The 72089-nt window shown below is 37.0% G+C and overlaps 2 protein-coding genes across 3 annotated transcripts; one reads left to right on the top strand and one right to left on the bottom strand.

Annotated features, from left to right (window-relative positions):
* The first annotated feature begins 29171 nt into the window (after window positions 1–29171).
* Window positions 29172–31764, top strand: LOC127074062 (exocyst complex component EXO70B1). The gene has a single exon (XM_051015328.1). It carries the CDS (start codon window positions 29492–29494, stop codon window positions 31484–31486), a length of 1995 nt encoding a protein of 664 aa, XP_050871285.1. The 5' UTR covers window positions 29172–29491; the 3' UTR covers window positions 31487–31764.
* A 25842-nt stretch (window positions 31765–57606) lies between these two features.
* Window positions 57607–60145, bottom strand: LOC127074060 (SNF1-related protein kinase regulatory subunit gamma-1). Of its 2 annotated transcripts, none has more exons than XM_051015326.1 (6): window positions 59665–60145; window positions 59402–59574; window positions 59081–59260; window positions 58706–58981; window positions 58421–58584; window positions 57607–58164 (listed from the first exon to the last, which is right to left on the bottom strand). In XM_051015326.1, exons 1-6 carry the CDS (start codon window positions 59873–59875, stop codon window positions 57867–57869), a joined length of 1302 nt encoding a protein of 433 aa, XP_050871283.1. In that variant the 5' UTR covers window positions 59876–60145; the 3' UTR covers window positions 57607–57866. The 2 variants fall into 2 exon arrangements, with proteins under 2 accessions (XP_050871283.1, XP_050871284.1); XM_051015327.1 differs by having other exon boundaries at window positions 58485–58584.
* Window positions 60146–72089: the final 11944 nt, after the last annotated feature.

The raw sequence follows: 72089 nt of genomic DNA, 5'->3' as shown, positions 1-72089 counted from the left end.
ATCGGAAAAAAAAAGAAATTAATTAAAAAACAATGACCAAGAGTTGTAATTGAAAATATAAAAACAATTGTTAAAAGAATCAAAGTAATGGAAAAAAAGGAAGTTAAAGAGTAAAGAGATGGGAGATGCGGGCCTGGTTAAGGGTGCAATAGCAATGTCTGCTTGGGCTTTGCAACCAAGCCCAAGGAACAACAAACCGGATTCAGAAGGGGGTGTCAGCATGTTGTGCGGGGTGTAGACAATATTTACTTAGGCTTAGAGGCCCAATGTCCACACGTGAAAGCAAGAATGGTTTAAACGAAAAAAAATAGTTTCATATGCTCACTTCTCCGGCACGTGTTCACTTTCTTATCCTCTAAATTCACGTCACGCCGATCATAGCAATAGCTTCACCATGTCGGAGCTTATCATCAGAGGCGACGAAGCATAAATTCTCTTGAAACAACCACCAACGCACTCGAATCTCTCTCTCTCCTCATCATTAATATATGCTCAAAACCTCTCAACCCCTAACCTAAGTTTCAAATCAAAATGGAAACCACTATAAATCCTAAGTTACGAAATCAAGAATTGAACACTGTAATGGAGCTCAAGAGGGATCCAAACCTTATGGGTTTGGTCCCTTTAGCATTAAGATACATCATTGTAATAAAAATCACAAAGAAAACAACGGACTCGAGTGAACACTAACCTAAGAAGCGACGCTTGCGAAGAATCTCAAGGAGGAAGCGAATGGACTAAGAAAATACTAGTGGTGCCACCGGTAAGTGTCAGAATCTTCACTTCTTACTTTGTTGCACACTCTTCTTCTCCAAGATTTGGGTTTGTTGGTGTTGTGATATTACTCTTTGTTGTTCTTGTTGTTGCTCGTTTTATATGCTTGAAAGTGATGCAGAGAATGGAGAGATTGATGGATTCAATGAGGTTGAGTTGAATCTATGTGGTGAGATTTTGAGAAAGTGAATGATTGAGGGCTCAGTGTGGTTGATTCTAGTGAAAATAATTTGATCCTCGATGATTATAATGATTGGAGGATTTATAGGAGGGTGAAGGTGATGAGAATGATGAAGTTGTGGAATGTGAAGTTAGTTTTTTTTCTAAAATCCTATTACAGATTAGTATAACAAGGATTAAATGAGTGTTATCCTCCTATGCTAGTAGATTTCTATTGCTACTTATTATGATGCTTGAATATTGGCAATATGTGGATTCAAAAACATGAGCTTGTTATGATGTGTTAATTATGCTGAATTTTTGTTATAATTAATTTGAATGCTGAAAATAATATGCTATAATGAGCCAAATGAAATTTTATTAGCATGAGTTAGATGGAAGGCCTGGAATGTTAAAAAATGGTTGATTAGTCTGCATGATTGAAATGGATTAATTAATGTACAATGTTGTTGGTCCAATGCTTTCTGAACACATGGAGACTTGTTATACCTTAACTTTGATTCTATGTTTTACCCATGATACACTCTGCTTATAATGGATGGAATGTGTACTTATTATGCCTACCGTTTCATCTGATGCGGGGTTAGTTCTCCTATGATGACTTGGCAAGATTTGGCTCATGGCTTCAAAATGTGGCATGGAGGCAATATGATGAAAGAGAGTCAAACATGGTTTGCTTCCCAATAAAGAATGACATTGAAGCATGCTTGGTCATTATTATACCCCAAAATTTTCCCTTCACTTTTTCATATCTCAACCCAACCACTTGACTTGAGATCAGTTGCATACATTAACAATTCATTCATATGCATCATTCATCCATTGGTGGATCAGCATAGATTCAAAACTCTTGGATTGTGAAGCTAGGGTTGGCATATGGAACAACTTCAAAAGCATGGCTTGGCTAATCATCAGAGAATAAGGGAGGTGAAACCATAATCATTTGATGGTGGAGGTATGAATTCAACAAGGTGCCATCTAAGCAATCTCCAGGGGTCTTCAAAACCCTAATTCTTGATGATATGATGATGGGGCCCCATGGAGATTAGATGGGCGTTGTCTTTACCATCAAAACCCTAATGAGGGCTCATACATTGGATAACTTTTTTGTGGAGCATCTGGTTTGATTCAAAGACCTTGGTTGGAGGGCATGCTTCATGCAACCCTAATCAAGGAGTAGTTCGGCCTAAGGATTGATTTGTCATCTGGATAGTCTCAAACCTTAGTTTCATCCACTTCTTCACCCTCTGTATATTTGGTGCCCTAGCTTGATTATTGACCCCCATAACCTCTTATTTTTGGTCCATACATGGTGATTACATGGTTTAGTCTCATTCACCGGGGCCTGAGTCCTTTGGCCCCGACCCTAATCTTGGGTTTATTACATTCATTTGCTCCCATTCTCATGGCATTTCATTTGGTCATCCCTCCATGTTTAGCCCATAACTTGGTCATGCCTTGCTTGATTTCAATGCCTTGGTGTTTGTTGTTCATGGGTCTTTGTTTAGGTCATAGTTATTGTCCACTTTGGCCCTAGCTAGGGTTTAAGAATTCATCCAAGCCTTGTATCATCTATACACTCCTATTGGTTTAAGTCATGGTTTATGCACACTCAAGTCTTATCATGTATCATTCACTCAAGGTTTGATTCCATGAAGTTATGTGATTGGTTTGTGAAGAGTTAATTGTCCATATCATGTAATTCATCCCATGTCATGGTTTGATTAATCCAATTCAAAGTCAATTCTTGATTCATGATCATTACAAATCATTTCAAGTAATACATTCATATCCAAGATTCAATTCCAAGCATTAAGATCAAGTCAAAACCATTCACATTCATTCAAAATCATTTACAATTCATCATAATGTCCATTCCATGAGAAATAATACAAAAAACAAATTGAACTTTGACAACTTGTTGACTTTGGTCAACAATTGACTTTTTTCGTCAACTTTGACCAAAGTCAACTCACCCAGTTTTAACCACCTAAGACCTAATCTAGTCCATTTTTTATTTGATTCACCATACAAGAGTCATGTTTGAGGTGCTTGGTCTTGTTTCTTCTTTTCCAAGTAATTTGGTTCATTTTCAATTTCATGCCCACCATGTCGTGACGTAGGTTTGTTGCACTTCCAACCTTAATTCCATCTGGACAAACATGTCATGCACCCACCTGTAAGACCCCAATTTTGACCCTTAGATCCCTCGTGTAACTTCATCATAGGCATTAGCATGGGATCATACCTTGGCATCCTCCTTCCCCCTTTTTCATTGGGTTTGTTTTGGGAGAGATCACCAAATACTTTATGATTGTATCATACTTGTATTTTATCATTTCACTAACCAAAATACCCAAAATATGTCTTTGTATTTGCCTAACTCTTTTGTAGGTAGGGCATGATCCCATTGATTCATCAAGTTCACATCTAGGGTTTGAGACCCTCATTAACAAAGATCACAACCATGAATTGATACAATAATGGTTATGAGCATCATCTATGAGTCCCAATGATTACTGCATGTTATATTGATCAAGTTTTCTTCAAGAGTTTGAGGGTGATTTGCCTTGGAAACCCTAGTTTGTCTGGGTATCTTGAGTAACTTCTCCAATAAGCTATTGATCAAATTTATCAAAGGACACTTCAACATTCATCATCTTATGCATATATGATATACCATGAACCAATAAAGTCAAGAGAATTGGAAGTTAGAAAGTTGGTTGATGGTGGTTGGCCAGATGAATTCATCTAATCAAAACTGAGTCTCCCTAGACCCTATCTCCTACACTTTTCACCATATGAAAATGATTCCAAGATCAAACTTACTCTAAATCATATTACAAACAACTTTCATGTTGATACCTAGAGCTAGTTTTTCTTGGAAAATCATTTTCTATGTTGAAACATTATAGGTCATTTTGTCTAAACCCTAATTTGAAAGTCAACTTCTCAAGGCCATAACTTGCTCAAATTTTATGATATGAAAGGTCTCCAAGTTGCAAAATCAAATTCAATGTGTCTAATTCAACTTTGATGTTTGGAGTGGGAGCTAATTCAACTTTTTTGAGCATGTGATATGAGGTTACATTATAGGTCACTTTTGACCTATACCATTGATCAAGTGATTTTTCCAAACTTCAAAAATGCATAACTCTATCATTTAAAATCCAAATTACATGAAAATGAAGAAAATTTTGAAGGTCTTTGAAATAGATACAACTTTGATGAATACACTTTTCTCATTTTAAGCTCATATAAAAAGTTAAGCAAGGTGGAACATTGAGACATATGGCTTGACACTTAGAAATTTTTTGATATGTCAAACATTTCCAAACTTCCACCTCAAATTTCTTCATGATACAAACTCCAAATGGAAAAGTGTTGAACATGAAAGTTATTCCTCTCAATCTCACCTTTCCAAAGAGAAAAACTATCTCACACTCAAAAGGATCAAACTTCAAATTTTCATATACACTTGCCTTGCAACCCAAGTTGAATTCAGACTATCTCACACTCATTTGTGGACTTAGGGCAATGATTTTATGGGCCTATGCGCGCCCATGCACCCATGCATCATCAATACCAAATTTGGAAAGTGGATTTCAAGTGTGCAAAAAGCAATGGTTTCAGCTATAAATAGAGCCTTATATGCTCAGCATTGGACACACATTGGCGCCAGCTTTGATCCCCAATCTCTAACCCTCACATTGCAAAGGATAATCCTGAAAATTTCACTTGAATTTGAGTTTGAATTTCCACTGTTTTGAAATTCAAACCTCCAGGGATCCACAACCTCTTGAGCATTTAATCCTTCTTCTACAAGCATTTGGAGTGAGATCAAGCACGGGCAAGAGCAAGATCAGTTGAATCCAGACCTCCATTGAAGGTATTTTCCAGAAATTTTGATCTCTTCGATTCTCTCTAATTATTGCTCAATTCTATTGATTCTTTGGTTGTCTGAAGTCCTACCAATGTAGGCAAGAAGATTGAGTTGCTTAGAGGAAAAATCGAAGCAACTCAGTTCATGTACCTCAAATTTCAACTCCATGTATCTCTCAATATACTTGGAGTTAGAGTGAATTGAGGCTAGATTCGAACTCAGTGCCATTTTTACTTTGAAATCATGTCCTTGTTTTTAATTTTGGTGATGGTTATGACTGAACCAGTCCGACGAGGTTCGCCGGAGAAGACAACCGGTCCTTGGCCGCCGGTGGTGTGCTGGATGGTTCTGAGCCATAGGATCCTTTTAAAATTATCTAATCTTGAGCGTTCCTTTTGAATATCAACTGTGTGGCGCGCTGACTTAAGTGCACGGTGGAACGCGTGTTTTGATCCACTTGATCTGCCACCTCAATTAATGAGGGAGATCAAGTGGTCCACGTTTTTTCTGATATTTTAATTTTCATTTGAATTGCTTTATTTTCAATAATTCATATTAAATTTAATATTGATCCAAAAAATATGGGACTTTCACCAAAAAAAATCAAATATTTTCCTCTTTCATATTCTGAACTAAAATTATTTTTTTGGATCATTATTAATATTTTTCATGAATTAACTGATTTTGCATTTGTTTTTAATTGTTTAAAAATATGTTTAAATGTTCAAAAATTATGTAATTTCTTCTCCAAGGTCCTTTGACCTATGATAAATCTCATGGCCATTTCTTTGGTGTTTTGATGAGATTTTAGGAATTGGACAAACCATATTTAATTTAAATGCACTATTTTAGTATTTTTAATTTGAATAAATGTCAAATAAATTTGTTGACCAATTGTGATGACTTGTTTATGTTTGACTCTTGTTGTTGGGCCTTGGTCAAGGTTGATTTGACTTTGTCAAATTAATATCATTGGATTTAAGGGATTGATGGAATGTACATTCCATCTCCCAAAATGAATGGATGATATTAATTTGGTAAAAGTCCTCATTTGACCAATTTGTGTTTTGATCCATTTCCCTCCCACTTCATCTTATTCCCTTTCTTTATTCATTCATTCCATTTGGCCTATGATATCTCAAAATCCTAAGGCTAGTTGATTGAAAAATTGACATGAGTATGGATGAGATTAGGCCACCCATTTTGCATATTCTTTTTGTGTGTGGTATGTTTCATGAGCATAGTCTACTATACTATGTCTCTAACATGCATTAACACCAAAAATTTATTGCCCGACCTCAAATAGTTATGACTTCTACATAAGTCCAATTACGATTGCTTAACATAGCGCTAAATTTGTGACATAAAAGGCATAAGCATTCTAGTTAGTGAGATTGTAAGTCTCCCCTCTTTCATGGTATTGTGTGGAAACTTGGCCTTTTTTCCTTCCTTTGGAAGATGTCTTGGTTCAAGGATCCATGCTTGTGATAAGTGGGTTGAGTGTTCTCCAAAGAATGACTTCAATTAAAAAGCAAAAGCAAAGGAATACTAACTTCTAACCTATTAACTACTAACTTTTAACTTCAAGCCCTTTACTTTAATGCCATTTAATTTTTGCTTTTATTCATTTGCCATTGTTCATATCATCCTATTTATTTATGTTAATGCAATTTTCACTTTGTCCATTTGGACCATATTGTGTGATATATTTTGTTTGTGTATACTTTGTTTGTTTGTGTGCTCTTTGACCATTAATGGACATAATAACAAAAAAAAACCTAAAAACTTTTGTGTGGATTGTTGGTTTGATCTTGGACAAATGGACTTAGAATCTAGGCAACATTCATATGCTAAAGGACTTGGCCAATGCCAACTTATTGAGAAACCAAGTGCTTGTAATTTGAAACTTCATCTGATACATCATTCAAGATCCTTTTGAGGTCATCTGCAACATGATCATTGTGAAGCTGTTATTTTGAACCTGTGACTTGTGGAATTCATCTGTTACATGGGCTATTTTGGAGAAGAACATGGAATGGATAAGCTTGGATGTGGCTATCTTTATTTGATGTCTCGCTCTTCAAGATAATACAATTGTGCATTGTGTTGTTTGATTCAAAAAGTCCAAGGGAATTTTGGGTTTCTATTGACATTCTTGTCTATTGGATTGCTACCCACTTGGTCAGATCTTTTCAACTCTAAACTTTTAAATTTTGTACATAGGGTAGTCTCTTCATCTTCTCCCTATTTCTTTAATTTCAAAATCACTTTCTCCATTTTTCAAAATCTTCTTTGTGTGAACTACTTTTGTTCTAAACTTTGACCACTTTGCAAAAAGATGAGCAAAAGAAAAATGACATAAACATAAAATATGTGCTCAAGTGAGCAAAGATGAAAATCAAGATGAATAATGAGCAAGAAATAAATGACATTAAAAGTAAATGACAAGAATTTAAAAACTCAAATTAAAGTTAGTAGTTAATAAGGTTATGTTAGCTTGTCATAAGACAATGTAGCGTTATGTTAAGCAATTGTAAGTGGACTAATGTAGTAGTCACACCTATCTGAGGTCGGTCAATAAGAATATAGGCAAAGAACACAAGTTAGAGGTCATGACTAGTAAGCCAAGCTCCATAAACTTGCCATACCAAACAAAAGGGGAATGGCCTTGTATTGACTTTTGGTTATTTGCTTGACCAAAAAGTAACCTATCTTTGACACAAAATAACTTACTTGATCATGGATCAAGTTAAGTTTGGTTTGGATCAAAGAAGATTGAACTTTTATTTGTCAAGACCAACCTCAAGACTTTAACTCATTGGCCATTGAAGGGAAGCAAGGGATAAAGATGAAAGGGAATGGGTAAGAAGTCAACAAACAAACCCAATTGATCAAGGGATAATCATCCTTAATCAAATTCATTCATCTTTCTAGGTGATGATCCTTAAGGATTTTTAAACCACAAGATCCAATGAATTTGATCAAAGTTGGATCAATTCAATCTCAATTAACACCAAACAGAAAAGAAATAAAGATAACAAGTCAAGAAGTCAACAATATTTTTTTGGTATTTTTTGAATTAAAAGAAAATACAAAATAAAAATAAACAAACCAAATGGAACCGCAAATTCAATTCAAAGCAACTTCAAAAAGTCCAATTAAATTCTCATAGGTTCAACATAGTCAAACAAACTTTGACTAATTTTCTCACAAATTTTTGAAATCAGAAAGTAATTAAAACCAATTAAAAACAATTAAAAATAGCATAATATGAATTAAAATCTCAAATAATCTCAAAACAATCAAAAAATTGTTGAGACTATTTTTCATTGACTTATCATGATCCATAGATGCTATGAATTTTTTTTTGTATTTTTTAAAAGTCATAAAGTATTTTAAAATGAATTAAAATCATTAAAACCCAAGTAATTCATAAAAAATATCAAATGAAGTCACAAAAATAATTAAAAATCATAGTATGAAACTAGATTTTTCAAAAAAAAAAATTGGAGTTGGTCTCATATTTTTCTGACTTCAAATGAATTTTTAATGAATTAATGAAAATGAAATGAATTAAAAGAAAATAAGTGAAAAATGAAAATAAGCGAAAAAGCCTGAGCCACATGATGCAATTCATTAATTGACGTGGCACTTGTGGATGGTTCAGATCTGATGACACACGCTGCACTTGAGTCAACCGCGCCACATGATGCATTAAATGAAGTATTTAAAATGAATGAACAAGATTAGATCGTGGAAGCAAGATCCAATGGCCAGGAGCAAGCACACGTGGAAATTCCGGCCAAAAGTTGCAAAGAAATGAAACTTAATGAAAATGAAAAACAAGGCCATGGAAATAAAGCTCTTGTGATGTAGATCACCACTGTACCATTGGATTTCCTTTACTCTTCCTATATTGAGAGAAATATGAAGGAGAAAATCATGGTGTCCACACGGATTGCTCATGAAATGGAAAATTGAAAGCACCAAAGGCTTGCCTCAAGTATGAGGACTTCAGAAAACCACAGAAACACAAGAATGCTACATTGAATTAGGAGTTTCAGATCCAAAAAGTTTGAATGGATACCTTTGAATTGATGAACTCCTGGCCACGAATTCTCCAAGATCTTTGCTCCTCTTTGATCCTTGAGTGTAATGGAAGTGATTGGTTAAGGAATCTGGCTTTAAAACTCAGCTAATGATGCTGAATTTCAAGCTCGAAAATATTGAAGAAAGTGATTGATTCCTTTAGTGATGGCTATGGTATCAGTTCTGCAGCACTTGGGATCTCCAAAAGGTTAACAAATGAAGTTCATGAAGCCTCTATTTATAGCTGAAGGTATCAGATCATCACACTTCTCTCATGTGCATGGAGTTTGAATTTTGGATTGCATGGGCCTTTGTGGACGTGTGGAAGGCTCATGAGTGACTGCAGAAGCTAGCTGAGCTCACATGAAATGCATTTGGTCATGCACAATGGATGGGAAATGCTTGCATACCAAGTTATAACATAAAAATACCAAAATGAACATAAATGAAAAGAATCGAAACTCACAAATGGTAGACCCAAATGAGTATTGTGAGTAATGGTTGGAAAGCTCTTGAAATGAGGAATAAAAGTCATGTTGGGCAAAAAATAATTTGGCATGTGCAAATTGATCAAAACTGGCTGGGAAAATTCAAGTACAAAACATGTTCAAATCATTTTGAAAAAGTTCACCAAAAGTAAGCTTAATCAATCCCCTCTGTTTTCATGATACAAGCTTCAAATGAAAAAATCTCCAACATCAGAGTTGTATATCTTATCAATATTGTCAATCTAGACTCAAAGTTTGTTTCATTTGGATTTTCTATGACAAATTTATAGGCATTTGAAGTTGGGTACTTTTTCAAATTCAATGAATTAGGTCCAAGATGACCTATAATGTTTTGCATTATAACATGTATTTATTTTAGGATTATGAAATTTTGTCCAACATAACATTTGAATTAGACATATAAAGCTTTCCAATGCCTTTTGTCTCACCCAAAAATCATTAAAAAAAATAAGGAAGTTATGCCCTTGGCATGTTGACCCAAAATTAGGGTTTTAGTCAAAATGACCTATAATGTTTTGAAATTAATTATGACCTTATAAGCTTCAAATGGATTTTTTATGAACATTAAAGTTTTTCATATGGTTCTTAGAAACATTGTTTCTCTTGGGGTCATCTTCATTTAACAAATACATCAAAAGTTATATCTCATTGATCCTCAGCTTAGTCAGATGACTTGGCTGGTCAACTTCTCAAGGTCAAACTTCCAATCTTGATGAATAAATGATTGAGGGGCCTCAAATAGGCTCATATATGCATAAAATGATAAATGAAAGAACTTACCTTGATTAAATTTGATCAGAGGTTGAGATTGCTTCATGGGCAAGGCACAATCAAAGCACAATGAAATAAGGGTTTCCTTGGGAAACAATCTTCAAGCCCTTTGGGTTATCTTGATCAAATTGGAAAATTGAGATACTTGGGAGACATATATGATGATTAGGAACTTTGTGGACCATTTTTATGCTTTTTCTCATCTTCATCTAGCCATTTCATTGGGCTTAGGAGCCTCCTAGGAGCATTGTGGAGCACATGATCACTTGAGCTTCAAAACAAAAAGGGTTTAGTGACATATTTTTGTGCTTTTGGGATTATTGTAGAGGAAAATCACGTTATGTATTTTTTTGCAGGTCTGAACGTGTTCACTTAGCGAGTGTGAACTCACTTAGCGAGAGTTCACTCAACGAGCTGTTGTGTTCGCTGAAGCGAACGTGACAAGGGAGGATTATGGTTTGTGTGACTTTCGCTCAGCGAGATATGTGCCTTTTAGCGAAAGCTCGCTTAGCAAATGCTTGCTTAGAGAGCAAAGGCTTCGCTCAACAAAGAGGGACAGTGTTGAATTACGATTTTGTATCGAATTTTTAGTTTATCCTCGATACCAATGACGATTGGTTGTTGTTTGGTGATGTTCAATATGATTAATTAACCTGTTGAAATGATGTGTGAATATAGGTTATGGAATAGATTGATAACTTCGTAAACTTATATGATGATGTGTTGTTGTTTTGGTGAAGTAACATGAACGAATGCCTATGAAGTTACATTTGTTGAGTTGTTGTTGTTGTTTGTTGTTGTTTAGTGATGTTGTGATATGGATTGAGTGTTGTGTATAATGAATGATGTGATGCATAAATGGTGAGATGTGTATGGGGATCCTTTTAGTGAACCTCTTTGTGATAATGCATGTTGTTGAGAGTCATGCATTATGATGTACGAGCTTCGGTCCAGTTTTTGTGTGCTCTGGTCCTATGGTGGGGATCGGGAGCGAGTAGCCGGTTCTATATGGGAATTGGTGAAGCGTTACCTCTAGTGATGATAACAATTTGGTGTGCTCTGGTCCTATGATGGGGATCGGGAGCGAGATGAACCTGAATGTTCATGAATGGTATCGCATGCATATTGAGTCAGTTATGGAGTACATTTACATAAATGATTGTATATGTAGTTGATTGTTCAAGATGTTGATGATTGAATGTGATTATGTAAATGTTGTCATGATTTGGGTGACAAAATATGTTGTTGATGGATATGTAATGAATGTTTGTTTGTTGTGTATTCTCTACCTTAGTTTTCTTTACACTATTTATATTGGTTTATTGTTTCTTGCCCCTTTTGCTTTGTCGTTGTCCACCATGGACATCTTGCAGATACTCAGAAGTAGAGTTGTTGCTGTAAGTGAGCGTTAGCTTTTAGAGTTACCTCATTTAGTTCATCGTTGTTTTAGAAGTGTTGCTCTAATCTTGTAACATTGGGGTTGGGAACGTTTGATTATTTTATTCAATTTGTGTTTTTACTAATCAAGAGTCATATGTATACTCTTGACGTTTGAGCTTATGCTATAATAGGGACTTTTGCCACATTGTTTTAAATCAAATAAGGTATTTTTATGAGACTTAATTATTATGAAGCACTTATTGAAATATTTTACCTTAATTGATAAGTGTTTTGGAACATGTGTTATTTTATGATGAGTGACATCCTAAACGTGTGCATTATGATCAATACTTGAATTATTCTATGATTTATATGTATCCAAATTTTGAGTGTTAAAGTAACTATAAAACAAACATAATATGCATTGTTCTGACAGGGTACAGAGATGCATCTCCGTAAACCCTAAACGGAGATGCATCTCTGAAACAATAAATGTATAAAATGTTTTTTAGAGAGAGATTTATAGTGTATATTTTAAAATATTTTAGAAATGTATCTTCAAATTAATTAACATTTTAATTTTAATAAAATACGTTAAAAGATGCTTCTCTAGAATCTAAGAAGCATTTTAGATTTTTCATAAAGTATACTTTCCACCTTATAATATGAAATAAGAAATTCCTTCTAAGTTATTTGTGACTTTAGAGTTAATTACTCTGTTGGCTATATATAATCTAGGTATTCTATCAGTATAGTTTTAAGCTTTAGAGCATAGTTATATGTCATATTGCAAACTTCCTATACAATTTTTTATACTACTGTGTCAAAAATTAATGGGTAAAAACCCGTTTTTTAGTTTGAGAAAATTGTTACACTAAACCACGTATCTACACCACATTTTTAATTATTTGTTTCTCTCTCTTAATATTTTTATTTAAAATGTAATGTCTAAATTAATACAAATGTGAGATTAATGTGGGATTGGAAGGATCCATTTTAAATTTGAATTTAATTGATATATAATTGATATACAGTGTCAGTTAATCATAGTCTTTGACTTATTTAAAATGTTTGATTTTTATTTTAATCACTTAATAAATAATACAAACGGATGATTGTGATTGACAGTGTAAAACTTTTTACACTGAGCATAACAATTAATCCTTTAAATTTTTTGAAGTGTTATATGAATATTTGAAAAATATAGTTAAATTGTTTAAAAAATTAGAAATAGTGAAATAATATAAAAAATTACATAGGACCCATTTAAATAACTTATATGGATATCATCAGTGTGAATGCTCTTACTTAATCATTTAGACTAAAGTCCGAATGTATTCAATTTTTTTATCCATGATTTTTGTTTGCTGGTTTTTTACCGAGATAACCCACTTTTTCGAAAAAATTCCCAAAATACCTCAGTTTTCAGAAAATTTCCCAATCTACCCCACTTTTAGGAGGAGGCGCCAATTGAATTGGCGACTCCTCTTAAAAATTGCAAGGAGGCGCCAATTGGATTGGCTAGGGCACCTGCCCTAGCCAATCCAATTGGCGCCTATGTGTAATTTTTAAGAGGAGACGTCAATTCAATTGGCGACTCCCTTAAAAAAGCCTCAAATGGAAAAACCTCCAACATGAAAGTTGTATATCTTTTCAAGAAAATGAATTTGGACATAAATTTTGCATCATTTGGATTTTTTATGAGAAAGTTATGGGCAGTTGAAGTTGGACTTCTGATTTTTTCAACTGTTATCTGACCTATAATGTTTTGTATTATTGCATGTCTTTCTGTTAGAGTTATGAAATTTTATCCAACATAACAACTGAAGTAGACATCTTAAATTTTCCAATGCACTTGGTCCCACCTCAAAATAACTAAAAATGAGTGAGTTAGGTCCTTGCGAACTTGACCCAAAATTAGGGTTTCTGTCAAAACATGTGTATATGAATTTTGCCAAAAGGGACCAACTTCAAGCCCTTCTGTTTGAATGATAAAAACCTCAAATGACAAAATCTTCAACATAAAAGTTGTAGATCTTTTCAAGATTATGAATTTGGACTAAAATTTTGCATCATTTGCATTTTGTTTGAGAAAGGTATGGGCACCTGAACTTGGACTCTTTGACATTTCAACTGTTATCTGACGTATAATGTTTTGCATTGTCCCATGTGTTTATTTTATAATTATGAAATTTTATCCAACATAACATTTGAAGTAGACATCACAAATTTTCCAATTCACTTGGTCCCACCTCAAAATAATTAAAAATGAGTGAGTTAGGTCCTTGCGAACTTGACCCAAAATTAGGGTTTCTGTCAAAACATGTGTATGTGAATTTTGCCAAAAGGGACCAACTACAAGCCCTTATGTTTGAATGATAAAACCCTCAAATTACAAAACCTTCAACATAAAAGTTGTACATCTTTTGAATACAATGAATTTGGACTAAAATTTTGCATCATTTGCATTTGTTTTGAGAAAGGTATGGGCACCTGAACTTGGACTCTTTGACATTTCAATTGTTATGTGCCCTATAATGTTTTGTATTATGACATGTGTTTATTTTTGAATTATGAAATTTTGTCCAACATAACAATTTAAGTAGACATCTCAAACTTTCCAATGCACTTTGTCCCACCTCAAAATAATTAAAAATGAGTGAGTTAGGTTCTTGGGTAGTTGACCCAAAATTAGGGTTTCAGTCAAAATATGTGTATGTGAATTTTGCCAAAATGGAGTTTAGACAAAGAAACCTAATGTTTGGAGTTTACACAAAGATAAATTTGATATAATACGACTTGATATTAATAAAAGTTGGAGTTTACAGAAAGAATCCTAATGGTGATGACCGGGATCACCTAACCGACCTCCGGTCCCACATCCCCTAGCTACCCTAACCCTTGGCCCTAACCCACGTTGACGATTTTGCACCGGTGTTTGTTCATCTGATGGTCCAGGAGCGTCATTACCTCCTACAGGAGAAGATCCTTTGAGGTATTCAGCCAACTTAGCATAGTCTTCAGTATTCAATGATGGTGTACCGACGTAGCTGAGCTCATGACCCATGCCAGAGAAGTTGGGGTGTGGTTGACTCATGGATGGGCGACCGAGACGGTTTAAGGGAGACATGGGTGTGAATGATGGGTCTAGGAAAGGTTGGAAAGGTTGTTGGGGTGTTTGGAAGAGATATGGTAGTGGGATGTTTTGGTATTGTGATGTTTGGGGTTCTTGGCTACGGTAGGAGGAGGGCGGTTAGTGTTTTGGCTAAGGCGACTTTGGTAGGGTGATGGTGTGGGTGCGAAGCGATGTTCGGTCTGAGGTTGATGGTTCATTTGTTGGTGGTGGTATGGGGGATGTTCTTGGTATTAGGGTTGGGTGAATGGCATGTTTTGGTTGTATGTTTGTGTGTTTGTGGAACGAAAAGTTTGACGAATAGGTGGTTGTGAGTAACCGGGCTGAGAATGTTGTTGGGGGTTAGATGTTGATCCTTCTTGTGTGTAACTTGTCTGGCGTGGGTCGTAGAGGTACATATCATCGGTGATGAATTGAAATCCAACTGATCTGTACCAAGCCATATAAGTACGACTTGGTTTTACCTCATTTGGCATGACTGCGTCAATTAAGACATGGTCATGACGGTGCTTCCACTTGCGACACTCCGATCTTGCGAAGGTTTGCCAAGGGTTGAAGTTCCATTGGTCGTTCACTTTACGCATATGTCATTCTCCTAGGCTAGCTGGGGGATCTGGGATATTCTGGACCATACCGAACTGCAGCTTCACACGATCGGTGTTGTGCATCTCCACTGTTGTGAACCGTATTATCGGTGTGCATGCTGTCCATACGGCTGCGTCTTCAGGGTTGACCTCATGCTCATGATCCAGATTAAGGTATGGACGCCAAATGAACTGAAATGTTAAAGAAGATAGGATTTAAATGAATGTAGAAAAAGTCAACATAATATGACGAATGAATGAAGTTATTTTGCTTACGTCTGTCGGTCGAAGGTGATCCAACAGGTTGCGATACTGAGTAATACAGTGTCTCGGACATCTGCTGTAACTCATACCACATGCCGACCATCTACACCAAAAAGTTAAAATAAATTAGTTATAGGTACTAAACTGTAAGGAAGTAAGTAAAGATATAGCAATTTAAACAACTTACTTTTTTGCATATGGAAAAGTGAAAGGGTTGTTATTGACCGGTGCTAGAGACGGTAGTCTTGACCATCCCCATGCTTGTAACAAAACAGCACATCCAGAAAATGTAGATGTGTCTTTGTGGGAGTTTTTGCACAACGAACTATAGAGATAGGCTAGACATGCGGATCCCCAACTGTAACTACCTATTCTATCTACATGTCTAAGTAGAGGTAAGTACATAATATGCATGCTAGAACCACTACCTTCGGGAAATAAAAAGGATTCTAGTAACAACATAATGTAACACCTAGTTTTTATTATTCGAGCATCTTCGGTAGAATGCTCATCTAAATATAAACTATTATAATATGACTTTAGGCGTGAGAGTAGTATACCTTGACCTCTAGCATTATCATCTAACAAATTAGTTTCTAAAAGCTCCATGCAAATTGAACTTGCATAGTTGGTCTTACCATTAACAGTTTTGCCTTCAATTCGTAGTCCTAAAAGCATGTAGACGTCTTCCAACGTCACGGTACACTCACCGGTTGGAAACCAAAAAGTGTGTGTCTCTGGCCTCCATCTTTCGCATAAGGCTAGAATGAACTTGTTATCTATAGACCAAGACATAATCTTGCTAATTTGACCAAAACCGGCAAGTTCAACATAAGGTTGAATCATCGGGTCCATTGGGACAAATTCGTGGACTCGAGTTCGAAACCTTGATACATCCTATAATAGAAATAATATAACACTTGACTAAGTTGGTATTTCAAAATAAAATGGGGTTGGTGGAGATGAAACATAAAAAATTAGTATAAGAAAAAACTTACGTATGTTGCGATGTTTGCAACTATTCCTCTATGTGCTTCGCCCATTGTGAGTAAAGACATATTGTTGGGGAGTTGGTGTAGATGAAATTGGAAGATGTTGTTGAAGATGAAATTGTAAAAGAAGTATTGTAGATGAAGTAGTGAGAATGTTGGTGTGGAAGAATTGTTGAAGGAGTGGATGTATTTATAGGCAAATGGATGAGAGCATAAAAATTTGTGTTTGCATGGTGTCTCCACCTCATTTGGCGACCATGTACAATCCTAAAGAGGGGGCGCCATTCAAATTGGCGACACCATAGGTACATGCATGCAAGGCTAGTTCTGAATGCTTGGTTTCGAGGACTGACTCCATGGGGTCGCCACTTGAATTGGCGACCATGTACAAGCCTTAAGTGTAGGCGCCAAACCAATTGGCGACACCATCTGCATGTATGACACGTGGCATTCTTGTCTCCTGCATGCTGAACAACTCACTTGTGGATGGCTTGCATGATTGACACATCATCTCTGACTATGTGGCATGTCTGACACGTGTCTGTCTTGTCTCCTGCATGCTGATGACTAGCTTCTTGATAGCTTGCATGGTTGACACATCATCTCAGACTGTCTTGCATGACTGACACATCATCTAAGACCTAGCTTACATGTCAGACACGTGGTTGTCCGGTCTCCTGCATGCTGAAGAGTCACTTGTTGATAGCTTGCATGGTTGACACATCAACTCACACTGTCTTGCATGACAGACACATCATCTCAGAACTGGATTGCATGCTTGACACATCAACTCACACTGTCTTGCATGACAGACACATCATCTCATGACTAGCTAGCATGCTTGACACATCAACTCACACTGTCTTGCATGACAGACACATCATCTCAGAACTGGCTTGCATGCTTGACACATTATCTCAGAGTAGCTAGCATGACAGACACATCATCTCAGAACTGGCTAGCATGCTTGACATATCAACTCACACTGTCTTGCATGATAGACACATCTTCTCAGAACTGGCTTGCATGCTTGACACATTATCTCAGAGTAGCTAGCATGTGAGACACATCATCTCAGAACTGGCTTGCATGCTTCAATGTCCGACACATCATCTCAGAACTAGCTAGCATGTGAGACACTGATACCATCTATTTAAGTGTCTTACTATCAACATCCAAGACACTTCACTCACATTCATTTGCACTTGCAAAATAGTTTTCATCTCCAAAATGTCATCTTCATCATTATATAGTGTCAATGTTCACTGCAACGGTGAAACTTTTGAGTCTGAGCTTCATGGTTTTTGTTTTATAAACACTGATACCATTAGAATCACGGTCAAGAGAAATGCAACCTTTTTGCATTTGAAAAAAAGAATACAATCCTTTATAGGATCAGGTATTGTGTCAAAGATCACATATCAAAATCCTATATTTTTTGAGAATGGTCAATGCAAGTTTTCCCCCCTAAAGGTACGAGACGATGAAGATGTTGAAAACATGTTTCTTAGTCATGAACATTCAGGCATGGATTGTATCGAGTTGTACATTACTCTACAACCATGTATACCGTCTCAACAGTCTCAACTAACCGATCAGGATGCAGCTGGTGAAGATGCTGCAGATGATGCACAATGGTCAGATGAACTCAACCCAGAAGCAGAAGTAGAAGTCGACGTTGTTGATGAAGAAGAAGAGGAGACCGAGATACAGGTTGATCACATGCTGAACAACGACGATGAAGATGATGCTCAACCACCTCCAATACCTCCTAGTCATGCCTACAATCCTCCTCAACATATGACAAATATGGATCTTCACGACGATGAAACATCCGACAGTGTCTTCTATAATCCGTATCCGAGACAAGTAGGCGAATTAAAGGTGGGAGACATGTTTCGTACCAAAGAAGAATGTGTCTTGGCAATCAAAAAATTCCACATGAACAACTTTTCTGACTTTACAGTGAAACGCACTGATTCTAGAAGGTATGTTATCGAATGTCGTAACATGCTTTGTAAGTTTCGTTTGGTTGCATCTTACAAGAAGAAAAATGACTCTTGGGAGATCGCTTCAATAGACCCACCGCACAGTTACGTTGCAACTAACGTTGAACAAGATCACCGTAAACTGAGCACGGCTTTGATATGTCAAGACATTCTGCCATTGGTAAATAAAGACCCATCAGTGAAGGTGAGTATAATTATATCCCATATCCGAACAATATATAATTATACTCCATCTTACAAGAAAGCATGGATTGCGAGGACAAAGGCTGTTGAACAGGTTTTCGGCAACTGGGAGGATTCATTCAAGGAATTACCACGGTTTTTATGGGCACTAAAAACTTATGTCCTAGGAACTGTGGCAATTATGGAGACAGTGCCAGCAATGATGCCAGACGGAACCTGTGCTACAGGTAATAGAATATTTCACCGTCTCTTTTGGGCATTTGACCCGTGCATCAAAGGTTTCGCTTTCTGCAAACCTCTCTTGCAAATTGATGGCACTTGGTTATACGGAAAATACAAGGGTACTTTGTGTTGGTGTAAGCCCTAGAGGCCAATATTTTTGGTACTTGTATCGAATTATTTATTAATAATAAAAGGCATTTTCTTTATTATGGTTGATTAATAAAGTCCCTAGAATAGATAGTCCGTTTAATGTATTAAGTGTGACTTAATCATGAGAACACATTAAACATAAGGGCACTGTTCTTAAAGTATCCGTAGTCGAGCTTTAATGTGAAGTGGGATAACATTAAAGCATTAAGACTATTATATTTGTAGACTGATGATCACATCTCATGGATCATGGATAAAGAGTTATCAAGTCTTAAACATAGGTATGAATATTATGAGTAATATTTATACCGGATTGACCCGCTATGAGAATACTATATAGAAAGTTATGCAAAAGTGTCATAAGTTATTCTCATGGTGATAATAGTGTATACCACTCTTCGACCTGAAACCACTATGGATCCTAGATGTAGAGTCGAGTGCTTTATTGCTGATCCAACGTTGTCCGTAACTGGATAACCATAAAGACAGTTGATGGGTACTCCACGAAGCATGCTGAGGGACATGAGTGTCCTAGATGGAATTTGTCGATCCTGCGTAACAGGATAAATGTCTATGGGCCCAATATTGAACTGGACAAGGGTGACACGGTCTATACCTTGTGTTCAATATAGACATAAGGGCAAAGGGGTAATTATACACATAATTATTATCACTGGAGGTTTTGTCAGATCACATGACATTTTCGTGACTTGGGTAGCAGTGATGTGTTGCTAGATACCGCTTACTGTTTATTATGTTAAATGCGTGATTTAATATAATTGCCAACGTCGCGAAAACCTATAGGGTCACACACAAAGGACGGATTGATGAGAGATAGAATAATTAAGGAACATCGTAAGGTACGGTGTACTTAAGTAGAATACGAAATATGGTAAGGTACCAAGTACTTAAGTGATTTTGGCATATTATGAGATATAGGCCAAAATGCACTTAAGTGGGCTTTTTGGCTTGAAGCCCACACAAGTGGTTCTATAAATAGAGCTCTTGTGTAGAAGCTTTGTATGGGAAAAACAACACAACTGAAGAGTTGGAATTTCGTATCTCTCTCTCACTCAAAGCCTTCATTCACAAACAGCTAGCACTGCGATTGAAGGAATCCGTTCGTGTGGACTGAGTAGAGACGTTGTCATCGTTCAACGTTCGTGATCGCCCCATGGATCTGTACCAAAGGTTTTGATCATTATCAGAGATCTGCACCAAAGGTTTGAATCGCCACAAGAGGTAACGATTCTATCACTGATCATGCCCATTCGTAAGGATCACTAAATGGAGAAAATTTTAAATTCTGCTGCGCCTTGGATGGCTATTCTCCAACAGTGGTATCAGAGCCACTTACGAAACCATGAATCTGATATCTGTTTTTGTTATGTAATAATATGATTAAAACAGAATGAATCAAAGGTTAAATTGAGATCGATCAAGTTACATATATGTGATATATGTAACCCTGATGCAAAATACATTATATACGATATAATGTTCTTGTTTCGTTCATTCAAAACCTCGATGATTGTTTTCCTTTGAGCGATCAATGGTCGTTTGCTTCTTGATCCGACATTAGTATGGTGAAGCAATGACGTGTTGATCAATCATACTGAATTAACAATCGAGACGTGTTTGACGGTCTGAAATTGCTACATTAGGGTTAGTGACGGCACAAGGGTTGTGTTGTCAGAGAGTTATGCGATTGGGGTTTGAACGCACAAGAGTTGTGCTTCCTAAACACTTTTTGGAACAGTGTTAACCGGTTAACGCGTATGGTTAACCGGTTAACGGAATGCGAAATAAAATTTTTGAGATTTTTTTAACAGTGTTAACCGGTTAACGCATATGGTTAACCGGTTAACGCAAGGCGGAAAACTGTTTTCCAAGACATTTTCAAACAGTGTTAACCGGTTAACGCATTTGGTTGACCGGTTAACGCAAGGCAGAAAACAATTTTTCCAGATTTCAAAACAGTGTTAACCGGTTAACGCATATGGTTAACCGGTTAACGCAAGGAAATTTTCGCCCATTCGGCTAACTCAGTGCTTTAAAAGTGTCAAGTGTTGATACGAAAAGCGACATCGATTTTAAATGAATTGTTCATTAAAATGTGATGATCGGTCGTCGAAATTTAATTTGATTAATTAAAGGAATTAATTATAATAATAATAAAGTGTTTATTATTGTCTTGTGGTGATCGGTTATGGCCTTAGTTTTCCTTTGTTTTGTTTTGGATTTTAAAATACGACCTGCGTGTCGTGCCTCTCTCTTAATCTCCCAAATGTAACTTCTTTTCTCATCTCACTCCCTCGTATGTAAAACGAGTTTCTTTCATGTAATGTAATGATATGAAGAAAGCAAAGGAGTTAGTGCCAAAGGAGGACAACCTTGAAGATCTTGCTTGGAGAAGCTTAGATCGTTGTAGGTTAGCTTAGGTTCTCTCATTGGCTTGGGAGAACAATAGCGCTAGGGGCCATAACTGTTTCATTTTGTTTGTATGTATGTTGATGCATGTGAATGTATGTTGATGCATGTGAGAGACGGTTTATATGATAAAACAAGCCGGTGAGATCAGAAAATTGCAATTCCCTCAAAACTAAATATTAAGTTTTAAGGTTTCCAAGTTTTAACACTCATCAAGACTAGTATCGAATAATGTAGGTTTCGCCTACGCGAGGTGCATGTTCTATATTAGTAAGGTGCGATGGGATAATTGTAATATCCAACTGTTAAAACAATGGGTCAAACTTAACTAAATAAATTATAATAAGATTATATATATGTTTAGAAGCAAGAGTTGGGAATGATCCATATGATGGATTGGAATAAGGAGTTATTCACCCAACTGAAATTTTCGAGAGTTGTATGAGATACAATTGGAAGGAGTTCCTACCTAAATAACCTAGTTTTGTATAATCCGCCTACGCGGACTTAGAACGAAGTGAAATATGGATCTCGACCCACTAGAAAATCTTCCAACGGGATTTTCCGAATCAAATGATGAGGGTCATTTGTTTTGAATAAAATAGTGGGAGCATGTTTAATTAAAGGCCTAATTGAATATGTCAATGATACTTATATTTTCATTAATCCTTATGTAGATTACCATGACAACAAACACCTCTAACAACATCCTGCGATCAATCCTTGATAAGGAAAAATTGTCTGGGACAAATTTTCTGGATTGGCACCGAGACATGAGGATTGTCCTCAAACATGATAAAGGGAAAGGCAAGGAAGTTGCCAAACCCAAACCCACTAGTGCTGCCTTGAAGCCTAGTGGAAGCATAGAAAAGGAAGGCACCTGCTTCCATTGCGGTAAGACCGCACACTGGAAGAGGAACTGCCCAAAGTACCTGGAAGATAGGAAGAAAGGAGTAGAGACTCCAACTTCAAGTATTTTTGTTATTGAAATTAATTTATCTACTTCTGCATCATGGGTATTAGATACTGGATGCGATTCTCACATTTGTACAAATGTGCATGGACTGAAAAGGAGTAGAGATTTGGCAAAAGGTGAAGTCGACCTACGAGTTGGCAATGGAGCAAAGGTTGCTGCCTTAGCCGTATGAACTTATGAATTGACTTTACCTAGTGGTTTAAAAATTCAGTTAGAGAACTGTTATTATGTACCAGCAATTAGCAGGAATATTATTTCCGTTTCTTGTTTGGACAAGTTCGGTTTTTCATTCATAATAAAGAACAATTGTTGTTCAATTTATTTGAATGATATATTCTATGCTACTGCTCAAATGAACAATGGATTATATGTCCTTGATCTTGAAGTGCCAATTTATAACATTAATACTAAAAGGATGAAACCTAATGAGTTAAATCCAACTTACCTCTGGCATTGTCGATTAGGCCACATAAATGAGAAACGCATTTCCAAACTCCATAAAGATGGATTGTTGGACTCTTTTGATTATGAATCATATGAGACATGCAGATCTTGTTTAATTGGAAAGATGACAAAATCTCCATTCACAAGAAAAGGTGAAAGAGCTAATGATCTTTTGGCCCTCATACATACTGATGTATGTGGACCACTGAACATACCAGCCAGAGGAGGTTTTCAGTACTTCATCACATTCACTGATGATTTCAGTAGATATGGTTATGTGTATTTAATGAGACACAAATCAAAGTCCTTTGAAAAGTTCAAGGAATTCAAGAATGAAGTACAAAACCAACTAGGTAAGAATATTAAAACTCTTCGATCAGATCGAAGTGATGAGTATTTAATCCTAGAGTTTGATGACCATCTGAAAGAGTGTGGGATCCTATCCCAACTTACTCCTCCTGGAACATCCCAATGGAAGGGTGTATCTGAGAGAAGAAATCGAACCCTGTTGGACATGGTCCGATCCATGATGAGTCACACCAATCTTCCAAACTCCTTTTGAGGACATACACCATTGACATCAGCTTACACACTTAACCGTGTTCCATCCAAAAGGTTGAAAAGACACCATATGAGATATGGAGTGGTAAGAGACCACATATGTCTTACATGAAGATTTGGGGTTGCGAAGTTTATGTGAAATGACAAATTTCAACTAAGCTTGAGCCCAAATCTGACAAATGCTTATTTGTGGGGTATCCTAAAGAAACAAGAGGATATTATTTCTACAATCCTTCTGAGGGCAAAGTGTTTGTCGCTCGAACTTGAGTTTTCCTAGAAAGGGATTTTATTTCCAAAGGAATCAGTGGGAGGAAAGTAGAACTTGAAGAAATTCAAGAATCACAAAGTATCGATACACCTATGGAGGAATTAGAGCAGGAAACACAAGTAGTTGTGTAAGAGCAACCTGCTCAAATAGAACAAGACCAGCGTAGGTCAGGCAGGATACGTCACCTACCTGAGATATATTGATATCTGATCAAGGTGATGTATTACTCATGGATCAAGATGAGCCTGTGACCTACTCATGGAATCTTCGTTTTGATGAAACAGTAAAACTGTATGGATTCATCAAGAACGAAGATGAGACTTGTGTCTACAAGAAGGTTAGTGGGAGCATGATCGTATTCCTGATATTATATGTAGATGACATATTACTCATTGGAATCGATATCCCTACCCTGCAACAAGTAAAGTCTTGGTTGGGGAAATGCTTTTCTATGAAGGATCTGGGTGAAGCAGCCTATCAGAATCTATAGAGATAGATCATGAAATGCTTGGCCTAAGTCAGAGTACATAGACAAAGTGCTGAGACACTTTAATATGAATGATTCCAATCTGGTTATGTGTTTTGCTTAAATAGTGGCACTGTGAGCTTGAAAAGTTCAACGCAAGATGCAGTTGCTGATTCTACAACTGAGGCCGAGTATATTGTTGCCTTAAGTGCAGCAAAGGAAGCTGTTTGGATCAATAAACTTGGCATAGTCCATAGCATTGTGGATCCCATTGGTCTCTATTATGATAACAATGGTGTTATCGCACAAGCTAAGGAGCCTAGATCTCACCAACGATCCAAACACATACTTAGGCGTTATCATCTCATTCGAGAGATAATAGATAGAGGAGATGTGAAAATATGTAAAGTACCTATACTAGACAATATAGCTGACCCACTAACAAAGCCTCTTGCGCAGCAGAAGCATGATGGCCATACTAGATCAATGGGCATACGGAGTATGTCTGATTGGCTCTAGTGCTAGTGGGAGATTGTTGGTGTAAGCCCTAGAGGCCAATATTTTTGGTACTTGTATCGAATTATTTATTAATAATAAAAGGCATTTTCTTTATTATGGTTGATTAATAAAGTCCCTAGAATAGATAGTCCGTTTAATGTATTAAGTGTGACTTAATCATGAGAACACATTAAACATAAGGGCACTGTTCTTAAAGTATCCGTAGTCGAGCTTTAATGTGAAGTGGGATAACATTAAAGCATTAAGACTATTATGTTTGTAGACTGATGATCACATCTCATGGATCATGGATAAAGAGTTATCAAGTCTTAAACATAGGTATGAATATTAGGAGTAATATTTATACCGGATTGACCCGCTATGAGAATACTATATAGAAAGTTATGCAAAAGTGTCATAAGTTATTCTCATGGTGATAATAGTGTATACCACTCTTCGACCTGAAACCACTATGGATCCTAGATGTAGAGTCGAGTGCTTTATTGCTGATCCAACGTTGTCCGTAACTGGATAACCATAAAGACAGTTGATGGGTACTCCACGAAGCATGCTGAGGGACATGAGTGTCCTAGATGGAATTTGTCGATCCTGCGTAACAGGATAAATGTCTATGGGCCCAATATTGAACTGGACAAGGGTGACACGGTCTATACCTTGTGTTCAATATAGACATAAGGGCAAAGGGGTAATTATACACATAATTATTATCACAGGAGGTTTTGTCAGATCACATGACATTTTCGTGACTTGGGTAGCAGTGATGTGTTGCTAGATACCGCTCACTGTTTATTATGTTAAATGCGTGATTTAATATAATTGCCAACGTCGCGAAAACCTATAGGGTCACACACAAAGGACGGATTGATGAGAGATAGAATAATTAAGGAACATCGTAAGGTACGGTGTACTTAAGTAGAATACGAAATATGGTAAGGTACCAAGTACTTAAGTGATTTTGGCATATTATGAGATATAGGCCAAAATGCACTTAAGTGGGCTTTTTGGCTTGAAGCCCACACAAGTGGTTCTATAAATAGAGCTCTTGTGCAGAAGCTTTGTATGGGAAAAACAACACAACTGAAGAGTTGGAATTTCGTATCTCTCTCTCACTCAAAGCCTTCATTCACAAACAGCTAGCACTGCGATTGAAGGAATCCGTTCGTGTGGACTGAGTAGAGACGTTGTCATCGTTCAACATTCGTGATCGCCCCGTGGATCTGTACCAAAGGTTTTGATCATTATCAGAGATCTGCACCAAAGGTTTGAATCGCCACAAGAGGTAACGATTCTATCACTGATCATGCCCATTCGTAAGGATCACTAAATGGAGAAAATTTTAAATTCCGCTGCGCCTTGGATGGCTATTCTCCAACACTTTGCTCATGGCGGTTGCACAAGACGGTAACAACAATGTATTTCCCATTGCCTTTGCTCTTGTTGAAGGTGAAACGGCTGGTGGATGGGGTTTCTTTCTTCGACATCTCAGAACGCATGTCGCTCCACAAGCCAATCTATGTTTGATATCTGATAGACATGCTGCCATTGAAAGTGCCTACAACAACCATGACAACGGATGGCATGATCCTCCTTCTACACATGTCTATTGTATCAGACACATTGCACAAAACTTCATGCGTGCTATAAAAGATAAGAATCTTTGCAAGAAGGTGGTGAATGTTGGGTATGCTTTAACTCAACCGTCATTTCAATATTATCGTGATGAAATTCGACTGTCTAATGAAGACGTGGGGAGATGGATAAATAACATCCCAGTAGAGCAGTGGACAAGAGCATTTGACGGTGGTTGTCGATGGGGCCACATGACAACAAACATTGTGGAATGCATGAACGGGGTTTTCAAAGGAATTCGAAATCTGCCGATAACCGCCTTGGTAAGATCAACCTATTATAGGTTGGCTTCTATGTTCGCAACCAGAGGTGAAAGATGGAGTGCAGTGTTAATGTCCGGACAAGTATTCAGTGAGTGTTGCATGAAGGTCATGAAAGAGGAGAGCATCAAAGCTACGACACACGCTGTAACAGTGTTTGACCGTCATAGACAAAATTTCAGCGTCCAGGAAACAATGGGCAACAACGAGGGGAGACCAAATTTAGCCTACGCTGTTAGACTACACAGAAATTGGTGCGATTGTGGAAAATTTCAGGCCTTCCGCATACCTTGCTCCCATGTCATTGCAGCATGCGCTTATACTCGTCAAGACGCTTACACCCATTTATCTTATGTGTACAAGGCCAACACCATCATGAATGTATATAGTCAAAGCTTTTCAGTACTACCAATGGAGGATTACTGGCCTCCATATGAAGGAGATATTGTTTGGCACAATGAAGAGATGCGTAGAAAGAAGAAAGGAAGGCCAAACAGCACACGTATCAGAACAGAGATGGATTCCACAGATAAAATGATAACATTATGTAGTATCTGTCGTCAACCAGGACACAACAAAAACAACTATCCCAATCAAGGAGCATCATCTAGATCTTAAGTTTTTTGTAACATTGTATCTAGATCTTAAGCTTTTTTTAACATTGTATTTCTGTAACAATCAATCATTATATATCATTAAGTTCTTGTTACAACGAGTTTCATAACCAACATCAGTACAAAACATCTGAAAACATAATTAATTCTAACTGATTACAACAATCAAATTAATGTCGTCTCGACCGAACATCATTTCCCTAGCATCCTTATCAGTCTTCATTCGCATCCAACCAAAGATACTGTCAAGTCTCTCAATACTTCTGATTTTTTCCCCTTCTGGTATTTTCCCGTCTAACCATCGAACCAGCTCCCTCTTCAGTTGATCTAACGTGGTGATGTTCCAAAACAGCATCAGCAATTGAGGTTTGTCTCTCGCATAAATCACCTTACCGTATCGGCGACGAACACCAAACATGATAGCCAAATGATTATATGAGTTGTGGAACAATTGGTCACACAACGCATCTATTTATAAGTCAAAAAAAGGCATTTTATGAGGGAGTCGCCAATTGAGTTGGCGCCTCCTCTTAAAACCTACACATAGGCGCCAATTGGATTGGCTAGGGCACCTGCCATAGCCAATCCAATTGGCACCTCCATTCAAGTTTTAACAATAGTCGCCATATGAACAACTTTCATGTTCATCAAAAATCCATTTGAAACTTGGAAGCTCATCATTCATTTCAAAACATTATAGGTCATTTTGACAGAAACCCTAATTTTGGGTCAAGTTCGCAGGGACCTAACTCACTCATTTTTAATTATTTTGAGGTGGGACCAAGTGCATTGGAAAATTTGAGATGTCTACTTCAAATGTTATGTTGGACAAATTTTCATATTCCTAAACAAAACATATGCGATAATGCAAGACATTATAGGTCAGATAACAGTTGAAAAACTCAAAAGTCCAACTTCAACTGCCTATAACTTTCTCATAAAAACTCCAAATGATGCAAAATTTATGTCCAAATTCATTGTCTTGAAAAGTCTACAACTTTCATGTTGGAGGTTTTTCCATTTGAGGCTTTTTTAAGGGAGTCGCCAATTGAATTGGCGCCTCCTCTTAAAAATTACACATAGGCGCCAATTGGATTGGCTAGGGCAGGTGCCCTAGCCAATCCAATTGGCGCCTCCTTGCAATTTTTAAGAGGAGTCGCCAATTCAATTGACGCCTCCTCCTAAAAGTGGGGTAGATTGGGAATTTTGCTGAAAACTGGGGTATTTTGGGAATTTTTTCGAAAAAGTGGGTTATCTTGGTAAAAAAACCTTGTTTTCTAGTATTTTGAATATAATAATAGTAAAACGGATATAAATTGAACAAAAATATTAATGACTGTTAAAACATTTATTGGTAAAAAAAATTAATTAATAATAATAAAAGTATATATAAGTGCAAATTAGGAAAAAATTACTTCCCCATATAAATTTTATTTAAGTATTTTTCATTAAAAGATTTAAATCTTAATTTTTTTAAATTTTCTGATTAAAAAAATATCATTAATATTTTTATAATGAATCAAAAGTATTTTATTCTTTAACATATTTATACCAACAAGACATGAGAATATTTTTTCTCAATGAAACAACCTTTTTCAATAAATTCAGAATCAACCATAATATATTTATTACACTTTTAACAAAAAAATATATATATTTATTACATTATATCTTTTATCATGGGATCATTACTTTTTTATATTTTTAAAATTTTTTTGCTAGAAAATAATTAATATTATTTGATTCAGTCAAAAATAAAAACCAGAAAACCCGTCAAACATATTACAATGAAGGGAAAAAAAATCTTAAAATTATTACAGCGCTTGATTTGTAAGTTATAACCCAAAACCCCCCACAACTTTTGTAACTATCCATTTTCCAACGAGCCGGCCAAACCAACACAAAACAACTGCCTCTCTCTCTCTCTAACTTTTCTTCATCCATTCCCAAACAACACCTAACTCTATCATCCCCTAAAAAAACTATAAAAAATAAATAATCAAATAAATTAATTAAAATCTGACAATATCCGAGAATAATACCCAACGTATCTTCCATTCTATTTTCTATTTTTTTCTTACACCTTCATCACTTCTTTCTATAACCCAATTCCAATACCAAACCCCTTTATTTTACTTCACCATCTTCCACACTACAAAAAAAACTACCAATCCAATACAAACCCTAATTCAATTCCGATCATGGCCGCCACCACCACCACCAGCCTAGGCGGAGGCGCTGGTGGAGACGATCGAGTTCTCGCTACAGCTCAACAGATCCTGAAAAGCCTAAAAGCTCCTAAAGAGGATCGTGAAGACATGCTATTGATTTTCTCCACCTTCGATAACCGTTTATCCGGCATCACTGACCTAATCAACGGTGATGATTCCAAATCCTCCGAGGATGAAGAGCTTGACCGTTTCGAAGCCGCTGAGAAAATTATAATCGATGATTCTTCTCTCTACACCGAGTCTTCTCGTCAATCTACTTCGCTTTTTGATCCTCCTAATGATCCTGTCGAGTATTTTCTCGCTGTTGATGAGATCATTCAGTGGATCGAACATTTCTCGATCTCGCCGGATCATTCAACCGGGAAAACTGATCGGATCATTTTGGATCGTGCTGAGACCGCGATCCAGCTTGCTATGTCGAGGCTCGAGGATGAGTTTCGTCACGTGCTGATTTGTAATACCATCCCGCCGAACGCTGTTAGCCGGTGCAGTACTAACAGGAGGAGTTCCCTCTCTTTCAGTTCCCAAGATGGTGGTATAGATGATAATTCTGGGAGTTTTGGCGAGGATGCCGGTTCTAATAGGTTTCATGAGCGTGGTGTTAGCCTAGGAGATGATTTGTTTGTGGATTTAGTGCGTCCTGAATCGATTCTGAATCTCAAAGATATTATTGATCGTATGGTTAGGTCTGGTTATGAGAGGGAGTGTCTTCAGGTTTATAGTAGTGTTCGTCGTGACGCTTTGATTGAGTGTTTGACTATTCTAGGTGTTGAGAAGATGAGTATTGAAGAGGTTCAGAAGGTTGAGTGGAAGAGTTTGGATGAGAAAATGAAGCATTGGGTGCAAGCTGTTAAAGCTGTTGTTGGGGTTTTGTTGAGTGGGGAGAAAAGGCTTTGTGATAGCCTTTTTGGTGAATTCTATGATTTGAAGGATACATGTTTCAATGAAACTGCTAAAGCCTGTGTCATGATGTTGTTGAATTTCGGTGAAGCCGTTGCCATTTGTAAGAGGTCACCTGAGAAGTTGTTTAGGATATTGGATATGTATGAGGCTTTGAGAGATGCTTTGCCTGATTTGGAAGAAATGGTTTTGGATGCGCTTGTCATCACGGAAGCAAAGGGTGTGCTCAAAGGCCTTGGTGAGGCAGTAAAAGGGACATTTGCTGAATTTGAGAATTGTATTAGGCATGAGACTTCTAGAAAGCCGGTTATAACTGGGGATGTTCATCCTTTGCCTCGGTATGTTATGAATTACCTGAAACTGCTTGTCGATTATAGTGATGCTATGGATTCGCTTTTGGAAATCAGCGAAGAGGCTCTTTATCACTTTAAAAATGATTTGGGGGGTGAGGTTTCACAGTTAGAGGATTTGTCCCCTTTAGGCCGACAAATACTGTTGTTAATGTCTGAACTTGAGCATAATCTTGAGGAAAAATCAAAACTTTATGAAGACATTGCATTGCAGCAGGTGTTTTTGATGAACAATCTCTATTACCTAGTGCGCAAAGTGAAGGACTCGGATCTTAAAGATGTCTTGAGAGAAAAATGGATTCGTAAACGCAGCGTTAAGGTACGACAGTACTCTACAGGATACCTTAGAGTCTCTTGGAGTAAGGCCTTGTCTTGTTTGAAGGATGAAGGGATTGGAGGGAGCTCTAATAGTGCCTCAAAAATGGCTTTGAAGGAGAGGTTCAAGAATTTCAATGCATGTTTTGAAGAAATATACAGGGTTCAGACAGGTTGGAAGGTACCTGATGAGCAGCTTCGTGAAGAGATGCGAATATCTATATCTGAGAGGGTGATTCCTGCATACCGCTCATTTGTAGGGAGATTTAGCTGTCAGCTGGAAGGAAGACATTCAAGCAAATACATTAAGTATTCACCAGAGGATCTAGAGACTTTTTTATTAGATTTATTTGAAGGATCCCCTGCTGTATTGCATCATATAAAGAGAAAGAGTTCATAGTATATTAAAAGATAAGATAAGATGGTTTTGACAGGTGAACTCATTTTATCAGGATTAGTTGAAAAAGTTTTTATGTGTCATGTGTAAACTATCTACCTTCTACCTGGATAGCTGTTTATCTTACAGGTCTTAATGTTAGAGTTGGATTTTTCTCCTGCGAATACTGAAATATCTCTTGTATATATTCATAAGTCTAGTGTCTTGCTCAACTTATTTATGCTGTTATGGGTAATCACTGTCCTTGTGGAAATAATATTCATACAGTCATACAGTACTTATATTTGTTGCCTTGATTGAGTTCTGATCTCATGTAATTAAATATCTTCAATTTGCATAATTTTCAGTTTTCTGTATGAAAGAACTGTGTTTTTCTTACCTGACCTGACAGATTCCATGTTATTTGAACGTATCTTATGTTTAGCTGATAATAATTGGTGAGGAAATAAGACAGGTGTACCAGAAACTGGATCTAAACAAAACATTAAAATATGCTCATGAAATAGGCTTAGATGATTGTCAAAATTATATGTTTGATTATCCAAGAAGAATCAATCAAATAGATCATCACTTAATATAGCATTGTCTGAAACTCTGCTAGAAATAGAATTGAATTAGTATTGGTTGTTTGAAGTTATGGGCCACTGCGGAAAATATGTTATCTGTTTATGCATTTTCTGTTATGGGCCACTGCAGAAAAAGATGTTATCTGTTTATAGATTTTTTAATCTTTCAATGTTTTTTTCTTTCTGTCAAATAGTCTTGCATTGCAGTGTTAGATGCCACATTTGTGCGGCGTTTTCTGCAAAGTTTATGGACCTTTTATATTGTAATAAGTAACTCCAGCTATATGGATATGCTAATTTGTTGTGGCACAGGCTTACCATATAATAAATCTGCAAGAGAAACAAACTCACGAAGGTTTGCGTTTATTTTGGTCCCTTGAATTCAGACATCTTTACTGTCATATGCCTGCCTGCACTGAGACATGAGAGATCAGACATACACATACAACAAAAATTTTCTTAGTAAGTGGATTTGGATACTTGAATGAATTATGAATTAAACTACATCCTAATATTTTATCAATTGAAGTGATTTAGTTAATATTATTATTAGTAAACAGTTTATTTGTTAGTAGTTTTTTTATTAAAAATGTCATGTATACTGCAGTTAGAAGTGTTGTCTCCAAATAAATAATGGGGTATTGTCTCTGGTCACTATTATAAGTAAATTTGATTTTTTTGGTATATTTGACTGTCAATGTATCAAGTTCATATATGAACTAGATATTTTGACAGTCAAATGTATCAAAAAAGTCAAATTTACTTATAATAGTGACCGGAGGGTCTAATTAAGAGAGAGAGTTTTTTGGGATTTGATTGGATAGAGACTATTTTGACACTGGGGTAGATGTCAACCCTTGAAATTTTGTGATAATGTATCGGAACAATTACGATTTAGGAATATTACGGAAGTGTGTTGGAAATGTTGGCATGACGATGGTTGCATATTTGACTCTTTAAGATTTGATGGAAGATAGATCTATTGGTGGCTGATTTAGACAAAGAATAAGTGGAGAGATGAAGTTATTGTGGGTTATTGCATTTTCATTGAGGGGAGTACTCTCTTCATTCCCTGGGGTGTTTTCATACCACGGTGAAAAGTCATAGTTGCTTCTGAAATCTGAAGATAAAATCTGGAGATGGATCTTTAGACATACTTTTTTTACACTCATTAGTGTAAATTGGTGAGTGATTCTTATTTTGTCAAAATTTAGTTTAGAGATGTATCTCCATATTAACATTAGAGAGGGTATGGAAGATGCTTCTTCTAACAACCCTTAATTCAAAACTCGATGAGTTTTCCAGAGATGATCTCTGGAATATGTTTTGTTAGGTCACAAACCAGAAACAGTCAAACTAGAAACAATTACAGAATGTTGGAAAAAAAATTTAATATCACATTTCATTACAAACGGGTGATTCAGGACATCGTAACATCTTTAAAATATCGTCGGTCGATCTTGCAATCGTCGTATCCATTTTAATCGGATCTTTTGATGAATAATGATAAAATGTATTTCACGTAACCTTTAAACTTTCATATGTCTTCAGTTCAAGTTTGTAGAACCATATCTTTCCTTCGTCGTCAATCGAGAGTGAACGATACTCGAGTTTGACCACTCTTCAATTTTTGGATATTGTAGGAGAGTGTCTAGTTTTGGTTTTAGATTGATGAGAGGTGTATCTTCTGAGATCCTAAATTGAAGCGGTGGTTTTGCGTCATTAAAATACATAAATGTAAGATTGACATATGTATTTATTCGTGTGTGTGTGTGTTTTTTAAAAACATCGGGATGAAATACCCCTTATTTATACAAATTTTATATCAATTTGGATCTTAGAAACAATATTTTGTCATCAGAGATATGCATATTTAGACACCTTATTTTTTAGAAAATAAGGATTTTTATAGAGATACACATCCATAAAATCCCCTATGTAGTTATTTTTACAATTAAAATGGGATGTGCCCAGAGATACATATCTATAATCAATCCACAAAGCACTTATTTTTACAATTAAAATGGGATGTGTCCAGAGATACATATCTATAATCAATCCACAAAGCACTGTTCATACAAAATTTTTATATATGCAGGCCCAAATTTTGAAACATGAAAATGTCTAAAAATTACCACCAAATTCTATAACATTAATGTAGAATGTACATTACATATTTCCCAAATTGTATCGAGATTACTTTCAATGACAATATTACTTACAAAAACTGAGTTAGATTGTTATATAAAAATTAAAATGTATCAAAGTATGTGCCACCACGTAAATCTATACCTATCGGTGGTTCCTTCTTTGACCTTTTCTTATCTGATTTTTTTCATTGTCGCTCAATTTGGTGAATTCTTCTATCCTTTCCTGAAAGTGATCTAACCAAGTTTCAGTCTCTTTTGTGAAATGTACCACCCACTCCGATGATGTCTTTGGTATAGGACACTCCGGTTTCAAATAAACTTGAACAAAATATTATATTTGTGAAAGCCACCCAACACACATGATGCGTTAGGATGAATTTTGAGGTGACCTACTCTGAAGTGGAAAATGTTTTCGAGAAACAATATCTTGTCATATCAATACACATCATATCATAAGCACTTGCTATAAGATGTCTCATTTCAGGAAAGCGCGTCTAATTTTTAAATAGTGACGAATCACTAACACAAGGAACAGGAGCCTTGAGAATTGCATCGTAATTTTCTTTTTCCTATAATATAGTGATGTGTATGATTGCCTATGCGTCGTCGAATTTTGTATAAGTTGATGGCGAAAAATTGGTGGTTCTTCTCTCCTTTACTGGGCAAACCCGAAATAACTCAAAAACCACAGTTGTCGTCACATTTAACATCTACAATGTATTCAATGTATTTGTGCATAAAAAATAATATATCTTCAATGTGGATGGTTTTTTGTAACGGTGGGGAGGGGGTGGGGTGGTTTTCTAATGCGAGCTCCCTTGAAAATAATTTTTTTTATATATTTAGGAGTTGGAGAATCCGAAAAATGTGAGTCAACTTGTTCAAAGTAAGAAGTAGATCGTCTCGTAGAATTGTCAGTCTTTGTCGGTTTGACCTTTTTAGGGGCATTTTTAGTTTTATCGGTTTTAAAGGTGGTTTCAAAGTAGTGGTTTTAGAATAGACAATCTACCTCAACTGCTCTTTGATGTGCAATTTCATGTTGTCATCAACTTGGATGAATCTCTCTTGTATCACTTTTCACTCGGTCATGATAGATATGTTTGATTTATCATCATTCATTACACCATCATCATCAAATCAGAGTCTTTTTCAATGAGTGTAAATCTCATCCATATGTATCATTGTGTTGACCTTCACTTTATTTGCAATTAAAGAAGCACATGGAATACCGTTCATCTTCCTAAATGTGCAACTATACTTTGAGTTATCTAAACCTGTTTTATCTATTCGCTTGACTTTGTAAAAAATAAAATCCAATCTCGTCTAAGATATGTTTACAACCAACTTGAATAAATGATGTTGTCTTTAAATCAATGTGTTCTAACACAGTAATACTCCAACAAAAACTTGTTTATATCTCACTATGTTGGTTTCATAGCAATTGGTTCACGGTGTCCCAATCTCGACAAAAATCACCTTTACTGTTTTCCAACCAATTCTTCAGTGTAGCATGTGCAGATTCAACTTTGTTAGTTGTTGTATTGCCAAAGTGTTTAATATGATCAGTCTAGGCACAAACAATTTTCTTCTTCACCTGATCCAAAATAGTATTCTCAATATATTTTAGAAAAATTAGATATCTTGCAGACACCCTCCTGAAATGTATTACAAATTTGTCGTATAACTCTTTCGTGTAAGAATTTATTATATCATTCCAAACATCAATTATTTTTTCTAACACCACACCAGGTTTGACTATTTTTCCATTTCCACCCTTGATTTGTTTGGTGTCTACCGCATGTTTTAGTCGACTTATATAGTAATACATATGATGTAAGAAATACTTTTGCAATCGAATTCATCAATGCGGCATCGCGATCAGTGACAATTACATTTGACATGTTTTCTTTGTCCTTCAACATACTCTTGCTCATTTCCAAAGCCCATGTAACACTGTCTTCTTTTTCAGATTCCAAAAATGCAAAATCCACTAAAAATGTCGTCTTCGTAGAGTAACACCAATAATTTCTAGAAGTGGAAGTCAGTACTTGTTGGTCTTATATGTTGAATCAATTATGAGGGCAATGGGAAATTTGTTGAACAAATTGATGGATTTGGGATGAGTCCAAAATATATCTCGAACAATGACTTTATACTCACAAACTTTGTACCTAGAACATAGTGGTCATCATCCAAAAGCTTCAATAGTTCTTGCATTTCAAATCTTGCACCTCTTATCGCCTTGTTGTTTCGGGCACGCATATTGTATACTTGCTTGATATTTGAAATATTTTGAGGTCTTTTCCATTTCAAATTTGCAAGTATGTTTTTCGGCGCCACCATGTTTAATGTCATGTCCGAAACAAGTTTCTTCTCCTCGGAATAACGCAACATACAATAGGATGACCGACTAGCTTGCGACACAAGGCATGATTATGTATAATATAAACAGCATTAAATTCCCATGTTTCATTTGCCTTATGGTATCCGCGCAATTTAAGCGGATACTCACATTTTTTCGATCTGGTGTCATCATGTTTCAACTTCCTAATCGGTGGTTGAGTTTTGAGAGTGAAGTTGAGTTTGATCATGAGGAAGAAGAACATGCAAGGTGGTGTTTTATTCAATTTCCCACTTGACATTTTCAAATATGCATTTCTAGAATCGTGACTCAGTTGTTAAATAAATCAGCTCAGTGAATAAAAACTCTATAAATGAGTACAATGAGTTTTAAAAAGATACATATCTAAATTCACCCTTGAAAATATACGGATATGCATTTTCGGAGAAGATTTTGACAAAAATGGTGTGACAGATTGAAATACGAGGATTCGTGTGATTTTAGATTTGTCCGAAGATGCATCTCCGGATATTAGTTAGAATACTTTTGAATTTTCAAAAGTGTGAGACGCACAATAGATAGGATGAGTATTATCCTTGATTAAAAGAGATGCTCTTGATTTGAGAATCTTTTACAATGATAGCAATCCAAATACTAATTGCTAGAATTTTTCAAAGACCTATCTGAAAGAAAATCAACCAGAAGTTTTTGATTACTTATGGATTCAAAAGTTGAAAACATGAAAATAGAGGTAGCACTAAAATTCAAAAAGAGAAGAAAAAATAGTAACATCTCAAAATAAAAAAGAAACAGAACATAACTAAAAATAAAGATAAAATGATATACATATGTGACCGGTCACCATTTCCATTGAATTTCCGCCGCTAATCCGACATATTTTCATCACCTTGGTAAGATTTATGTTTGTTTTTAGTTGCATTTGAGTCAATTAGCAGGTTTTGTTGGTTTGGTATTGCATTGCATTCGATTACGAGTTTATGTCAAAAAGATCTCGTTGATGCTTCGTTTGGTAGTGTCATTGTTACAGGTTTAAAAGCAAGAATGGTGAAGTTCTGGACACTCTGAAGGACAAAAATATGAAAAAACAGCAGGTCAACACGGGCACCCGTGTGCCACAACACTGCCCGTGTTGTTGATCAAGCAGAGCAGAGAGGGAGCAGAAAAACAGAGATCAACACGGCCACCTGTGTGCCACTACACGGCCGTGTTGATTAAAACAGTGCATTAACACGGGCACCCGTGTGTAGGGACACGGCCCGTGTTGTTGCCACTGTAACTTATGCTGAAAAGAATTAATGATGAAGAACAACACGGCCACCCGTGTGCCACCACACGGCCGTGTTGATTGTACGCAGCTTGGAAAACCTAATTTTTGCTGTGTGAACCGATTCTGCTCATTAAGGGTAGTTTGGACCTTTAGCTTGGAAGAGAGTCATCTGAAGCTATAAGAAGGCTTGGAAGAGAAAGAAGAAGGGGAGCTTTTGACAGACGAACGAAAGCATTGCATTGGAGAAGATAGCGCATACGACGGATTTGAAGACGGCGAGATTCAAGGGTATCAACCATTGAAGATCAAACTCTCCTAATTCTTTGTAATGTCTAATCTTTACTTTATGAGTTCTTTAAGTACTATGAGAGGCTAAACCCCCTGATGCTAGGGGGTGGTCCTGATGTTATCGTATGCTATGAATTTGAACCAATGATTTCTTGATTACTATGTTACGTATTTCAATTCAATTGTGTGATGTTATTATGCTTTTGTATCGGACAAATACAAATTAATCTATGACTTCCAATAACAGGATTGTAATTGGTAGGGTTTTCACACAACTTGGTTTATGAATGCATCATCTAGGACTAGTAACTTTCGTAAATCACCGTAAACCTTGATATTTTGTATGATTAAAACCAATGATTAATTGAATGGACATTTGAGTAAGAATTGGTAGTTTAATAGTTTCTTCCTTAAGGACTTAAGTAAGAACATTCTGAGGTTAGGTGATTGAATGTATCATATGTATTAAGGAAATCGGGACTGAATTCATAACCGATTAACTCAACCACTCACCCTAGCATCTTTTATCTTAATCAATTATTTTTACTATTTTTGTGTCTACTATTATAAATTCCAAAACAACCAAACCATTATCTTTTTGTTCTGATAGAATCAAATTAAAATAAGTAATTCCTACGCAATCCTTGAGATCGATACTTAGAAATAAAACTCCTTATTACTACATCGGTAAAAATAGTACACTTGCTATTTTTCCGATCAAGTTTTTGGCGCCGTTGTCGGGGATTGCCAAATTACATATTTTAGTTTCTATTCTATCGATATTTTGTTGCTTGCCAACCAAAATTTTATCTGTGACAATTTTGTTATTCAATTCTAATTTTTGTCTAACTTGTTTATGCGAGGTAAGGCCTCAGCGGATTTTCCTTTTGATGCAGATCCAGAAGGAACTCTTCGCGCTCGACTTCGACAAGCTAATAGAAAGAAACTGGAATTAGCAGAGAAAGCGGAGGAAGAAGTCGTTTCAGTGCACTCAGAGAATTCAGATTCAGACACGGAAACAGTTCCTGAAATCATGGCTGCTAATCCACCACCACCAGAGAGACTCCTCGGTGACTATGGTGGAACCAACACCCCGGGTGGTCGTATGACAATTGTCAACCAACCAGTTACTGTGGAACAATTCCAGCTGCATCCCAGCACCATTAATCAACTCGAAAGAAGGTCCTTCTCTGGAAGAGTGAATGAAGATGCCAACAAGCATCTGCAAAGATTTTTAACCATGAGCACAACACTGAAAATGCCTGAACATAGTGAAGAAGCAGTCTGACTTCGTATGTTCCCATTCACTTTAGCAGATGAGGCTGAAGAGTGGTTTTATTCCTTACCTGCTGGTAGTATCACTACATGGGAGCACATGGAAACAACATTCTTGCAAGAGTATTTTCCCGCATCTGTGTCATTGCGGAAAATATATGAGATCCTAAACTTCAAACAAAAGGAGGGTGAGTCACTAGGAGATGCCTACAAACGATTCAAGAGAATCCTAGTGGCTTGTCCTACTCACAACATGGATGAAACTGAACAAATGCAAATGTTCGTCAATGGTCTTCGAATTCAAACAAGACAAATCCTTGATTCAGCAGCTGGTGGCTCAGCCAACTTTGCAACAGCCACCGGTATGAAGAAGATAATTTAAGCTATTGCCTCGAACGAGCATTTAGAGTTATATGACAGGGTATCAAGCAAATCTGCAGTTATTGACTTGAAGCTTGAGACAAATAAACAGGTAAAAATTGAAGAAGCTGTTGCTGCAGAGGTAGAGAAAAGGTTGAGAGCACTAAACATAGGTGCTCAGAAAGTGGCTCAAGTGCAACAGGCACCGAGTGAAGTGTGTGACATTTGCAATGGACCACACAATATTGTTCATTGTTTTGCAACACCGCAACAGATCAAAGATATAAAAATTTTAAAGTAGAACAATCCCTACTCCAACACATACAATCCGGGGTGGAAAAATCATCCCAATTTTGCATGGAAAGACCAAAGAGGGAACGTGCAACAGCAGGCACAGGGTCAATATCAAAATCAATATCAGCAGCAGCAACAACAGGTACCTAAGAAGGCAGATTGGGAGATCGCAATTGAAAAAATGGCAGCTCACAACATCCAATTCCAAGAGGAGACTCGAAATAATCAGAAAAACACTACAGCATCCATAAAAAATCTTGAAATTCAGATGGGTCAAATTGCCCAACAGTTAGCTTCAAACTCCCATGCACCTGGCACACTTCCTAGTGGGACAATCGTTAATCCCCGTGATCAGAGTCACATTAAAGCTATGGTCACCAGAAAAGGAAAGGCTAAGGAACCACAAGTTGACGAACAGGCTGAAGAAGAGGGATTGTTGGAAGTTGACTTGGAGATTAGAGAAGAGCCAAAACAAACTGAAGAAGTGGCAGTCAAGCCGACAAGCCAGCAAGAAAAACAAAAACCAAAGATCATTCTTCCTTTTCCGACAAGAACAAAGAAGAAAGATCTCCATGAATTTTTTTTTGAGAAATGCTTAGAATTATTCAAGAAGCTCGAGATCAACATACCATTTGCTGAAGCTCTGGAACAGATGCCGATCTACGCCAAATTCATGAAAGACATCATATCAAAGAAAAGGTCGATCGACAGCGAGCCAATTATGCTAACTGAAACTTGTAGTGCTATTTTGCAGGGCCTAAAAATTCCGATCAAGAAAAAAGATAGAGGTGCAGTCACTATTCCTTGTAGCATTGGAGATAGATCCTTCAAAAAGGCACTGATTGATTTGGGAGCAAGTGTGAGTCTAATGCCCCTCTCAATTTACAAAAAACTTGAGTTAGGGGAGGTGCAGGATACTCGCATGACATTGCAGTTTGCGGATCATTCTATGAAGAGACCCTATGGTATAGCAACAGATGTTCTGGTGAAGATTGATAAATTTGTATTCCCGGTGGATTTTGTGATACTCGAGATGCCGGAAGATGAGGAGATTCCTCTCATATTGGGAAGACCTTTCCTGGAAACAGGAAGATGCATGATAGATATTGAGGAAGGAACCATGACCCTTAAAGTTTATGATGAAAAGATCAAAATTGATGTGAGGGATACTATGAAATTCAAGGATGACGAAGGGGCGAGTAAAAGTATTGAAGTGCTAGATATAGTTTTTGCTCAATCTATGCAGATTACAACACCCAAGCTTCCTTTGGAAAGAGTTTTGAGTTTATCTATTGTTGAGGATACTGAAGGAATTGATGAGAAAGAATCCGAAGTGGTAGTAATGTTAAAGGAACAACCGCCTTGGGTTCGCTCCCGACCGCAACAGTGGGAGGAGCTTCGACCTAAAACATCTTCAGAATCAAAACAGGATATAAAAAAGGGGATAGAGTTGAAACAATTACCAGAACATCTCAAATATGTTTTTCTTGACAATGAGGAAAAATGTCCGGCAATCATCAATTCAGGCTTGAGAGAGACCCAAGAAGGAGAGCTAATCAAAGTCCTAAAGAAATACAAGGGTGCTATTGGATGGACGATGGACGTTTAAAAGGAATCAACCCGACAATGTGTATGCACAAGATTTTGATGGAGGATGATCAGAAACCGGTCGTCCAACCTCAAAGACGATTGAATCCGGCTATGAAAGAAGTTGTTCGCAAGGAGGTTGTGAAACTTTTAGATGCGGGGTTAATTTACCCAATATCTGATAGTTCGTGGGTAAGCCCAGTTCATGTGGTACCAAAGAAGGGAGGGACAACTGTGATAAAAAATGAGAAAAATGAGTTGATCCCCACCCGTACTGTTACAGGATGGAGAGTTTGCATAGACTATAGAAGACTGAACACTGCTACAAGGAAGGACCATTTTCCTTTACCTTTTATCGATCAGATGTTGGAAAGATTGGTAGGTCATGATTTCTACTGTTTTTTGGATGGGTACTCAGGGTACAACCAAATTGCGGTGGCACCTGAGGATCAAGAAAAAACAGCATTCACATGCCCATACGGAATCTTTGCTTATAGAAGAATGTCATTTGGTTTATGCAACGCACCTGCGACATTTCAGAGGTGTATGACATCCATATTTTCCGATATGCTTGAAAAGCACATGGAAGTGTTTATGGATGATTTTTCGGTTTTTGGATCTTCTTTCGAAAATTGTTTGTATAATCTGTCACTTATGCTGGAACGGTGTCAACAAACCAATCTAATTCTGAATTGGGAAAAGTGTCACTTCATGGTGAGAGAAGGGATAGTACTAGGTCATAAAATTTCCCATCAAGGGATAGAAGTTGACAAGGCAAAAGTGGAAGTGATCGTCAATCTACCTCACCCTGTGAATGAGAAAGGTATACGGAGTTTCTTGGGACATGCAGGATTCTATAGTAGGTTCATCAAAGATTTCTCCAAGATCGCAAAACCTTTGACTAGCCTGCTTGTGAAGGATACTCCGTTTCTGTTTGACAAAAAGTGCGACGAAGCCTTCGAGATTCTGAAAAATAAATTGGTGTCTGCTCCTATAGTGATCTCGCCTGACTGGTCTTTACCCTTTGAGATAATGTGCGATGCGAGCGATATAGCAGTAGAGGCTGTCTTGGGGCAAAGAAAAGACAAACGCCTCCACGTCATCTACTATGCTAGCCATGTGTTGAATCCAGCCCAGATGAATTATGCAACCACAAAGAAGGAGTTACTGGCTGTGGTTTATGCCTTTGACAAATTTTGGCAATACTTGTTGGGAACAAAGTTAATTGTTTATACTGACCATGCTGCGTTGAAATATCTTTTTTCTAAACAGGACTCGAAGCCAAGGCTGCTCAGATGGATCTTGCTGTTGCAAGAATTTGACCTTGAAATTCGAGACAAAAAGGGGAGTGAAAACACCGTTGCTGACCATCTGTCCCGAATGTCTCCGATTGAAGAGACGGAAGAGGAACATCCCATAAAGGACGAATTTATAGATGAAAGAATCCTCGCGGTGGTGGGTGTTCCTTGGTTTGCTGACTATGCAAACTACCTGGTAGGTGGTATAATTCCTGACGATTTTGATTATAACAAAAAGAAAAAGTTTCTTCATGATTGCAGGTTCTATTTGTGGGACGAACCATTCTTGTATAAGAAAGGGGTAGACGGACTAATTCGTCGATGTGTCCCTGAGGAAGAACAAAATGAAGTCTTAAAGGCTTGTCATGACTCAGATTATGGGGGACACTTTAGTGGAGACAGGACAGTCGCAAAAGTCCTCCAATTCGGGTTGTACTGGCCCACGTTGTTTAAGGATGCCCAAGTCGTGGTGAAGGAATGTGACAGATGCCAACGGACAGGAAATATCTCTAGAAAGAATCAGATGCCTCAAAAGGACATGCTTGAAGTGGAATTATTTGATGTTTGGGGAATAGACTTTATGGGGCCATTTCCACCCTCATTTGGGAAAAATTATATTCTGGTGGTTGTGGACTACGTTTCCAAATGGGTGGAAGCCGTAGCTCTCCCCTCTAATGACGCTAGAGCAGTGGTAAGCTTCCTTAAACAAAATATCTTCTCCAGGTTTGGTGTGCCTCGAGCACTTATCAGTGATGAAGGAACACATTTCTTGAATAAGCTCATGGAGAACTTATTGAAGAAATATAATGTGAAGCACAAGATTGCCGCACCATATCATCCCCAAACGAGTGGGCAAGTTGAAGTGTCTAATCGGCAAATTAAAAAGATTCTGGAAAAAACAGTCAGTGCTTCACGGAAAGATTGGGCAATCAAATTGGATGACGCGCTATGGGCGTACCGAACCACTTTCAAAACACCAATTGGCATGTCTCTGTATCAGCTGATTTATGGTAAGGCTTGTCATCTTCCTTTGGAATTGGAGCACAAAGCCTTTTGGGCATCCAAGTTCTTAAATTGTGATCTTGCAAAAGCCGGTGAATCCCGAATTCTTCAACTTCACGAGTTAGAAGAATTTCCTAATCAGGCATATGAGAATGCAAAGATGTACAAGGAGCAAACACAGAAGTGGCATGATCAGAGAATCATCAGGAAAGATTTTTGGGAAGGACAACTGGTATTTTTGTTCAATTCGCGGCTCAAGTTGTTTCCCGGGAAATTAAAGTCCAGATGGTCCGGGCCATTTGTCGTGCATAAGGTTTTTCCCACGGAGCAATAGAGATTAAGAACCAAGATAATGGAGATGTATTCAAGGTGAATGGCCAGAGGCTGAAGCCATATTACAGAGGCTAACAACCGGGTTTGATTGACCATATGCGCCTCGCCTAATGAGGTGGGCAACCGTCGAGCCATGCGACGTTAAACGAAGCGCTTCGTGGGAGGCAACCCACGTGTTCGATTGCTAACTTATTTTATTTTTTCTATTATTTTATGTATGGGTGTGAAATGTTGTTGCAGGTAAGGAGAAAGGATGCCATAATCATAATCACGTCGCAGCGACAGGATGCCAGACCAAAGAAGCATTTCCGAATTCAGAAAATGTGAAAAACAGGGGCATCCACACGGCCACCTGTGTGCTGACACACAGCCGTGTTAAGTAAAACAGTGAGTTAACACGGGCGCCCGTGTGCTGACACACGGCCGTGTTAATTAAAACAGAAGATTAACACGGGTGCCCGTGTGCAGGAACACGGCCGTGTTGGTTGTAACGGGTAAAATTTTCAAATTTTTTGATTTTGGGTATTTTAAGTAATGGGCCCCACTTGCTATTATCTATCTTCCTCACCACTCATTCTCACTTTTTCTGATTTTGGCAACCTCTCTCTCCCACTTCCTCCATTGTTAACCTAGCTTCCATCAAACTAAGCTTCACTTTTCTCACAGCTCCACTCACTTTCACATCCACTCACCTTCACAAAAAGTGTTCCCCTCGCTGTCCTCTACACAGTGACGGTTGCAGTTTTCACTAACCTTTTCGTTGGATTTTGAGAAAATTTTGTCAGGTACCAGTATGCCTCCAAAGCGTGCAAGCAAGGAGAAGGAGGTAGCCACGTCCTCTCGACCAAAGCAACGGGTTAGACGCTCTACAAACCCTCATGGCATTTTGTTTGATCAACCGGATCATCAAGAGAGGTATGTCATTTTAGCCAAACGTAAGCTTATTCTGACCAGATATATGTGTGATGCCACCCTGGATGAGTTAGGTTTGAAAGAAGAGGTGCACCGCATGTTCCACAACATTGGTATGTTGGAATACATGCAATATGAAGCACCGACCTTCGCTCGGATCACCCTTGAATTCTTGAGTACGGTTGAGTTCAAGATGAGGAGAAGGTGGAAAGGGTCGGAGTTGGAGTTTTATGGGCAAATTACTTTCCGCCTGTTTGATGAAGATCATGAGTTATCAATTGCGGAACTGGGGAGTATTCTGAAACTCCCGGTATCTGGACCCGGATCCCCTCCGGACACTTTTTCTGCTGTTGATTTCTGGCAAGCTATTACAGGTAAAACTGGGTATAACCCCAGCTCGGGAAAGGCTTCTGGAATTCATAACCCGTGCTTCAGGTATGCACAGAAAGGGTTAGCATACACCTTGTTCGGACGGGGTGATAGTAGTGGGGTTGCAGCAAAGAGAGGATTATATTTTCTGTATTACATGGCTCATAATGAGCGAATCAATGCAACGGCTTTCGCCGCCAATCATCTGAAACAGGTTGGCAATGCAACTACTGGGGATATTTCTGTAGGTGGTATGATCACGCAGATTGCGGGCCACTTCGGGTATGATTAACTTCTGATGGAAGAGATTGCAGTAATGGGCAAGAATAGGATTGACATGCACACGCTAGTCAATCAACAAATGATTGCCATCAGACCGACTCATTACGCTCTGATGGTTCACAATGTGGAAGTGCTCGCACTACCTGCACCTGGGTCCATTAGCATTGCCAATGCTGCTAATTGGTTGTACACAGGTTCAGCCCAAGCGGTAGGGGAAGATACACAGTTTGACCATGACCTTTCAGGTGAGGACATGGAAGAAGACGAGAGGCAAGCTACCCACGGTATGCCACCCCCACATGATTCGAGCCTACCGGGTGAAGGCTCCTCTTTTATGTCTCAGGATCAGTGGGGTTGGATCCAGACGGAGATGGGAACTCTCCGCACCGAGCAGACCAGGCAAGGTGCGGAACTTGATAGACAGAGTGTGGAACTGTTCCGAAAAGGGACAGTCATGGATGACATGCAGGCCATGATGCAACGTCTGATGTTGCATTTCCCGCACGATCCTCCGCCTCCTCCTCAACAGTGAGCACTGTAAGTCCCCTTCGTGTTTGAATTTAAACATTGAGGTCAATGTTTAGGTCAAGTGTGGGGGGGTTTTTCTCCTTTCATGTTTTATTTTCTTTCAATTTGTTTTGTTTTTGTTAAGTTATCATTATACTAGTATGTTTGTTTGTTTTGTTTGTTTTCTGTTCTTTTGGACCTACTGTGTGTACAGGGTGATGAGAAACGGTTGGACGAGCCCGGGATAAATGGTAGTGGATGAATGACACCCCTCAAACTTAGGCTGATAAGGCACCCCGGAAGTTGATGCAACCTTGAGAAAAGAAGTCGAACACATTTTGGGGACACCGGACCAAGAAAGCGGTATAGAAAGACCAAGTCAGGAAAGAACCACATAACACGAAGAGATTTCAGAGCTTGCAAGCTAACCAACATGGTGAGATCACAAAAAGCCAAACACGAAATATCAACATGAGAGTTCAGCCAGGTATGACTTTATCACTCTGATTTTGCGTATGTCCTGTTGACACGTCACAACATGACAACACACACTGAGGCAAGTTGTTTGTTTAGCCAGGGCCTTTCTAGCCATCCCTTTATGTATGTTTCCCTTCGTAAACCCCGTTGAGCCTTAGCCATTTTATTCATCGTAAACCCCATGTTAACGTTTAAGCATTATTCATCATAAACCCCCTGTTAACTTTTAATCATTCAGTTCCTTTTGTGTCATAACTCGGTATGATTGTGTGAATTGCAAGATGTGCAATAAAACTAAGTTTGGGGTGGAAATCTTGAAAGAGAAGACAAGTGCATAATATGAAATCATACAAAAAGAAAAATAGTATGTTTTTCCTTTAAAAGAAAAAAAAATAAAAAATAAAAGAGAAAAGAAAAACAAAAGAGAAAAATGCACTTGCCGAGACTTAAGACTCTAACAAATATAAAATGCTCGGAAAATTTGAGTAGAAAAAGAGTCAAAAGAGTGAAATTAACCCCCAGAGTATACGTGATGCACGAGGAAAAAAAAAGAGAAAGAAAAATCTAACAACATGACTACCGAGTTCAAAACCCTTTGTTATCCAATTTTTTTTGTTTATCCCACCGTACCCAAGCCCCGTTACAACCTAAAAAGACCTCGAAAAGTGTGTGGAATGTGGTAGTGACATTAGAATGTATTCAAAGTTAAGAGTTTGGTATTGCATACTGTGTTGTGAGTGTACACACTTAACCCTGAGAGATATTGTGAGTGTGTGAAAAGCTTGCAGGTGAAGAGGTTTTTGATGTGGAAATGTGGTAAACTGCCTGAATCGGAAAGACCTGAAACTCGATTGGAAAGGAAGAACCCGAATGGGGAAAGACTAGGTTGCATTGTGGAAAATGAAGTCGGGGGTGACCTTTGTTTGGACTCAATACATCACTTGAGGACAACCAATGAAACAAGTTTGGGGTTGTGATCGGTCACCATTTCCATTGAATTTCCGCCGCTAATCCGACATATTTTCATCACCTTGGTAAGATTTATGTTTGTTTTTAGTTGCATTTGAGTCAATTAGCAGGTTTTGTTGGTTTGGTATTGCATTGCATTCGATTACGAGTTTATGTCAAAAAGATCTCGTTGATGCTTCGTTTGGTAGTGTCATTGTTACAGGTTTAAAAGCAAGAATGGTGAAGTTCTGGACACTCTGAAGGACAAAAATATGAAAAAACAGCAGGTTAACACGGGCACCCGTGTGCCACAACACTGCCCGTGTTGTTGATCAAGCAGAGCAGAGAGGGAGCAGAAAAACAGAGATCAACACGGCCACCCGTGTGCCACCACACGGCCGTGTTGATTAAAACAGTGCATTAACACGGGCACCCGTGTGTAGGGACACGGCCCGTGTTGTTGCCACTGTAACTTATGCTGAAAAGAATTAATGATGAAGAACAACACGGCCACCCGTGTGCCACCACACGGCCGTGTTGATTGTACGCAGCTTGGAAAACCTATTTTTTGCTGTGTGAACCGATTCTGCTCATTAAGGGTAGTTTGGACCTTTAGCTTGGAAGAGAGTCATCTGAAGCTATAAGAAGGCTTGGAAGAGAAAGAAGAAGGGGAGCTTTTGACAAACGAACGAAAGCATTGCATTGGAGAAGATAGCGCATACGACGGATTTGAAGACGACGAGATTCAAGGGTATCAACCATTGAAGATCAAACTCTCCTAATTCTTTGTAATGTCTAATCTTTACTTTATGAGTTCTTTAAGTACTATGAGAGGCTAAACCCCCTGATGCTAGGGGGTGGTCCCGATGTTAGCGTATGCTATGAATTTGAACCAATGATTTCTTGATTACTATGTTACGTATTTCAATTCAATTGTGTGATGTTATTATGATTTTATATCGGACAAATACAAATTAATCTATGACTTCCAATAACAGGATTGTAATTGGTAGGGTTTTCACACAACTGGGTTTATGAATGCATCATCTAGGACTAGTAACTTTCGTAAATCACCGTAAACCTTGATATTTTGTATGATTAAAACCAATGATTAATTGAATGGACATTTGAGTAAAAATTGGTAGTTTAATAGTTTCTTCCTTAAGGACTTAAGTAAGAACATTCTGAGGTTAGGTGATTGAATGTATCATATGTATTAAGGAAATCGGGACTGAATTCATAACCGATTAACTCAACCACTCACCCTAGCATCTTTTATCTTAATCAATTATTTTTACTATTTTTGGGTCTACTATTATAAATTCCAAAACAACCAAACCATTATCTTTTTGTTCTGATAGAATCAAATTAAAATAAGTTGCGGAATTACTTTACGCCTGTTTGATGAAGATCATGAGTTATCGGTTGCGGAACTGGGGAGTATTCTGAAACTCCCGGTATCTGGACCCGGATCCCCTCCGGACACTTTTTCTGCTGTTGATTTCTGGAAAGCTATTACAGGTAAAACTGGGTATAACCCCAGCTCGGGAAAGGCTTCTGGAATTCATAACCCGTGCTTCAGGTATGCACAAAAAGGGTTAGCATACACCTTGTTCGGACGGGGTGATAGTACTGGGGTTGCGGCAAAGAGAGAATTATATTTTCTGTATTGCATGGCTCACAATGAGAGAATCAATGCAGCGGCTTTCACCGCCAATCATATGAAACAGGTTGGCAATGCAACTACTGGGGATATTTCTGTAGGTGGTATGATCACGCAGATTGCGGGCCACTTCGGGTATGATCAACTTCTGATGGAAGAGACTGCAGTAATGGGCAAGAATAGGATTGACATGCACACGCTAGTCAATCAACAAATGATTGCCATCAGACCGACTCATTACGCTCTGATGATTCACAATGTGGAAGTGATCGCACTACCTGCACCTGGGTCCATTAGCATTGTCAATGCTGCTAATTGGTTGTACACAGGTTCAGCCCAAGCGGTAGGGGAAGATACACAGTTTGACCATGACCTTTCAGGTGAGGACATGGAAGAAGACGAGAGGCAAGCTACCCACGGTATGCCACCCCCACATGATTTGAGCCTACCGGGTGAAGGCTCCTCTTTTATGTCTCAGGATTAGTGGGGTTGGATCCAGACGGAGATGGGAACTCTCCGCACCGAGCAGACCAGGCAAGGTGCGGAACTTGATAGACAGAGTGTGGAACTGTTCTGGCAAGGGACAATCATGGATGACATGCAGGCCATGATGCAACGTCTGATGTTGCATTTCCCGCACGATCCTCCGCCTCCTCCTCAACAGTGAGCACTATAAGTCCCCTTCGTGTTTGAATTTAAACATTGAGGTCAATGTTTAGTTCAAGTGTGGGGGGGGTTTTTCTCCTTTCATGTTTTATTTTCTTTCAATTTGTTTTGTTTTTGTTAGGTTATCATTATATTAGTATGTTTGTTTGTTTTGTTTGTTTTCTGTTCTTTTGGACCTACTGTGTGTACAGGGTGATGAGAAACGGTTGGACGAGCTCGGGATAAATGGTAGTGGATGAATGACACCCCTCAAACTTAGGCTGATAAGGCACCCCGGAAGTTGATGCAACCTCGAGAAAAGAAGTCGGACACATTTTGGGGACACCAGACCAAGAAAGCGGTATGGAAAGACCAAGTCAGGAAAGAACCACATAACACGAAGAGATTTAAGAGCTTGCAAGCTAACCAACATGGTGAGATCACAAAAAGCCAAACACGAAATATCAACATGAGAGTTCAGCCAGGTATGACTTTATCACTCTGATTTTGCGTATGTCCTGTTGACACGTCACAGCATGACAACACACACTGAGGCAAGTTGTTTGTTTAGCCAGGGCCTTTCTAGCCATCCCTTTATGTATGTTTCCCTTTGTAAACCCTGTTGAGCCTTAGCCATTTTATTCATCGTAAACCTCATGTTAACGTTTAAGCATTATTCATCATAAACCCCCTGTTAACTTTTAATCATTCAGTTCCTTTTGTGTCATAACTCGGTATGATTGTGTGAATTGCAAAATGTGCAATAAAACTAAGTTTGGGGTGGAAATCTTGAAAGAGAAGACAAGTGCATAATATGAAATCATACAAAAAGAAAAATAGTATGTTTTTCCTTTAAAAGAAAAAAAAATAAAAGAGAAAAGAGAAAAGAAAAACAAAAGAGAAAAATGCACTTGCCGAGACTTAAGACTCTAACAGATATAAAATGCTCGGAAAATTTGAGTAGAAAAAGAGTCAAAAGAGTGAAATTAACCCCCAGAGTATACGTGATGCACGAGAAAAAAAAAGAGAAAGAAAAATCACACCACATGACTACCGAGTTCAAAACCCTTTGTTATCCAATTTTTTTTGTTTATCCCACCGTACCCAAGCCCCGTTACAACCTAAAAAGACCTCGAAAAGTGTGTGGAAGCTGCTGTGGTAGTGACATTAGAATGTATTCAAAGTTAAGAGTTTGGTATTGCATACTGTGTTGTGAGTGTACACACCTAACCCTGAGAGATATTGTGAGTGTGTGAAAAGCTTGCAGGTGAAGAGGTTTTTGATGTGAAAATATGGTAAACTGCCTGAATCGGAGAGACCTGAAACTCGATTGGAAAGGAAGAACCCGAATGGCGAAAGACTAGGTTGCATTGTGGAAAATGAAGTTGGGGGTGACCTTTGTTTAGACTCAATACATCACTTGAGGACAAGCAATGAAACAAGTTTGGGGTTGTGATCGGTCACCATTTCCATTGAATTTCCGCCGCTAATCCGACATATTTTCATCACCTTGGTAAGATTTATGTTTGTTTTTAGTTGCATTTGAGTTAATTAGCAGGTTTTGTTGGTTTGGTATTGCATTGCATTCGATTACGAGTTTATGTCAAAAAGATCTCGTTGATGCTTCGTTTGGTAGTGTCATTGTTACAGATTTAAAAGCAAGAATGGTGAAGTTCTGGACACTCTGAAGGACAAAAATATGAAAAAACAGCAGGTCAACACGGGCACCCGTGTGCCACAACACTGCCCGTGTTGTTGATCAAGCAGAGCAGAGAGGGAGCAGAAAAACAGAGATCAACATGGCCACCCGTGTGCCACCACACGGCCGTGTTGATTAAAATAGTGCATTAACACGGGCACCCGTGTGTAGGGACACGGCTCGTGTTGTTGCCACTGTAACTTATGCTGAAAAGAATTAATGATGAAGAACAACACGGCCACCCGTGTGCCACCACACGGCCGTGTTGATTGTACGCAGCTTGGAAAACCTAATTTTTGTTGTGTGAACCGATTCTGCTCATTAAGGGTAGTTTGGACCTTTAGCTTGGAAGAGAGTCATTTGAAGCTATAAGAAGGCTTGGAAGAGAAAGAAGAAGGGGAGCTTTTGACAGACGAACGAAAGCATTGCATTGGAGAAGATAGCGCATACGATGGATTTGAAGACGGCGAGATTCAAGGGTATCAACCATTGAAGATCAAACTCTCCTAATTCTTTGTAATGTCTAATCTTTACTTTATGAGTTCTTTAAGTACTATGGGAGGCTAAACCCCCTGATGCTAGGGGGTGGTCCTGATGTTATCGTATGCTATGAATTTGAACCAATGATTTCTTGATTACTATGTTACGTATTTCAATTCAATTGTGTGATGTTATTATGCTTTTGTATCGGACAAATAAAAATTAATCTATGACTTCCAATAACAGGATTGTAATTGGTAGGGTTTTCACGCAACTTGGTTTATGAATGCATCATCTAGGACTAGTAACTTTCGTAAATCACCGTAAACCTTGATATTTTGTATGATTAAAACCAATGATTAATTGAATGGACATTTGAGTAAGAATTGGTAGTTTAATAGTTTCTTCCTTAAGGACTTAAGTAAGAACATTCTGAAGTTAGGTGATTGAATGTATCATATGTATTAAGGAAATCGGGACTGAATTCATAACCGATTAACTCAACCACTCACCCTAGCATCTTTTATCTTAATCAATTATTTTTACTATTTTTTTGTCTACTATTATAAATTCCAAAACAACCAAACCATTATCTTTTTGTTCTGATAGAATCAAATTAAAATAAGTAATTCCTACGTAATCCTTGAGATCGATACTTGAAAATAAAACTCCTTATTACTACATCGGTAAAAATAGTACACTTGCTATTTTTCCGATCAATATGATTAAAAACATGGTGAAAAATAAAACAGAGATCAGAATATAGAATCCAAAAAAGGAAATAAAAATATGAAAAACAAAGTCCATAATGTACAAAGACAGATTAAGTATAGCAAAAGAACAATGACAATGAAATAAACTCTCAAAGAAAATAAAAGATTGTGGAGATGAATCCATTGAAAGAAACTTTGAGATGTGAGATGAATCCATTGTAACTCAGAAGTTTAAGTTGCATGCATGTTTGGAAATTTGTCAATGTCGCCATTATCATTGCACTTTAGAAAGTCTACTAAAAAACTAAAGAATTAGAATTCAAAGATGGACCGGATGAGCGTATACCCTCCATAACGGTTAGACCAACCGCCGTTGCCAAAACCATCAGACATCGGGTCTCACACGTCTACCCTCCATAAAGGTTAGACCAACTGTCGTTGTTGAAACCGTTAAACATTGGTCTCACGCGTCGTTGTTGTTATTCCTAATATAAATTCTAACAACAATAAAGTTCTATTATCGGCGTATCAATCATCCAAACAATCGGTCACAAGAGGACCGACATAATAATGAGTCGTCTTATTAATTAAGATAGTAATAATAATGATTATGGTTAGTAAATATTATTAGGCATTTTTATTATTGGTTGTCAATTTTTTTTACCTAGATTTTATATAAAATACTAGCATACATAATTGCAATTAGAATTTGAATTGATTAATTAGGAGAATGAAAGAGTTTTGCCTATAAATAAATAATAGGGTGATTACGGTTAGAAAACTTGAAAATTATATTGAAAATGTTTCAAAAATAAAGTCAAATCAAATGAATCGAGACTAGAATCGTGAATGATGTCATTTTTCTTAAAAGTATTTTAAGCACTCTTTTATAGTCTTAAAGTTGGAGCACAAGAATACTCAAGATAATTCAGCATTCTAATCGAATATGCATATGACTAGTGAAGATTTGAATGCAAGGAAAAGTGTCTGAAATTATATGAAGAGGATTCACTGTTTTTTGTTATGTTTTTTCTTCTTCTGAATCCGACATGAAGTATTTATAGGTTATATTGGTGTTGTTTCACAAGGTTACGACCTTTGATGAAACAACTCCTTTTTACCAATAGTTACAAGCTTTTGTCAAAAGTTACGTACTTTTACTAAAAGTTACATTGTTCTGCCTACTACAACATTCTTCAAGAGTTGCATACTTTCATTTTGCAACACTTCACGAAGTGTTGTCTATTTCTTAATTAAAACCTACTGTAACACTTTACAAGTGTTACCTATTTCTAAATTCAAACACACTACAACACTTCACATGTGTTGCATATTTCTAAATTTAAAATTAATCTTCACTCGCATATTGTCATTTTGGAACACACTCAAGATTATTAATTCTTAATAATTTACAATAATCTCCCACTTATTCTAATAATGACAAGATCGGTTCTAGAAAAAAGAGAAATAAAGAATGTTAATACAATTAGGTATCTTTCGATTTAAAACTTAACCTTAGTGAGGACAACATAAAGTCTAATCAGAATGTTAGATAACAATTATTTTAAACCATCAATCCATATGATTAGACAGGCGTTACCTTATGCTTTCCTGTTTCATGAATTTTTCGTGAAAGAAACTCTAACTCTCACTTTAAGACGACACCATCTCGAAATTCACATAGGTGAAGTTCATATTGTATTCTTTTCCATGAGACACATACCCTCGGTATTGAACCTCAATAAAAATCCAAACCTCATTTTAAAGGTCAACATTATCACGAAATGTTCAACAAACATCCAATCAACAACTTGTTGTTACCCATTGAATCTTGAGGCTAATGTTCTTTTAACGTAAGATTCAGTTAGCGCCGCTGTCGGAACTCTTACTCAAGGAGTTTCAACCCCATGCCTCTCAAGGTTGTTTTTACTAAGTCACTGACCAGTGACTTAGTAAATGGATCAACACCTTTGTGACTTGACTACTGCAATGTATCAACACCTGTGAAACATTGCATTTAGCCAATGGAACTTCCAACAGAAGGCCCCTCGGCCACTCAGCTTCTTCACCGGTGGAAGCAAGAGCCTCAAAGGAATATCAAAGTATTCTCACACAACTTTGTGTACAAATACTTGTCACAAGAATTTGATGAAGAAAGTTTTTAGATAATCATGCATGATTATGCAAGAAGGTTCTAGATGAAGTGAGAGATAAAATTATGAGAAATTTAAAGTAGTATAATATAAATTGCAATGAGCATCTTATTTATGTTCACTTGTCTCAAATCTTCACTTGAATTTCTATGTTAAACCTTCTTGATTGACTTCATCGTTAATGTGTATGACACTTTTGATCCAATTGCTCCATATAAATTTCCTCACCGAGATCTATATTTAGAAATATTATTTTGACATCTATTTGATGAACTATAAGGTCATCCAAAAAAAGCTAATGTAAACGATACTCTAATTTTTGTCGTGCTTTCTACTAACACATATGTGTCGAAATAATCAACACCTTCATTTGTCTAAAACTATTGGTCCTAATTTAGACGTGAAGGTGTTTAATGTACCATCAATATGATACTTCCTTCTAAACACCCACTTGCATCCAATGGTTCTTGATCCTTTAGGTAGATCGACAATTTACCAAGTATGGTTTAACATTATTGAATCCATTTTGTCTTAGATATCATCCTTCCAAAAAGAGGAGTGTCTTGAAGCTACGCTTCCTTATAAATCTTGGGATCATCTTCCACTTGAAGAATAATAGGAATTTTCCGAACAAAATTCTCACCATCTCCTTCCACAAAATAAAGGAAATAAGTCGAGAACTATTTTTATTCGATCTTAGATCGTTAGTCTTCCGGTTTCTCTTACTTATCTTTCGTGATAAGGTTCTTAAAGAATTTCACTTCTTAGAATTCAATAATTACGTTAGATTCCAAATTCAAAAGTCTATATAAATCATAAATAAATATCAACAAACATAAATAACTCACATAGAATTCGAATCAAAGTTCAATTAAAATTTAAAATTATAAACTTTTATAAATTTGACCACTTTAGCGATTAACAAACTCTACTTCAATAAATAATTCCAAAAAAATACAATTCAAAATAAATTATAATAAATAATAAATGTAACAAATTATATACTGTACATACACATATGGATTAGAATTTATAATTTATGATAACATTTTTTTAAAAAAGGCATATTAATCATTTCCATACATATACGATATAATCTATTATTGATATGCATGACTAAAGCAAGAAAAGTTCAAGGATACATTGTTGAAAGAAAAAAAACAATTTTATTATAAGGCTTAACGAAAGAGTAGATAAGACTTATAATTCATGGTACACTTTCTGTTCACATAAGTTGTTATTATGTTACATTAATGTCACATTTGAAATGCCATTATAATACTGTAACTTAAAAAAAATAATTAATGAAATATAGGAAATTAAGAAACAAACCATAACCAATTCTGAAACAAAACGTGGCAAAATAAATTACGATAATACATATGATTTAGTATCTATAATTTAAAATTCTATGTCAACTAATCATTCTCGAAAATCACAATATCAAAAATTAAGGTTCTGAAATTAAATCTAGATTTTGATATTATAATTTTCATAATATTTTAATTTCTATGAAAAATAACAAATGTGTATCTAAATTTATGATGACGATTTTTTTTTAATCTTGATATGTAAATTTCGGTTGTTAGTATTTATAATATTTTTAAGGTTGTTAGAAAAATAAAGTTAAATCAAATGGATCGAAGGTAGAATCGTGAATGGTGTCATTTTCCTTAAAAATATTTTAAGGGCTCTTTTATAGTCTTAGAGTTGGAACGTAAGAATACCCAGGATAATTCAGCCTTCTAATAGAATACGCACAAGACTGGTGAAGATTCGAATGCAAGAAGAGCGTCTAGAATTATGTGAAGAGGATTCACTGCTTTTTGTCATGTTTTTTTTTTCTTGAATCCAAAATGAAGTATTTATAGGTCATATTGGTGTTGTTTCACAAGGTTGCGACCCTTTGTGAAACAACTTTTTTTTACCAAGAGTTACAAATTTTTGCCAAAAGTTACGTACTTTTGATAAAAGTTATATTGTTCCGCCTACTGCAATATTCTTCAAGAGTTGCATACTTTCATTCTGCAACACTTCACGAAGTCTCGCCAATTTTCGAATTCAAACATACGGCAACATTCCACAAGTGTCGCATATTTAGGTGAAACCCCTCAAGGTTTTTGTGATATCATTCTATAATTAAAATGAATTTTCTTATTTTCTCCTTCTATATTTGTTTTAAAATGACTTTTCCTATTTTCTTCCTTTACATTAGTTGATTTCTATCATTTTCATGCACATGCTTATGCCTTTTCTTTTTCAGATATTACTTTGCACATACATTGTCTGTAAAATGGCCAAAACATAAATGCTAATGGTTTCTTGAAAACCTTTACAAATCTTCACGTTGAAACTGTTTTAACGTAAGAATGATATATTAAAGAATTTGAATACATATTTATTAAATTGGAATGTAGTTAAAACAGGAACACATACATTTCCTCTTTTGTTGCACTATGTACTATTTCAAATCATAACAACGGAACACAAACAGGAACAAAAACAACTCAAAATTTGACAGAATTTGTGGTTACACCAGAATTTACAGTAAATAAAGTCCCATTCTAACGTTAGTTAAAACAGGTTCAAGTAACTTGCAAATTGCCTACACATTACAAAAACCTAGGTACACTCTTCAACCCTCAAGATAAATACATATTTTTCACTTTTCTTCTTCACTTAAGAATTATTAAAAAAAGACAAAAAAACAAATCTTTGCAAGAGCAAATTATTCTTCTTGGATTCATTGTCTGTTAAACCCTGCTGTTAGCCGGTAAAGGGAGAACACCATCAAAGAAATCGCCAAAATAGCCATGGGGCTCATGTACTAGCCTTGAGATGATATCTCTTAGTGTGATTAGTCCTTCAAGGTCCCCGTCGTCGTCCACGACGTAGACCCTATGAATCTTCTCTCTGTCAAGCAATTGAATCAACTCTTTGACGGTACAGTTCTTTTTGCATGTAACAAATTCGCATGACATTGAGAATGCGGTTTTATTCTTCTCTAAGTAGCTGCTAACAGCAGTCATAAAATCCTTCACTGTAATAGCCCTGTCAAAGTGTGAATATCCAATGAGTATATACCAAGTAATGAAACAGATAGAAAAGAAAAGCCGAAGAAAGACGTAAGATATCGCTAACGCAGTCTAGACAAGCCTACTTTATCAGATGAAATGTGGCGACCATAGTTTTAGAAAAAGGTCCGCAACTACATTCTAAGACGCGGGACAAGATTTGTATGTCTCTGCAACCAATATCTAGGATTGTGACACAACTGTTGTCACAATTTAAAATGTCAGCGATATACCTATAATCGTGATAGATTTCTGGGGCTGTTAGCAAGAATTGAACATCTCTCAAGCTTATATTACCAATTGGCATGTTGCCGCCTCTTTTGATGACAGGCACTCCTCCAACCCTCTTTTTCCTCATCACTTTAAATGCTTGAAGTACCGGTTCATCCTCATAAACCTGAAGAAGGAAATAGTCCATTGTGAAGTTCATCAAGATCAACAAGCAGTTCAGAGCATTTGCCGTACATTTACACAAATTAAAGGACTCCAGGAAATCATTGAGCTTATAAGATATACACCTTGATAATTTGCGTTGGTGACACAAGAGGAAGACCAACATCAGATAGTTCCTTGGTTCCCCAATTTTCGAACCACTGAAGTCCGGCACATTCTGCAACCATATGAATCACGGCGGCTTGTGTGATAATGTTATCAATTCTACCAGCACCTAAGTCTACAACAGGAACACTCTTCATCTTGTACTTAGAAAGCAACAAGAGCATGGTTAGAAATGAGTTTGATCTCTCCAAAGCAAGAAACGGAGCCCATCGGAACGTCCCTGAAATATCCCGAACCTGTTTACGAAAAAGTTAGCAACTAATACAACAAAACACAAACAGATTAGTATCTCGAAGAAGAATCGCTTGAAAGAAAGTTTGACATAGCAAAAAAACCTTGGTGCTCTTATAAAGTTCAGAAGAAGTAAGATCCTCGAAAAAGTCTCCGGAAGTTGTCGCGGCAGATCCAATGCCTAATGCTTCGAGTTCAAGAGCAAAAGTATTTCCGTTTGCCGCGGCCGCAATAGCACTTGCACTGGTTGGAGTGGATGGACTCTTAGGAGATGCAGGTTCAGACTGTCACATCACAAGAACATTATCATACATATTAACAAGTCCAACAAAAAAACATCATAACTTCAAATTCATATAATTCACAAACAACAAAACTGATTGTAATTGAATTGACATGCAACATATATGATATATGTATCTAACCTGATGCAAAATCCATACAACAATTCCAGCAAACTCAACAATCCCAATATATCTATCAATCCAAGTAGCATCTTCAGGTGCATCAACATCCACCACAGGTGCACTCAGAATATTATGATGTGCCAGTATTTTAACAGCTTCAGCTAAAGTTGCATCTGATTTTATTTCAACTTCTAAACAAACACAACACAAAATTCACACCTTTAGAACAAACAAACCTAAAAAACATAACCATAAAAAAACACATAGAATTAACTAACCACCTTGGTTTGAAGATGGTAAAGGAAAAGCAGAAACAGGGATGCTTTCAAAACAAGCGTTAAGCTTTTCTGTAGGACTCAATTGTGCCTCTTGACCATCCCATAGGTCTTCAACTCGCATCCCAAGTTTCGCTTCTGGACTCCTTGGGCACTCTTGCATTGTTGCCATTACTTTCTCTCTCTCTCTGTAACTTGAAAATGGTGACAAGGTCATTTTTCCCAACACAAATTTTCATAATAAACTGAAAAATAGGATCTTAAAATCTGCTACGACGTTGCGAACTAGTGTTCTACATGGGCCTGCGTTATTTACCGTTGGATGTGTAAAATTTGGTAAACGTGTACGGCTACGATGAGGTTACAGTGGTCAACGAAAATGGTTGTGTTTTCCTTACTATTCGGTATGTTTATCCATATTTGTATAATTGATTATGGAAGAAAAAACATTCTTATCCGGTTTTTACTATGGGCCAAACTAATGTGAGCCGGAGAGTGTTTTGCGCGCCCATAGAATTCATAAGTGCTTCTAATAAATTAATATTAAAATTCATCATCTTATTCTAAAAGCCAATAATGTTTGGCTTACATGTATTTTACTTTTTTAAAGTAACCTTAGTATTTATAATATGTTGCTCTTTGCACTTATAAAATGATTCGTTACGCTGGATAATTAAATTGAATTTTGACCATTAGATTGAAAAATAAATTATTTTAATAGGGAATTAATCTAAAGGCAGAAGAAGATTAATCAATATGGAAATAGGGCCCTTTGCTAGGTTTTGAGTTTAGCATTTAAGTATTGAATTATTGATAGTGAGTCACTGAGTGTGATGTGGAGATGGCGTGTCAATTTATAATGGAAGATAGAAACAATATCTTTATCTAATCTAGACACTCATATGACTATAGTATTTATTAGTTTAATTTTTTTTTCAAATGGCGAGAGAAGATAGGAACAACACCTATCCTTCCATGACTATCAATCAGCTACTATCAATGATTATAGAATATAGTATATGACAAAACTTTAATATATTTTTATTAAGAAATAAATTTGACATATTATCTAAAATTTAAACCAATATCTTTAGATTTTAAGATGACATGTGTATTGTCCGAATTATTAAAAAAAATTGATTAGATACCATTTATATGAGGAGAACGGTCTAAAAGTGAATCTTAAGTTAATAAATACGTAGAATAACTAGATATTTATTGTAATTAGAAACAAGCAATTTCGCCCTTCAGCGCATCAACCATCATCTGATCTAATCTAACGATTGTTCTCGCAACATGTCACATCATACGCGAGCAGTTTCAACCGCTCTTAGTATATAAGGATAAAGTGTGTCATTTCATGTATTAAATATTTATTCTCACTCACACATAATTTATGATTCCTCCCACTGAAAGAAAATGTTCTCATGCTTTCACCTATTGCAGGCGAATCTCAAGTACAAGGAGCCACAAACTTGCTAAACAACGTCTACAACTAGATGCACCAGTTGAAGTCATAATTCATGGCTTAAAGAATACCCATGATTGAAGAGAACCTTCAAAACGCTCCACAAAATGATAACTTTGTACGAAAGGCATCCTCCTAGGACGATCATGTCGTCGCACCAAAATCGGTTCCCATTGGTACAACTACGCCATTGAGATGGAACCCGAGGTAACCAGCTTACAACTGATATCAAGGACATAAAACTCTTGCATTTAACTCTGAAGGAAGAAGCGACAATCATAATCCTCGTGTGATTCATCGTCCTCATCACGACCCGACATGTCATCCCTTGATACAGGAAAGATATGATACATACGCTTTAGGTCATGAGCAAAAGAATAACCTGTTGTTCGTCTCCATCCTTGACGGAAGAATTCCAAGGTCTTTGGAGAAACCTCAAAAGTTGCAGAGTTACGATGGAATAAGAGATCCAGACGAACATGTGGATCATGTAGATAATATGGTGAATTACTACCACGCCCAAACTGCAATGAAGTGAAAACTCTTTGCACTAACCCTGACTGGAGTTGTTGTGATGTGGATCAAAACCTTATAGATGATAGTAAAAATTCGTGGAAGGATATGTGTGAGACCTTCATTGCCTAACTTACTTCTCAAAAGTGGCATCCCACGACTATGGTCGTACTTAATGGGATCACTCGGAAAAAGAAGGAAAGTTGACATGAGTGCGTTGATCGTTTCACAATAGTGGCAATGGTGTAAGTGATTTGTTGTACATGGACCTTAAACAAGTCCAAGTAACTGCTTTTGAAACTCATAAAGGGCTTGAGAAAGATATTTCCTCTCTAAACGAAAAAGTATTTTCTTTAGAAAGTAATAACTCTGCTTTGAAAATCAAAATTTCAAAACTAGACGAGGAATTTCAAAAGTATTTTCTTTAGAAAGTAATAACTCTTGCTTTTGGTACTGATTATGTCATCAGATATGACAGAGTTTTCCAGTACTTTATGGCTAAAAGCATAGATAGAAGCAAAATGGCTTCCTTGATCTATGGAGTTAGCAGAAATGGCAGAAAAGGTTTGGGTTGTACAGAATCTATAAAACCTAGTGAAAGTCAGAAGGTCAAACCAAAACTTATCTATGTGCATTTTGTGCCTGCTGACACTGAGCATAATACTTCTTCACAGACACAGAAGCATACTAAGGATAAGAACTTCGTTCTGAAACCTAAGTATCATGCATAAATCTCTCATGATTATCCTTATGCTAAAAGACCCAAATTTGTAAGAAACGCTGGGAAAACTAACAAAAGAGGACCCAAAAAGTGGGTACCGAAGGATAAAATATTGTTTGTTGTAGACATCCTTAACAGCTCAGTTGAGACACCAATCATGGTACCTGGACAGTGGATGCTCGCGACACATGATGGGTAGAAAGTCTATGTTCCAAGATTTGGAACTTAAGCCTGGAGGCTTCGTTGGTTTTAGAGGAAACCAGAAAGGGAAGATCATTGGCTCTGGAACCATTGGTAACGATAAACTTCCTTCTATTACTAATGTTCTTTTAGTTGATGGTTTGATGCATAACCTATTGTTTATCATCCAACTTAGTGACAATGGTTATGATATCATCTTTAATCAAAAGTCTTGTAAGGTTGTTAGTCAGAAAGATGGCACAATCCTTTTTAACGGAAAGAGGAAAAACAACATTTATAAAATTAGACTTTCTGATCTTGAAGATCAAAACGTAAAATGTCTAATGTTTGTTAATGAAAAGTAATGGGTCTGGCATAGACGTTTGGGTCATGTTAGCATGAGAAGGATTTCTCAACTAAATAAGCTTGAATTAGTCAGAGGTCTACCCAAACTGAAGTTTGCTTCAGATGCTCTTTGTGAAGCATGTCAGTAAGACAAATTCTCTAAAACTCCTTTCAAAGCTAAAATTGTTGTTTCTACCTCTAGACCGTTAGAACTTCTGCACATTGATTTGTTTGGACCAGTGAAAACTACTTCTATAAATGGAAAGAAGTATGGATTAGTCATAGTTGATGACTAAAGTCGATGGACAAGGGTAAAGTTCTTGAAACACAAGAATGAGTCACACTATGTGTTTTCTACCTTTTGCTCACTAGTACAAACAGAAATGAATTTCAAAATAGTCAAAGTCATAAGTGGTCATGGTGGAGAATTTGAAAATAAACATTTTGAAATATTTTTGATTCAAATGGTATTTCCCATGATTTCTCATGTCCTATAACTCCATATCAAAATGGAGTTGTAGAAAGGAAAAATAGGACTTTGCAAGAAATGACCTGCACCATGATCCAAGAAATTGATATGGCTAAGCATTTTTGGGCAGAGGTAGTCAACACAACGTGTTATATTCATAATAGGATTTCTATCTGACCTATTATGGGTAAGAATCCTTATGAATTGTGGAAGAACATAAAGCTGAACATTTCTTACTTTCATCCTTTTGGATGTGAATGTTTTATGTTAAACACTAAAGAGAATTTTGGCAAGTTTGACTCTAAGGCACAAAAGTGTTTACTATTTTTCGTACGAGAGTACAAAGCAAACAAAGGTTATGATCAATAAAAACGAGAGTGTTAGACTTTAACCGGATAGCTGAAACTAGGCATTAATCCTAAACACAGCGATAGCGCTTTAGGATTAATTAGACTTTATTCATATTCAAAAATTACTTTTAAATTCATAATGAGACCGCGAGAGCCAAGCATTTTGGTTTAAGAGTATGGTCAGAGTCAATAAAAACGAAAGTGTGAGACAAAGTCCTTTTAATAAATAATTTCTACTGTAGAATATTTTGATCAATGAGATTACACCAACTATCTATCGAATCCCCGAGGTTTGATGCGTTACCTACCGATATCCTTTTATTAAATATCTTTATTAATATTCTGTTTACGTTATAGTTATTTCTCTTCATCCCTCCAATCTTAGAACGTTCCTCAGTCTTAGATTTACATAGTAACATTAGATAATGATATGTTCAATTAATAGTACATTTGGGTTCGATAATCTTTAAAACTACGTGATACGACTGTGCACTTGCAATCACGATTCCCATAGACTTACTAAGTCGCTATCAGATTACATAAAACTAGGTTATTTAGGTAGGAAATCCTTCCAATTGTATCTAATATAACTCTAGATTATTTTAGTTGGGTGAATAACTCCCTTATTACAATCCATCGCATGGATCATTTCCAACTTTTGCTTCTAAACGTATATAATCTTATTATAATTTGTTTAGTTAAGTTTAACTCATTGTTTTAGCAATTGGATATTACAATTATCACATCGCACCTTACTAATATAGAATATGCACTTTGCGTAGGTGAAACCTACATTATTCATACTAGTCTTGATGACTGCTAAAACTTGGAAAGCATAAACTTAATATTTAATTTGAGGGAATTTGCAATTATTTTGATCTCACCAGCTTATTTATCATATAAATTGTCTCTCACATGCATCAACATACATTCATATGCATCAACATACATACAAAATAAAACAGTTATGTCCCCTAGCGTAATTGTTCTCTCAAGCCAATGAGAGAAACTAAGCTAACCTAATAACGATCTAAGCTTCTCCAAGCAAGATCTTTAAAGTTGTCCTCCTTTGATATTGTATTCTTCTCTTTCTTCATAACATTACATTACATAAAAGAAACTTATTTTACATACGAGGGAGTGAGATGAGAAAAGAAGTTACATTAAGAGATTAAAAGAGAGGCACGACACGCAGGTCGTATTTTAAAATCCCAAAACAAAATAAAGGAAAACTAAGGCTATAACCGATCACCACAAGACAATAATAATAAACACATTATTATTATTAATTTAAATTATGTTAATTAAATAAACCAAATTAAATTCTGGCGACCGATCACACTACGCAGAGTTAGTCGGGGGTTCCGCTGACCGGTCAGCGGACGCAAAATTTTAATGAACAATTCATTTGAAATTGATGTTGATTTTCGCATCAACACTTGATACTTTAAAGCACAACTCTTGCGCAGTCATAACCCTAATCGCATAACTCTTTGACAGCACAACCCTTATACCGTCATGAACCCTAATGCACCAATTGCATACCGTCAAACACACCTCGATTGTTAATTCAGTATGATTGATCAACACGTCATTGTTTCACCATACTTTCGTCGGATTTCGAAGCAAATGGTCATTGATCGCTCAAAGGAAAACAATCATTAAGTGTTTGAATGAACGAAAGAGAAATAATATATCATATATACCGTATTTTGCATCAGAATTACTTATATCATATATATAACTTGATCGATCTCAATTGTGTAACCTATGGACGATCGATGTATCGCTGCTTCACCATACTAACATCGGATTCCGAAGCATAGTCAACATCAATCATCCAAATCATACACACATGATGCCAAATTTAATTACTCGTTTATTCTTTGATTCATTCTGTCTTTTAATCGTATGAATACAGAAAAGACAGAAAATAAACAGCTATCAAATGCATGGTTTCGTAAGTGGCTCTGATACCACTGAAGGAGAATAGCGATCCAAAATGCAACGGAAATTAAAAAATTTCTCCTTTAGTGGTCCTTACGAATGAGCATGATCAGTGATAGAATCATTACCTCTTGTGGAGATTGAAACCTTTGATGCAAATCTAAGGAGTGATCACGAACGTTGAATGGTAACAACGCCTCTACTCAGACCACACGAACGAATTCCTTCAATCTCAATGCTAGCTGCTACGAATGAAGGCTTTGAGCGGGAGAGAGAGAGAGAGAGAGAGAGAGAGAGAGAGAGAGAGAGAGAGAGAGAGAGAGAGAGAGAGAGAGAGAGAGAGAGAAACGAAAATTCAACTGCTCCAATGCTTCTGCACAAGGGTTCTATTTATAGAACCACTTGTATGGGCTGCAAGCTAAAAAACCCACTTAAGTGTATGTGGCCCATATCTTATGATATGCCAAAATCACTTAATTGTGTGGTACCTTACCATATTTCATATTCTACTTAAGTACACCGTACCTTACGATGTTCTACAATTCACTTAAGTGCACCGTACCTTACGGTGTTCCTTATTTACTCTATCTCTCATTAATCTGTCCTTTTGTGTGTGACCCTGTAGGTTTTCACGACATTAGCAATTATATTAAATCACATATTTAACATAATAAATAGTGAGCGGTATCTAGCAACACATCACTGCTACCCAAGAAACGAAAATGTCATGTGATCTGACAAATCCTTTTGTGATAATACTTATGTGTACAATTACCCTTTTGCCCTTATGTCTATATTGAACACAAGGCATGGACCGTGTCATCCTTGTCCAGTTCAATATTGGGCCCTTAGACATTTATCCTGTTACGCAGGATGGACAAATTCCATCTAGGTCACTCATGTCCCTCAGCATGCTTCATGGAGTACTCATCAATTGTCCTTATGGTCATCCAGTTATGGACAATGTTTGATCACCAATAAGGCACTCGACTCTACATCTAGGGTCCATAGTGGTTTCAGGTTGAAGGGTGGTATACACCACTATCACCATGAGAATAACTTATGACACTTTACATAACATTCTATATAGTATTCTCATAGCGGGTCAATCCAGTATAAATATTACTCTTAATATTCATACTTATGTTTAAGACTTGGTAACTCCTTATCCATGATTCATGATATGTGATCATCAGTCTATATAAATAATAGTCTTAATGCTTTAATGTTATCCCACTTTACGATAAAGCTCGACTATGAATACTTTAAGAATAATGTCCTTATGTTTAATGAGATCTCATGATTAAGTCACACTTGATACATTAAACGGACTAGCTATTCTAGGGACTTTATTAAATAAACATAATAAAGAAAAAGCCTTTTATTATTAATAAATAATTCGATACAAGTACCAAAAGTATTGGCCTCTAGGGCTTACACCAACATATATGATATACTGTTTCTATTTCGCTCATTCAAACACTTAATGATTGTTATTCCTTTGAGTGATCAATGGTAATTTGCTTTGGAATCCGACATTAGTATGGTGAAGCAATGTCGTGTTGATCAATCATACTGAATTATCAATCGAGGTGTGTTTGACGGTATGAAATTGTTGCATTTTGGTTCATGACGGTACAAGGGTTGTGTTGTCAAAGGGTTATGTGATTAGGGTTATGACTGCACAAGAGTTATACTTTAAAGTATCAAGTGTTGATGCGAAAAACAAAGTCGGTTTCAAATGAATTGTTCGTTAAAATTTTGCGTTGGGGCGCTGCCTATGACAACCCCTTAGGGGGCGCTTCCCTTTGACCCTCATCCGCTGAACGGTCAGCGGAACTACCGTCCACTGACCGGGCAGCGGAACCACCGGATAATTCTGTGTAGTGTGATCAATCGTCGAAATTTAATTTGGTTTGTTTAATTAATAGAATATAAATTAATAATAATAATGTGTTTATTATTATTGTCTTGTGGTGATTAATTATGACCTTAGTTTTCCTTTTTCTTTTTTTGGATTTTAAAATACGGTTTGCGTGTCGTGCCTCTCTTTTAATCTCTTAATGTAACTTTTTTTCTCATCTTACTCCCTCGTATGTAAAATGAGTTTCTTTTATGTAATGTAATGTTATGAAGAAAGAGAAAAATACAATATCAAAGGAGGACAACCTTGAAGATCTTGGTTGAAGAAACTTAGATCGTTATTAGGTTAGCTTAAGTTCTCTCATTGTCTTGGGAGAACAATTGCGATAGGGGTCATAACTGTTTCATTTTGTATGTATGTTGATGCATTTGAATGTATGTTGATGCATGTGAGAGACGATTTATATGATAAATAATCCGGTGAGATCAAAATTATTGCAAATTCTCTCAAATTAAATATTAAGTTTATACTTTCCAAGTTTTAGCGCTCATCAAGACTAGTATCGAATAATGTAGATTTCGCCTATGCGAGGTGCATGTTCTATATTAGTAAGGTGCGATGGGATAATTGTAATATTCAATTGCTAAAACAATGGGTCAAACTTCACTAAACAAATTATAATAAGATTATATACATTTAGAAGGAAGAGTTGGAAATGATCCATATGATGGATTGGAATAAGGAGTTATTCATCCAACTAAAATATTCGAGAGTTGTATTAGATACAATTGGAAGGAGTTCCTACCTAAATAACCTAGTTTTGTGTAATCCACCTACGCGGAATTCAAACAAAGTGAAATGTGGATCTCGATCCACTAGAAAATCTTCCAACGGGATTCTCCAAATCAAATGGTGAGGGTCATTTGTTTTGAGTAAAATAGTGGGAGCATATTTAAGTAAAGGCCTAATTAAATATGTTATTTTAATGATGCTTATATTTTCATATTTTTCATGTAGATTACCATGACAACAAATACCTCTAACAACATTTTACGATCAATCCTTGATAAGGAAAAATTATTTGGGACAAATTTTCTAGATTGGCACCGAAATCTGAGGATTATCCTCAAGCATGACAAAAAGTTGTATGTCTTGGAGAAACTTGTTCCTGAAGAGGAACCTCCTAGTTCGACACCTAAGGCAGAAAGAGATGCTTATAAGAATCATGTTGATGATGCCAATGAAGCTTCTTATCTCATGATAGCTACTATGAACTCGGACTTGCAAAAGCAATATGAACATGGCAGCGTTCAATATGATCAGACACCTCAAGATGATTGGGTATGTGGAGAACCTTGTGAGGTTGGGTTTTCTCCTCAGAAAGGAACTTATGACTGATTTGATCTTGCAATTGTTGCCAGAGAGCTTCAGTTATTTATCCTTAATTTTAACATGAATGATATAGACAAAACTCTTCCTGAACTGCTAGGCATTTTTGTAGCACCTCAAATTTGCACCTCCCATTTTGTATATACATTTTCATTTTAGGTCATTAACATTGCATTGTTCATTGCATAGTCCATCAAGTCATCAGGCAAGACTGGTCAGGAGATTCAGTTGTGCAAGCAAGCAAGTGCATTTTCCATGAGATCAAAGCCCTAGGGTTGGTATAATGAGTTCATATGATCCAAGAATCATTTTGAAGTGGTTTGGCCAAGAATTGAAGGCTCAAGGCTCATCAGTCAATGATCAATTCATCTGAAACCCTAAAAAGTCAACAGAAGTCAACTGTCAGTCCAACCATGGATTTGGAGGTGGGAGATGGTTAGAGATACCTCATTCATGTCCAAACAAGTCTCATTTGACATTGCAAACATCAACATTGAAGAATTTGAAGCCAGATCAAAACTTTCCAAAAATAGCAGGTGACCTGTAATTTGAATTTGCCAAAAATGGAAAGGTTTTCAACTCAAGATTACATCCTCAAGAAAGCTTCAAATGAAATTTTGTCCAACATGAAAGTTGAAGATCTTTCTCTCCCATTTCCAAAAAGTCCAAGATCATCAATTTCTCATATGTGGTTAAGGAGATATGGATCAATCTTGGCCAAGTATGGTTTGAACTTCAAATGTGCATAACTTTCAAACCAAAAGTCCAAATTAAGTGGTTCTTTTTGCATTGTTCTTGTTTTGACCTATGCTTTCCAAATCATGCATTACATGCCATGCATTATCATCACATAATCATTTGGAAATTCACTTGATTTTTGGAGGGAAAATTAAAGTTCAAAATTGATGCATTGTTCACACATTCTAGCATTACCATTGGCTTCCAAACAACATTTTAAGTGGATTTAAGTTGAATTCGTGTACTGTTCACCATGCATTTTCATGCATAGGGTGAAATTGCAATTTTGCATATACACCTCATTTTCCCTAATTCCAATTACCATGGCTTAAACATGATTAGGAGAGTGATTAGGAGGATGTATATAACACAAATCATAACTGTTTTCAGCTGGCAACAATTCATTTTTCAGATCTAGATCCAAATTCTTGAAAATTTTCTCTCACTTTTTTCTTGCAAATTCTTCAAACACAAGCCACTTTTCTTGATCCATTCATCATCTGGTAGCATTTGTGAGCCAGTTTGAAGGAAGATTCAAAGGAAATCGTGCAAGGTTGAAGCAGCTCAAAGCTTTGATGCATTAATGGTGAACTCAAATTCTGGTGGAATCAAGCACAATTAAGCTTCAATGTTCCTGTTGAGGGTTGCTAGAGAAGAAGCAGAGAAGGGAAATTGGGAAGCTTTTCATGCTCAGTTGGCCATCATGATTTATGGGATTGTCTTGTTCCCGAGTATGCCCAATTTTGTGGACTATGCTGCAGTCAATATCTTTCTTGGAGGAAACCCGGTTCCTACTCTGTTAGCTGACACTTACTATGCTATTCACAGCAGGCATGGTAAGGGTGGAGCTATCAGATGATGTCTCCCATTGCTACTCAGATGGTTTTTGTCTCTTTTGCCAGTTAGTGGACCTTTCGTGGATGCTCAGAGCACTCATAAGTGGACTCAAAGGGTTATGTCTCTTACTTCATATGATATCAGGTCGCAGTCTTACCGGATGGATGTGAGTGATGTCATCATGAGTTGTGGGGAGTTCCGGAACGTACCACTTGTAGGGACTAAGGGTTGCATCAATTACAACCTGGTTCTTTCTCTTCGCCAGTTGGGGTTCGTGATGAATGGAAGACCATTCGATGCTGAGATAGCTGAGAGTGTGTATTTTGAGAAGCGAAGTGACCCTGTCAGTTTAGAGCGAGTGGGAAGAGCTTGGAAGACCATTGGTGTTAAGGATGGAGCTGTTCTAGGGAAGAAGTTTGCCATTGCTATGCCTGACTACACTGAGTGGGTCAAGAAGAGAGTGGAAACTTTGTTGTTGCCCTATGATAGAATGAAGCCTTTGCAAGTGCAACCACCTTTGATCCTTGCTGAGAGTGTACCTGCTGAGCAATACAAGCAAGTCCTGATGGAGAATCGTCGGTTGAAGGAGAAGGAGCAAGATACCCAGATAGAGTTGTATAAGGCCAAAGCTGATAGGTTGAACTTGGCTCATCAACTCAGAGACGTGCAGGGTGTAGATGCTAGTGGAGTAAAGAGCAAGAAGAGATCTTATGAAGAGATGGAGAATTTGCTGAATGTAGAACACCGTGAGTGTTTGAGGTTGCAGAGAGTTGAAGCCGGTTATCAGAAGAAGATAAGAGACCTGGAGAAGCAACTCAGAGACAAAGACATCCAGTTGAAGAAGGAAGTAGACTTGAGACATGCATCAGAGAACCAACTTGGAGGAGAAGTTGTGGAGCTCAGAAGACAACTGAAGGAGAAGCTCACTCCCTTGCCAGAATGTTCAGAGTGTGACCTGTTGATAGACCAGTGTCAATACTTGAAGACTCTCATTCCTGGAAGCCATTTGTCTTAGCTTATATCTCTGTTGTTTATGTTGAATCACCTCCAGGTTTGTTGGATGGGATTCATTGTTGTACGCCGGTTATTTGGATCTTTGTTGACATTGTTGTATGATTCTTGTTACTCTTATCTATAGATGAGGTTGTTGGTGCTTCACCTTGTGCTCATTATCTTGTGTAGCTTGTTGTGTTGTGTGTTGCAGGGTTGCCATTTCTTGAAGATGAATTAGGCTCTTTGAATGCCTGAGAAATGAACATATCATGTGCATCATATGCATCATTAGCATCATGCACATATCATCTTGCATAACAGGTGCTCTTGTTCGTGACTTCTCACTCTGGTTCCTGTGTCAGGCAGGATAGCTGATCAAAGACCGCATCGCTACTCAACCTGACTAAATCATCAGAGGAACATGGACCAGGTTCAGGCAGAATTGGCTGAGATGAGGGCAAACATGGCCCAGTTTATGACAATGATGCAAGGGGTTGTTCAGGGGCAAGAGGAGTTGCGTGCCTTAGCCCAGAGACAGGAAGCTGTGGTTCCGCCGTCCAACCGTGCGTCACCAGTGGGTGTACCCGTTCATGAGAATGTTGTTGCTGCTCCCGTCA

This window comes from Lathyrus oleraceus, chromosome 4, assembly GCF_024323335.1.
Source record: "Lathyrus oleraceus cultivar Zhongwan6 chromosome 4, CAAS_Psat_ZW6_1.0, whole genome shotgun sequence".
NCBI lineage: Eukaryota > Viridiplantae > Streptophyta > Magnoliopsida > Fabales > Fabaceae > Lathyrus > Lathyrus oleraceus.
This window is presented reverse-complemented; position numbering and strand designations above follow the sequence as displayed.

Coding starts and splice junctions, on each gene's coding strand:
- LOC127074062 (XM_051015328.1), top strand. CDS start 29,492: ATGGCCGCCACCACCACCACCAGCCTAGGCGGAGGCGCTGGTGGAGAC.
- LOC127074060 (XM_051015326.1), bottom strand. CDS start 59,875: ATGACCTTGTCACCATTTTCAAGTTACAGAGAGAGAGAGAAAGTAATG. Junction 59,261..59,401: donor TTGTATGGATTTTGCATCAG/GTTAGATACATA, acceptor GTGATGTGACAG/TCTGAACCTGCATCTCCTAA. Junction 58,165..58,420: donor GAAATCTATCACGATTATAG/GTATATCGCTGA, acceptor ACACTTTGACAG/GGCTATTACAGTGAAGGATT.